The sequence below is a fragment of the Anser brachyrhynchus genome (genome assembly GCF_964034855.1).
Source record: "Anser brachyrhynchus genome assembly, chromosome: 1".
In the NCBI taxonomy this organism is placed as follows: domain Eukaryota; kingdom Metazoa; phylum Chordata; class Aves; order Anseriformes; family Anatidae; genus Anser; species Anser brachyrhynchus.
Window position 1 is genome coordinate 37,769,203 of NC_137694.1, and position 71,768 is coordinate 37,840,970.

General features: G+C 44.0%; 1 protein-coding gene across 4 annotated transcripts; it reads left to right on the forward strand.

The window, feature by feature from the left end:
* The first annotated feature begins 16,048 nt into the window (after window positions 1-16,048).
* On the forward strand, window positions 16,049-32,209 carry DYRK2 (dual specificity tyrosine phosphorylation regulated kinase 2). 4 transcript variants are annotated; one of them, XM_080584038.1, is made up of 3 exons: window positions 16,053-17,461; window positions 17,899-18,035; window positions 26,417-32,209. In XM_080584038.1, exons 1-3 carry the CDS (start codon window positions 17,413-17,415, stop codon window positions 28,016-28,018), a joined length of 1,788 nt encoding a protein of 595 aa, XP_080440164.1. In that variant the 5' UTR covers window positions 16,053-17,412; the 3' UTR covers window positions 28,019-32,209. The 4 variants fall into 4 exon arrangements, with proteins under 4 accessions (XP_080440165.1, XP_080440164.1, XP_080440163.1 ...); XM_080584037.1 differs by lacking the exon at window positions 16,053-17,461 and adding an exon at window positions 17,551-17,706; XM_080584039.1 differs by lacking the exon at window positions 17,899-18,035 and having other exon boundaries at window positions 16,049-17,461.
* Window positions 32,210-71,768: the final 39,559 nt, after the last annotated feature.

Below are 71,768 nucleotides of genomic sequence, written 5' to 3' on the forward strand. Positions count from 1 at the left end.
CAGCCTGGAGAGCTGTCTTTTACAAAATTAAGATTATAACAGGGAAATGGCTGATACCTTTGTGCTTACGTATACAGAATTGTTACAAGTATTTATATTTCACAAAGATAATAGGACTGTAATTGTAAATGAAACAAAATGTCCCAGATAACATGCCCCAGAAAACCTACCTCAAACTTTAGATGCAATATGCCTAGCCTGAAAAACACAGATGAGAGAGAAAACAATCTTCAGAAACTTCATGCACAAAAATAGAAAGTTAAAGTTTTAACAAACCACTGCAGGGCTAATGAACAAACTGGCAGCTTTACTGAAAAAAAAAATATATATATCCAGCTAAATATACACCATGTTATCAAACTCCCAAGCTAGCTTACTGAAAACCATTGATTTTAAAACTATACAGTTTTATCAGGGCTGCATACTAAGAACTGTTTTGTCCTAGAAAAAGCGTTGCTAAACTTGTTCTAATCTTGGAGATTTAATCCTGTGAGTAACTTTTCAGCTGGGAGACATTTCATTATGTCATTGAAATAGTGCTGGAAGCCGTGCCATGTTCTCGTGTCACAAGCAACCTCCAAGCCAAGAGGAGAGCTATATTTGGAAATGTTTTTGATTTGCAGACAATCTAGTTTGTGTCAGCCATGAAGCACAAGAAGGAAGATACCCCTGTCCTAAACAAAATGAAACCAACCTTTTACTTCAGACTGCTCTTTGAAATTCCCTGGTTCATTACACTTGCTGAGCTGACTGTAGACAGTGGAAATAGTATAGGCTGTTCACTCCAAGGAAAGTTACGGCTTTGTAGCTTATTGAATCTCTGGAGATATGACTGCAAAAAAACAGTCTTATGCACTGGAGAGGTTTTCTAGAGGAGCTTATGTCTCTTCCTTGACAAGGGAAGAAAAACAGAAGCTTAATTTATAATGTGAACTGATCTCTAAGATGGTGAATGTTAGCAGACAGCACTACTGCTCCTGATGACTAAAACCCCAGCTTCCCTGCTTCTGTATCAGGAAGATACAGGATATCCTTCACACAGAATTTTGCGGTGTTGTTCAGCAACCCAGAAACAATAAAAATAAAATGATTTCCTGCAGAAGAATTACTAGATGTTATCCACCGTAGCCTGTAACTGTGGCCAGTCCTAGAAAGTGGCTGCATAAAGTCACAAGGGTGAATTTTTAAATGCTTACACCCAACAATTCATAATGAGTGGTGCCAAACATTTTGCATTATACAACTGATTTTACTTACTATCCAAGCAGGTTCTTTCCAACAACAAACCTAGTACCATGTTCCAGCCAGTCATGCCGGTGCTTGGAGCTGTGCCACTTTGTGCTCTCCTCTTAGACAGGCTTTGGCAACAGAAGATCCAAGGAAAAGCAGTCCCAGTCAGAACTTCTGAGAAGAAACTCTCCTTTCAGATTTGATAGCCATAACTTGAAGCTCAGCCATCATTTCTGTATCTGTACCTGTGATAGGTTCTTCAGACAGATGTTATTCTTTTCCTGGTTTGTAGTTACTGAACACATTTAATAATGCACAGAATGGACGAGATTTCCTTGGTAGTCATTACTATCATTAGTGTGCCTTCAAGATCTTCCCCATGCTGAAGTGCAATATTCTGATGTCTATCCTATGTGCCTGTAATTTTAGGTCCACACTGTATCCACTGCTTCCATGGTTTATTTACAAGTGTGCTGGGCCAAAGCCCCTAGGAGTAACCTAATGCTAAGCAGAACTTCTGATCTTCCTACCCAACCCCAAGAGACAAAAAGTCAGAAGTGCTGAACATATATTTATTTACCCAAATACCAGCCATCAGAGCCCAACACTATGCGCACTAGAGGGGAAGCTGCTACATGTCATAAAGTAACAGCAGTTGTGCATCTTTTATGTGTCTATGGATAACGAGGATGGCTGCCTTGGTGTGCCCCCAGCTTGAGCTTCCTTTCTGGAGACATTCATATCAGAAAGTCTGCCGTATGCACTGTTATAAAACAAGGCTTTTCAAGCTGTGCACCTCAAGACTGAAGTTCCCAGCTATGTTTTGGTCTGCAACCCAGAAGCACATCCCCAGGGACTTTCTGTGCCCCCGTGAGGGCTGGATGGCCATGCCCTTTCCCTGCCAAGCTTGGCCAGGCTCAATCAGAAACACTCAGACCTTCTAAGAACAAGCAGGAGACTCACTTGGGAGACCTCTAGATCTTCCTCTCATGTGGCAAGATCCTCTTCTGGCATGTTAGTGAGCATCACGCTCTGTTCCTGCTGTCGCCTGTGCCCCAAGGTGAGACGAGCTCTGGCAGCTGGTGGGGCCTTTCAGCACCTGGGGTCTGCTGATGCCTGGCCCCTTGATGCAGATGAAGAGAAAAAGCCCAAGCAATCCGGACACTGGGCTGTATTCTCTCATTTCCGTGTTATTTCAGGATAATGCACCTGAATAGCCAATAGCACATCATTAATTCATAACTACCTGCTGTGAAACACATTTGTAATTTTGGGATTAGGCACACCAGATTCTCTTCTTCACGTATCTTATTTCTATTCACGTTTCCTTAGTTTGCCTGTGGGTACTTGCAATTCCAACTCTCATTCATATTAACCTCTCTCCTGGCTGTGAAGAGTGGTCTGAATGTCATAAATAATGAATATAGCCTCTGCAAGGTTCTTCGTCACTGCCACACTTGCGTGAAGTCCCATGAAGTGGCTTCAGTGTACCTTGTCTGGTCCCATTCATGTCCACAAACATTGGCAAACAACGCTGGTGTGTTAATCGATCTAGTTTTCACCTGTGGAGCACATGGCTTTGAATTTCCACTTTCATTCTGCATTAAAAGAATGCTTCTGGAAGCATAGAAGAGGAAGTATTTGCTCTTTTTGTTGCTGTTGTCCCTTTTAATTGTTTTTAGCTTATATAATCCTATAGATTTTTCCATGTATCCTTGTACTTTTACCTAAAACTGCCTTGGTGTTATATAGATTTCTCCAAGAGAAATGGAAAAAAAAAATAAAAAACAAAGATAAATAAATAAATAACCACCTCCCCCCCCCAACAACAACAACACAAAGATGTATTATCTAGATAAGTGTGTTTTGACTTATGTTATCGTGGGCCCTGTGCTGTTTGGAAAGATTTGCTTTGCTCTCTTTGCCTGGAATTTTTTGAACACACGTCACCCAATTATGTACAGTTACACCACGTACATTGCACATTTGTATGCCATTACTCTCAATAGCTTTGTAGTGTGGCTGTTATATAGTAAATCTCATGTAAACTAGATATTAAAATGTTATTTTATTCTGTATAAACATGGATTTCATTTCACTGGTCAGGTAAGCAGTGATTTAAAGAAAAGTACATCTAAACTCTAGCCTGGGCAATATGAAAGTTACATATTTTTCACTGCTCAGCCCTGAACATCAGCCAAGTGAATTTATTCACTTTTTAATTTACTGTTGTGTTGCCAGTAGTCTTTTGGAGTCATCAAGAAAAACAAATCAATTCCATACTAGTAAGTTATGTTTACCTGTGTATAGCTCACTTCATCCAAAAGAATCCAAAGGCACTTTGAAAGATCCAGTTCCATTAGCACAGTCGCATGAATAATCTCACCGAGCCTGGTTTTCCTCCATCTTTTATTTTCTGTACCTGTTTTGGTCTCTGAGAGAGGCTGCAAAGTGCTTCTCCTCTCCACTGGCAGTATTTTAATGCATTGCCTAAAACCCCTGGTGCTGGTGTCATTAGGAGCTAGACTACCCCTGACAAAGTAAAATGTAATGGGATCAGACCTGACAAATGTAAAGCACAGAACGCAATTAGTTGGCTCCATGTTGCAGGGGAAACATGGTAAATATGCAGAATATTATTACCACTTTGACCATAACTTTATCTGAACAAAACAGTCTTCTCCAGATAAATCATGCTACATGTAAAGGGAAGGTAAATTAGCTCTGATATCAGGATGTAATTAGCTACAATATCATACATTTATTTTGAAATCAAGGAAAGGGTTACAAAAATAAATGAGGTTATGCTCAGAAATAAATGGTTCTGGGAGGCAAGATTTGTGTCTCTATTGTTAATTTCTGAATTACATATTTATTTTGTGCTATGGATGGTGAAATATAAGCCAGCTGTAAGGTAAATTTAATGAGGTTTTTGGGTTGGTGATTTTGCTTTTTTTCTGCATATATATTCTGCACATATATTCTGCAATACTGTATTAATTAATCTTGAAATTTGTATTATTTTTAATGAATTTCTACATTGTAAAACTTGCTTTCTACCCACTGACCACATGTAAACGATATTTGAGATGTATATGTGCGGAGACCAGGCCTTTGGTCTGGTCTGGGGAGAGCTGTAATTTGGTAGCAGAGGGCACTCAAAACAGGCACAAAATGCTTCAGACAAGAACTAATTTCTGGATGTTGAAGCGAGACTAATTCAGACTAGAAATAAAATCAAAATGTTGTAGCAGTGGGGATGGTCACTGAAGTACAACACACAGGGCTGACAATGAATTCTCCCCTACTGGAAAAGCAAATTATTATTACTTTTTTTAAAGATATGCTCCATTTCAATCACTGGCATGGGATCTAAAGAAAGATTTTGTTTTAATGAATCCTAAGGCCTGTAACACGTGGGATTTCAGATGGGGAGATCACCATAAAGCCATCTGGACTTAAAATCTAGTAATCTGCACGTTAAAGCAGCTTTGAAAACAGGGTGCAGATAGGTACTTGTCCCAGGTAGATGCTGAGAGTTCTGGGATAATTTACATTTTGACCCATTTCTGAGATGTAGAACTTCTGCGGTAGAATATGCTCACGACCCACTTTTGCAGTTGTCTCCTTTTCTGACAATAGCTGCGTTTTCTCCTATCCTTTTCTCTCGCTTGCAGTTGAGATGCTGTTGTACAAGGTGAACTTTGAAGGGGCAGACTAGATTTGGAAGCTGCTCTTCAGCTGTCTAACAAGAAAAATGCCTGTGGGCTGAAAATAGAATGGGTAATCTAGATCCAGCTGATAGATTGGTTACACTGAGGATATCACAGCTGATCTTCAAATACAGAACAAGGACGGGACTCTGATAAAAGAGCATTGTTTAGGAGAGCTAGCAAGGTGAACGAAGTGGTAACGGAGGAGATCAGAGTCAGCAGGTAGTGCAGCCTTCACTAATTCTTGTCTACAGCTATATCTGTCTCTCCTTTAACATCTTGTTATATGTGTACATTTTGAGTCTTTTTGACAGATTGGCTAGAAAGATGAAACCTACAGGAAGACAAAACCTTACCAAACAGAGCTGTCAGCTTTGTTTGTCGCTTGTGTGCGACGGGAGGTTCCTGGAGATCCAAGTAGTTAATTCCCTTCACCTCAAACCTGAGAATGAGCCTCACGGGCCCATTCTTACAGCCTGTAGTGTTTATATCAAGCCATTCTTGTGCAGTCAAGGTCATCATTTCTTTCTGAAGTTGTTTGTGCCTGCCAGATTCTTTGATGCTGCATATGAAGAGGGTACTCCATATGTTCTGAAAAAGTCTGCAGGAACCAACAAAGATTCCTTGCTATTACTAAACAGAATAAGAAACCTTAACAGTAGTGTGCCGTCAGTTTACCCACAGAGCCCCCTGTTCCCAGGGCTCTGCTCCACAAACATGTCCATCTACGTCAGTCCTCAGCACCCCATCCACACTGTGCATTGACTTGGCACTGGCAGGCTGTGGCAGACGCTGAATTCCCCAGTTTCCCTCTCAATCTCATCACATCCTCCTCTTTACCACATCCTTTCCCTGCTCCTGGCTTCCAGCACTGTTTATAACAGCATCAAAGACTGCAAAGCCTCAAAAATGAAAAGATGGGGCAATCACAGCCTGAGGGGGCAAAGTCACAGACAGCTGAGGGCAGGAGGAAAGGTTAGGGCTTGTCATGAATGTGCAAAGATGCTGTCTCCACAGCACTGCAGAGGATGGAGCCCCATGGAGGCTTGCAGAGCTCATGTTATTCTTGCCCAGGGCACTGCAGAAATTAGTGTCAGTCTCAAAGGAAACATGCAACCCTTAAAGATACAATACATTTTTTTTTTCCCAGCACAGGCTACATGAGCTATGAACCAATGAACCAATGGACATCACATCACTGATTTGAAACAAAACTTGAAGATGCAGATATTAGAAAGTAATTCTGTTGATCTTGTGTAATATCACTGGAAGCAGCATAACAAAGTCAAATTTCCTAATGAGAGCTCGATGAAGACCACATTTGTTTAAAGATCTACCAGGATTGTGCTGATACTGAGCATTCCCACTTGGGGTGTGGAGGATTCTGTGTTTTCCATAATGCCTGGTACTTATGAGTCAGTCTTACACCAGGTCTTTCTTCTGCTGTTTGCAAAGCAGTGTCAGGATGTTCCGTCTACTTCCCTGGGATCTGTATCAAAATGGAAATTACCCCCCAAAAGTCTCTTCAGGGTAATAAAATGGCAGTCCTGACATTTTACGAGCCATATGGGAAAGAAGGGCTTAAGCACAGTGCTTCTGTTGCTTCCTCTCAGCTAAAGATGACAGTAGTCTGGTTGGTTTTCAAGTTTCTACAGAAAGTTTGCTTATATCTGCGTGGAAAAACAAAACAAAACAAAACAAAACAACCCAACACCACCACCAAGAAACAACTCTTGTATGACATGTCTGGACTAACCTGACAAGCATACTGCATGGGTGATTTATGTTTACAGCAAGGCCCAGAGGTGTCTAAAGCAATCTACTTTCAGAAGTAGAAGTTGTCATATTCTAAATCTGCTTTTAAAGAAAACTGGACCTCGGTGTTACTCTGTCATTAAAATATACAATAATCAGAAGATAGGGCAATGTGTGAGAACAAGCATGTGATGTTCAGAGTTTAGTGAGGTACCTGTTCTAACTGTAGGATGCTTTATGGTTGTAGATTAATGGCTAAGACAACCTTGTTTTAATCAGTGAGTTGTATGAATGGTGTTTATGCAACTGATAGACGTCCTTGCTGCATAGATTGTAGACGGCTGGGTTTTTGAGAATTATCCCTGTCTTCTTCCATGTGCTGCAGAGGTGCTGCATTGGGTGTTGTTTTATAAGTTGATGTCTTCCTCACAGCTGCAGTGTGTCCCTAGTGCACGTTGTCTGCCCGAGCCCCTGTACTGGTTCTTTATTATTTTGCAACTACTGTCATTTCAAAGACTTCACATCACGGTGCTTGGGGAAGACGGGAAATGAAAAGGCCTCCTTGTGGGAGACTGGCTTGCTTGAGGTCAACATTTTTTTTCTTTCTCAAGAAAATGTTTCTTCTCAACTGGAGGTGTGTTCAAAGATGGTCATGTTTCATGGCTGTGATATTCTGTTGATCCTTCAGTTATCCTCTCATGTAGATTTTGGAGGATTTTGCTCCGTGGGAGCAAAGAAAATGTTCAAATTCTCATGAGGATAATTCAAACTAAACAGAGGAAGTTTCTTTCTCTCTCCATGGTTGTCTGCAAAGCAAACTTCTAAGAATTTGTCTTTCTCTGTAAAGGGCATGAAGCAGTCAGGTGTCATGCCTCTTTCCCCCCAGGGTTTACTGATCATCTGCCAACACAATGATGGACACTATCAATGGACTTCTTCTCAATTTCCTCTCCACTGCTTTCAGCTCCCTAGAAGGGAGCATGTGGGATCTGTTACATATAGTTGATGCTGTTACAGCTCACCTAATGCTACGATATATGAATATTTACTCAAAAGCCTTATCTTCTCAAGGAATCAACATGTTTTGATCATTTATCTTTCCATTTACAAAATAAATACATACACATATGAAGCAATGATTTTCCTCCATGTGTACTTCTTCTTGTACTCATACCTTCGGCTTGAAAAGAAAAATCCCTTTTGAACTGAATGCCTTGTGAATACTCTAGAGAATAGACCAAAAGATTTTATACCCTTCCAGGATTTGGGAGAAGCTGTGGAGAAGTGTGGACTTTCCACTCAAAGTCTTGGAAGCAGCAACTGCAAATCTGGCTAAAGGCCAAAAGAGGAAAATTATATATATGTGTAGGGAGAGAAGAACAATAAATCAGCTATCCTTGGAAGGAGTGTGGTCTATTCTTCATCAGCCCTTGTGCCTCTGGCCCTCTGGTTTGCTTCCTGTAGTTCTGGCAGTTTGCCAACAGAGACATTTTCTCTCTCATACACACACAAAAAAAAAAAAGAGGTAGCAACACATATTAATACTGAATTACTTCACTAAAAAGCCTGAGCAATAAAAAGCATTTGCTATGGAAAAAAACAAAAACAACAACAACAAAAAAAAACCTACCTTTTTGGCTATATATATTGCTTCTCTGTTATGTTCAGTGGCACTTCCTAGTTTACTGAATTTGTCTCTGCTAGACCTGAGCTGTGACTTCACATCACACGAGTCCAGTGTAACCTCTGAGAAACAGACCATTTAGCACATACCCTTGAAACTCCATTTTAGCTACAGCAACCAGTCTGACACCCCATTAAAACTGCCAGAAGAAGATATACATTTATTTTCAGTATCCACAGCATCTTCTTGCTGCCCAAATGAATCTTTATGTATCTAGTGGTTAAGGAATTGGTTCCTTCAGCCATGCCATTTCAAGGTGCCACCACCTTCAGAAGCTTGGTATTTTTCTCAGCTTGCAATAAAGCACTTCGCAGGAGCGGAGACCATCATGCTACACAGGTTATCTCACAGTGACAAGAAGCCACTGAACAACTGGAGGTGAGCAAGGTGAAAATCTTAACCAGAAAGCTAAGTGCAATGATGTTGCTGCAACCACAAACACCTGGCATGATTGATTTATAGTCCTCCATGACAAAAGCATAGCTGAGGAGGACCTGAGTGTATGAGAAGAATTTACTGCTGTAATTGAAGTCTGGATAAATGTATGGATTGGGGGGGAAGGGAGGACCTAGAAGTAAATGGAAAATGGGGTAAAATCAAATATGGATTTCACAAAAAATGACTGTCTTGAAACTAATGAAATTTCAAGAAGTCCGTTCATTAAAAAAAAAAAAAAAACAACTTTATTATTATTATTATTATTATTTAATTTACCTGTCAGGGCCCTAGTTCTCTCACCCCCATGCTGCCACTAGCCCATTCCCTAGGCTTCCTCCTGTCACAGCTGCTCTGCTGGGGTAAGTGCCCCAGACACAAATTCTGCAGCTGCGGGGGTAGGACTAGCACAGAGCCTGCAGAAAAGAAACAGGGAACGGTGACCTATTTCCATTCAGGCAAGTCCTGGGCGCACTTAAGCCCACCAAACATGCCCAGTCGCCCTCTCACACTTCCAGAAAGGAAGCTGATGCCCCCCCAGAGAGCAGGACTCCAATCTTCAGCCACAGGAGCAGCCCTGTGGTGGCACGGTTTGCTGGGGGATGGACAGCCCCAGCCAGGAGGTGTGGACAACCAGGGCTGGGTCCATCTGCAGCCTCCCCACTGACTGAAAAACAATGCTAAGAGAGCAAACGGGCAAAAAGAAGTAGTAGGCAAAATGTTGACTTAAAACAGGAGAGCATAAGTGGACACAGCATTGAATGGAGAGAGAGAAAAAGACAAAGGTCATGCTATCAGGAAGCTAATGCCAGAAAATAAATAAATAATAATAAAAGAGATTATGTTTTTGCTTCTTAGCTTCATCCTCTTTACTCTGTGTTGCTCTCCATAATATTTTTCATGTATTTCCTACTGCATTCTGATTTCCTTTCCTGTCTCTTAGGTATTTATTGCCTGTTTTTCAGTGTGTTTTCTGTTTACAGAAGTAGATCATTAGGCTTTACAAACTGAAGTTGACCTCTATGTGAAAGTACTCGCTCTGTTTCTAAACCCAGACAAAGCCTGCACATTGCCTGACTGGGGAGACAGAACGTGACTGTGCTGTATGCAACATTCAAAAAAAGTGCTTTAAAGATTTCCCCTCTCTAACCGCACAGTAATAGTCTTTTCTTCTTTACTTCTTTAATTTCAGCTCTGTAACTCTGTCCCAGTGAGTTATGAATCTTCTCTGCAGATGCTGTAGCTTGTAGTGTGTTGCACACCTTCAGGGGCTGAAGGATGGAGAGGCACCGAGCTTTCCCAAATGAGTTCTTTTGCCATTAGCTCACTGTACAGAAGGGGACTCTACGATGACAGTGACATTTTTTTCTTGAAAGAATAAGCAGATGCCATCTCCAGGAGATGTTCTTGAGCTGGCCAGCTTGTGCAGGTTGGAGAGTGAAAAATCAGGGCTATCCAGTTATCTGTGGTTTGTGTCTGTCTGCTTTGACACCACTTCACAGCACAGTCTTCCAAGTGCTGGAATGAATGTTGGCATCTATCCTTCTGCTGTATGTGATGTCCTTTTATGAGCTAGGCACTCACTAGAGGTAGCCCCAAATGCTTTATGTTACCCATTTTGTACATAACTAAATCTCAGTTTATAAGGATTTACCTGTAGTTAGCAAGTTCTACCTTCCTGCAAATTAAAATTAAAATGAGAGGTAAGAAAATAATTTGTTCCATGAATTAAAGCCTGGATCCTAATCACAGGTGGAACTGTATGTGAGTGCTCCTTTTGAAATCACTGGGATTAATTTCACTAGGAAAGCAGCACGCATACTGAAGGGCTCTCTTGGGCCCTTTTTCTTTTTCTCTATTTGTAGAGCACCTGTAGGAATTCTCCTTTGTTTACTTAATTTTCCGAATTATAGAATGATTTCATGTTGCACTTTTCTGAATTGACAGTGAAGTGCTTGTGTGTTAACGTGTTTGTTTATTCCTTTGGAAGGAGATTCCAAATGAGGACAGTGAGCTAAAGCTTCCAGCTCATTTTCATGTCATGTATTTGCTGTTTTTCTTCCCTCCCTCTTCACGTACGAGTACACACACAACCGCCAAACATTCAGGCAGCAATCTAAATGAGAGGCTGAGCGGCTTAGGGTATTTCCACACCAAAGGACCAGCAGTGAGGTACTGCAGGGGGTGTTAGGGAGTTCACTCTTAACTTTCCCTCCCTAATATAAATACAACGGTCCTTCCCACAGTAAGTCAATGTGGGACTTGCACCCTGTGCACTGGGGAGCTGAAGAACTCTCCACAGCTTTCCGTCACTTTCAGTCCCCAGTTTGAGGAGAGCTCATTTTAACTCGGTACATCAGGTTGGTTCTTTCCTTGTTGCCCTAACAAACCCTGATTATGTTTTAATGAGAAAGTTCTTTCCCAGCATGTAGCCTTAAATTTGCTTTTCAGCAGGTGGCTTGTGGTTTAACTCCAAAGTCACCATGTAAATCCTGACAGTAGATTATACTAGTTAATAATATAACACTCAGGCCCTGGGACTTCAACTTAATGATTCATTTTCCTTTTATTATTAATAAATTCTGCCCAGTGAAAGCCCGGGTGAGGAAAAGAACTTGGCTGGATTTTTTTGATTCTGAGTCCTTCTGACACATTATCTTTTAATTATGTCTCACTTTTGTGCTTTTGTAGAGTGGTGATTTTAATGATAGTAATGAGCTTTATCACGAGTGAGTGAGGTATATAATTTCCCAGTTGCAGTGCGCCCTGTGAGATACTGGGCTCCCTGCCCCAGGAGAGCTGACACCTCTCAGCACCTGGCGGAATTATAATCTCAGCTCCCATAAAACGCTGCTGTGGAGAGTGAGTGGCTCCCATAAACTCTTTAATGTTAAGTCTCTTTCGGTTTTACATGTAGAATTGGATGAGCAAAGGTTACCGGAGTTTCGACAGCTGGGACTAACCCCGTGTGTGAGCAGCTGGGCTTGAAACTGAGTGGCCCACACAATGAGCACATGCAAGATTACACCGAGTTTCTGTATTGATCTTCGAGGTGCTTAGAAGAGGAAACTGAATTCGAAGAATGACACGGTGTTTAACAACCTTGTGGTTTCTCTCCAAAATGGTTCGGTAGAAATCCTAATTACCAACTGCATGCTAATCTTGCAGTAACAGTTATTTTTTCAGGAAAGTCCAACACTCAAGTGACAAGAGAGCCAGTCGTTTTAAATGATGTCTTTGGTCTCCTCACATCTCCCTCGTTTGCATAGCTGGGGGAACGGAGGGGCTTCACAGATGAGGTGGGAAGGGACAACTCCAGAAGGGCCAACGGCACACGTATTTCCTTCTTTTCTTGTTCCCAAGGTTCCTTTTTTCTGAGTGCATGCTGAAGGGTGTGCCACTGACTGAAAAGAATCAGCCACCGTTAGGCTTTTCCCTGAGATTACTTTTATATTAATGCCACTCCACTGACTCCATCACGATTGCTTCGGTTGTACACGAGAGGAAAACAGGAACCTTTCTCCTCCCATTACGCATGATGGGAGTTTACACAAAGGAATAAGTCTAATGTTCTAATGAATATTAATGTTAAAAGAATCCAGAAATGATACAGAAAATATATAATATAGGCGCTTAGAAACACTGGCATGGTCTGGTGAAAAGGGAAAACATTTTCCTTGATGTGTGATTTACCAGCACTAAAATACAAATATGTTGTGAGATGATCTCCTGCAAAATAGCTGTAATAGCAGGAGAATAAAAAATAACTTGTATTCTTGCAGACTGGTGCATAGGAGCTCAGAGTCTCTTCACTGACCAATAAAACACCCTTTGTTGTCTTAATACTGTAATAGAAATGGTGATTTATGTGTTCTTAAATGGCAGAAAGTGCAAATCCCTGAACACAGAATAAGGTTTAGCCACAACAGAACACGCTTTGGAATAAAGGCCAACAAAAATCTAAGCCTAGCAAGCCAGTTTAGCTTCATATATGCTCCTGTCAGTATGAACACATAGTAGCGAACTGATTTGTGGTTGTGATTCTCCACACTCTTGCTCTGGATACATAACCTCCTTTTTTATAATTGTATTGAAACATAGTTTTATCCTAAGATATTGGTGATGCTCTGCTGGGATTTTTTTTTTTTCCACAGAGGTTAGAGAGAGGGAGGAGTTGCAAACCTTACATGTGTACCATGCAGTGAAGTGCATGTTTGACAGTTAGCTGAGCCTTGACCTGTGTGCTTCCATCTTGCATTAGTAGGTTGCTGTATTTTGGTTCTGAAGTGCCTATGCTGTGCTCAGTCCAGTCTGCTGGAAGACCACACTGGCATGCACTCAGCCCTGCTCATGCCTAAATTATCCACAACACATTAATGAGACCCTGGTGCCCATTGTGTTCAGGACCTCCTGACACAACCTCTTACTGGTTTACTTTTAAAATATGGATTATTGGTTGAGAGAACAGGCTTGGACCTATCTTTACTTGACGGTGAGACATATCCAAAGTGTTTTAATATTTCAAGCTCAGAATATAAGTCCTGCTTCACAAAAACAGTGGGAAAAACAGAGATATTTAAATGGCTTTTACCCCTGATCATTTTAAAAGATGCTGAAAGTGTGTGTAGATTCTCCTTTTATGCAAACTCTGCTTAGCATGAGAGGATGACCAAAAAGCAACAATAAGCCAAATTTTTGCTTCCTGTGTTGTAGGCCAGTTTTGCCTCTTTTTTTCCCACTTCCTCCATCCTCATCGTATCTTTGAGTAGCCTTGGATTTGCGTTATGTACCGGTCATTTATCTAAAGCCAAAATAGTTTGCAGTGCCAGGTGCGAACAGTCAGAGCATAGCAAGGCACTGAGCACCCGCTGCGCCCGTCACTGTGGGAGCCCCCAGAGCCATCATTTCAGCTTCGAACATGCGTGGCGTCTCAGGAATTCCCTGGTGGCTGACCACATGAGCGTTTGCTAATACCACAGTGGCAGAGATGCCTTGTGACTGACTGGCCATACTCTCCCGCCCTAAAACTACATACCAAAGTCCCGTATAATTAACTAGCATCCACCTTGGGGAGGTAAAAAGATTGACATGGGGAATTTCACAGTGATGCTTACGAGGTGCAATGCACTAACAAGACAATTAGATATGAGCTGTGTCCCAAGGCAGCCTGGCAAAACCGACCGTGGTGGTCCCTCACAATTTGCTTGGAATTGCTATCTGTCTTGGTCACAAGGCAGAGCCCTGATCAAGGCAGAGCCCTGACTGAATGGCTCACAAAACGCGGCATGCTCTGTACCTCTCCTCACTGTACTAGTGTATTATCTTCAATAATGCATTTTAATGTACTATGTGGGCAGAAATACTTTTAGACAAAGTTTTACAGATAAGATGTTTTATTCTAGACTATTCTGGTTCTTTTTTTTTTTAAACTATACCTTAATTCTCTCATTCGATGGTTGTGATTTAACCACTTTATTTTTACCAATAGTTGCTAAGCTTTGTTCTAGAACGCTTTGTACAGTTTATCACAGGAGGACGATACCTTTAATAGCCCAGCCTAAGCCTCATCAAGACAGACGCTTTCTTGGCTTTCCCTTGCAGCAAGTAGCTTTCTGATCCCACCTGCATCCCCAACTGCTGATCTGTTCCCCCCCGTTCCTTAGGTGGCCACTGTGGTGAAGAACCAGTACTGCCTGTGTCCCACTGAGCTGGCACTTACAAGTCTGCAGGACTTTTTGGGTGCCCATCCGGAAACAAGGTCTTCAGATTATTTCTTTTAAAAACAAGTGATTTGATGACACTGCTTTACAAGCCCCTTGCAAATGGTCTGACACTCGTGAACACACTGTACATTTATTTGCAAGAAAGGGAAGACCAATCTTCTGTCATTAAGAGTCAGTTCACACTCTTGGGTAATAAAAGCTGAGGGGGCAGGAAAATGGATCAAGAAAACCCTAATTCACTTTGCCCTCTGATTGCTGAGCACTGTACACTTTCTCCTGCCAGGTGTCTAATACATATTTCTGTCCTGGGAGCTGAAGTCTGTTGATTTCATCTATGTGTAGCAATGGTCTGGAAAGTGCTGATATATATGTTCAGTTGGCCAGTGTCAGAAAGAAGAAAGTTTTGTGGCCACTCAGCGAGACATAGTTCAGATTCCTGAGTATAACACTTGGCACGAAAAAAAAGCAATCTTTGCTTTTGAGTATTTAGCCTTTTTTTTCTTTCCTTTTTTTTTTCTTTTTTTTTTCTTTGTAGATCTGCGACTATGATTTTGCAGAAGGCTGTTAAAGGCATCAGTATTTGCAGCCAAGGTATTTTACAACTATATTAGCATGTTCCTCCTCTTTGTCAACCTACATCCTGCATGAAAGAGGCTTTTAAATTGAAGTTTCTTGTATTGCATTCAGAGGGAATCAAGATGAGCTTGCCCTCATCCTGAGCTTCACTTCAGACTCCATCAGGTAGAACTATCCTTGATAGCAGCTGCCAGGATGGATTGCAGATGGGAAAAGAGTGAGAGAAAGTGAGGCATGTAGACAGGCCCAAGGTTCAAAGACTCACGCTGAAAGCTTACAATGCACACGGCTTTAGAAAGGGCATAGCTGGGCAGGTACCAATGCAATGTGTTCCCACGGATTTAATTAAGAGGCTGTTTGTTACATGATAGACTAACTCATTTTTTTTTCACATATTTTTCATAGTACCCCAAGATTGCTTGAACAAACAGTGGAAGCAAATTGTGAATGATGCACCCGACTGGAAAGGAGTTGAAACAGGACACTTAACAGGCTTTCTCTTGTCTCAGTGTTTAGGTGTAACTAATCCCAGAATGTGCACGAAGCCATCTGTGACTCTGACAGTCAGAGAACACATCATTTAAGATAGTGAAGTAAGAAATCCTGCAAGCCCTAGGAAAAGATTATTTGATATCAACTTCAGCTTTTTGTATCTAGCTTGAATGTGAACAAGCTTCCTTCCCCTTCCCCTTCCTAGGCTAACAAGAAAAGCGTATTTTCCTTGACCGTTCCTTAACTGTTGAAGGTATCTCACAAGAAATGCAAATATTATGACAATGTTTGTTATTTAGATACTTTTGATGTGCGTACGCTGCTTGTGAAAATGACGGGAAAATACTGGGAGTCACCAGAAAGCATTTATACAACTGGCAGCGAAGGGGAGGGGAATTCGGGGCGCATGTGTCCATCTGGGGGGTTTTGAGGAAGACAAAGCTTGCTTTCTGCTGCAGTGAAGGGAAAAGATTGGGTGGGTGTGGGCAGGAGAAGGTATGATTGTTTTCTCTGTGACAGGAGGGGCTAGGGAAAGTGTTTATTTCTCTGTACTAGTACAGGAAATGTCTTTGTTTATGCATGTCTCTGTGGTACTGGAAGAGGCAAAGTCTTTCTCTCTGGCTGCAGGGATGGATTTTTTTTTTTTTAATTATTTTTTGCTTAGGCACAGGGAAAGGGGAGGTTTATTTTTCTGTCTTTTTCAGTGGAAGGGGATGAAGGGAGGTCTGTCTCCAGATCCACCAGCTGTTTCCAACAGGAAAACATGCGCGGTCGGCACAGATTTTGAACAAGGGTTGCGCGTAGGTAGGAGAGTTCATTTCGACGCCGTCCCAAGCTGAGCAACTGCTCAGACATCTATTTTTGGCACGAGTGACGTTCGCACTGACAAACCAGGCATCCAAAGCGTTGTGCCCGGCGGAGCACGTTGTGCACTCCGGGAAACGAGGCGGCTGTCCCCTCACACACAACCCCCCGCTCCCCTCCTGCGGGCTCGGGGCAACGCCAAAAACCTCTCTTCCCTCCGCCATTTTCCAGTTTCCACCCCACTGAACGTTTCGGGTGCCGCGTCCCCGCACCCTGGGTGCCACCTTTGCCCCCCCCCCCCCCCAGCCGGCGGTGACCCCCTTTTCGGTGCCCGTCACGACTCCCTCACGGGGGGCAGGCCGCGTCCCAAGATGGCTGTGCCCCGGGGGGGCACCGCCGGCCGGCCGGGCGCTGAGGGACGGGCGAGGAGCGGGTGTACGGGATGAGCTGGGGGGGTCCATGGGGCGTGCGCTCCGCGCGGGGCCGTTGCGCGGCCGCTGTGGGGCCGGGCGGCGCTGCCCCCCTCAACGCCCCGGCGGGTGGCGGCACGGAGGGAGCCGAGGGAGGAGCGGAGCGGAGGGAGGCGGCCGGCGGGGCGGGCATTGCCCCCGCAGCGCGCTGCTCGCCGCCGTTCCGCCGGCCGAGGAGGAGGAGGAGGAGGACGAGGAGGAGGGCCCCGTCCGGCCGCCTTCTGCTGCCCCCTCCTCCGCGCGAGGGGACCGGGGCGACCGGGGCGGGGGCTGGGGAGGTGATGAGCTTGGGCCGGGGGCTGCTGCGGCGGCGGCGCGGCTGCTGCTGCTGCTGCTGCTGCGGGAGGAGACGGCGGGCCCTCGGAGGGTCTGCCCGGCGGGCCCGGGGCCAGGGGGATGCGGCGGAGGACGCGTCTGGGTCCCGCTGTAGCTGATCGGAGACGAGAGGCAGCCGCCGAGCGGAGAGGCCGAGGAGGAGCGGAGGAGAGGCGCCCTGACATGCATTTTCCTCTCCCTCCTCTCCAGCGGCCATGTTAACCAAGAAACCCTCCGCTAGCGCCGCCGCCGCCTACCCAGCCGGTAAGGAGGGGGCCGCCGCCGGGCGCCCCGCTGCCCGCTCCGCCCCGGGCCGGGCCGGGGCGCGGGGAGGAGGAGGAGGAGGGCGAGGAGGAGGAGAAGGAGGAAGAGGAGGAGGAGGAGGAGGAGGCGGCCGGGCTGCCGCCGCCGCGGGGCCGTTCGTGTCGGAACAATGATCCGGCCCCCGCCCGGCAACGGGGCCCGGGGGGCCGGCGGGGGGCTGCGGGCTGCGGCTGTTGCGCGGGGCGGTGAGTTGTCCTGGGGGAGAAGGGGCGAGGGAAAGCGATAAATAAACCCGGGGACGGCTCGGGAAAACGACCCGGGGAAGGAGGAGGAGATGTGTGTGTGTGGGGGGGATAAATAAATAAAAATAATGGAGAAGCGGCCGAGGCGAGACGGGGCGGCGAGGCCCTCCGCGCTCACCCCTGTGCTCTCCGCAGGCAGGGCAGGGGACAGCGGCCGCCCGCTGCAGTCTTCCCCGGGCACCGGAGCCGGGGTGGCCCGGGCAGGAGCTGGGACCGGCCCGCCGTCGCCCCTCGCATTGCCGCCGCTCAGGGCCAGCAACGCCTCCCACACGGTGAGCAGGGGCTCGGGGCGGGGGGACGGGGCCGGGCGGGGGGGGGGGGGGGGGGGGATGGGGCGGGGGGGGGCCGGGGGTCGCCACCCAGCGCCGCCCGACGGGGCGCCTGCTGCGCCCGGTGGTGAGGGTGAGGGGCTTCGTGCGAGCTGGGCACCCCCAGACCCCCCGAGTGCGCTGAGGAGAGGCTTGCTCACCCCTCTGCCCCTCCAGCCCCTCATCGGTCCGGTTTTACAGCTCATTTTTCACTCACAAATCACCCCCCCCCCACCCCCTCCTTCCAAGAGGAGCTGTTCTGGTAAACGCATTTTTCGAGCTGACATTATTTTGGCAGCGGGATTAAAGGGTCGCGTGAGCCCCGTTGGTGAAAAATGAAGGCTGCTCTCCCCTTGTCTGTCTGGTGAGCTCGGGCCGATCGCTGTCTTCCTGGAAACAGCTATCGCAGCGCGCGGGGGCAAGGATTGGATGGCTCCGACTTTATTGCTGCGGTAGTTTACCTAAAGAAATGAGCACCGATGGCATGAAAAGGATGTTATTTTCCGGTTGTGTGCTATCTCACATTATCTCCCACTCCTAGTTAATCTACTAGGAATGAAACTTCCCGAGTATGCCTCTATATATGGATGAGAGAGGGTATCTCTTGTCCTGGAGGCACGACGGCGTAGAGAGAGGGGTCTATAGGCTGTCATGTTAACACTAAATATCTGAAATTTTTATTGCATACATTTCCTTTTAAATTAGGAAAGATTTCAGACTGACCCTGAGAGGCATTGATGGCATACTTTTCTCAGAATTAATGAGTTCTTCATGGATGCTCACATACTATCTTCGTAAACATATGGCAGAGCTTTAAATGGTAATGTGATTATGGGCTGGTGGAAGGTGAAACTATGCATTTAGATATTAGTGTTTCGGTGACTTTCCGTGTAGCTTCAGGGGTAAAAGCGACTTACTCAAATCCATTTATAGAAAGAATTGGCTTAAATTAAAAAAAATGCAAGTGTACGTAGGATGTTCTCAAAAGGAATGATGAATATTCTGCAGATTCAAGGTGGAGCTGCATACTTAAGAGCAACATCAGTGTATATTTATGTAGCTAGGATATATATTTGAATTGTTCATTGCTATCAAAGGCAGGGTTTTGCACATTTGCATTCCAGTTAAGTGCTGGTTGATTTTAGAAGTGGAACGGTGGTTTAATTTTTCTTTAAAAACAGAAAATAAACATAGTACCAACAGCCTGGGCACCAGTCGTGAAATTGCACATAGAGACGGGCCCACAAATAGCAGGGGCCCACATGTAGCAGAGCCCAGACTTAATTTAGGATTTGAGAAGGCCCAGTGGTCCAGCTGTGTATCTGGGGCTACCAACTAATTTTGTAAGTACAGAACCCTCGTATTTTTATACATACATATATGTGTGTATGTGTATGTTATGTATAGTGTCTATAGATAGATGCATACATTTTTATGTACGTACATATATAAAGATGATGTCTTTATGAAAGCATGCAAGGAGTGTTTGAGCATTATATTTCTGTTTCCAGTATTTTTATACATACATCATTGTGTATGTATGCATATGTTTATGTTCAGCATATATGCATGTGCATATACGTACATATAGACGGAATACCTAATGGGAGCACTCAAGGGTGATCGAGCATTCTCCTGCTGTGTTTCAAGTCCCTCTGGATTCTGACTGTTGCAAACCCTGCCTTGCCTTTGCGATACGTTTCTACTCTACAGTATTTATTTAGCCTTGGGTACTATTACAGGAATACCTCAGACTGCCTCTGTGAGTTCTGTAGGTTGTTATTTTGTGGTTGGCTAACATAACTTTTTGCGGTAAGGATCAGATGTGACATCAGAATGCTGGATTTTAACCAAAAAAATGGTTATATATGTTATGTGAGCATTCTCTAAACTTCAGGCCTACTGACCTCAGCTGACACCGACTGAAACGCAGTGGGTTTTGTGTCCCACTACTTCCTCCAATCAAATCTATTTGAAATGGAACATTTCAATTTTCCTAAACCGTTTTGTTTCATTGTATTCATCTATATACTGTGTTTTCATCCCCGTTGTGTCATTTTAACTCTCTAATAGCTAAAAATGAAACGGATATTTCTCTTTTGTGTTTCAAACTCTCAGAGGCATAGTTTACTTAAGTGGTTCAACTTGCCTGTGGCTGCCTGTGCACGTGTGCATTGTGTGTACACTGATCGTGAGGAGAGACTGAGGTGGAAGAGGGTTTTTTTTTTTTTAAGCCAAAAAGTTTTTCTTTGAATTCAGACAGACAAGAAGTCCACTACCTGTCTTATTTCTTGCAGCGGTTGTGTGATCTAGCCTGTAGCAGAGCTGTTGTCTCTCTCTTCCCAGTGACGTTTGGTTGTTTGGCAGGGCACAGCAGCGTGGGGGGGGGAAGCGGGGAGATGCACGGGCTTCATGTAACAGGGCAGAGGTTTTGGCTGCAGTCTCTGCAGTCGCAGCAGCCTTTGTTGCTAAGCAGACTGTTGTGTGTTGTACCAGGGAAAGGTTTTGTTTATTTTCAAAGATTTGTGGCTTCATCCTAGGCATTTTCTTGCCTGTTTCCATCCGTGACTTTATCTTTTTGGATGCTTGCAATGGAAAACTCATTTCCAATGCCTTGCCCTCCTCGTTTTCCTCTCCTAGTCATTGTTTTCTCTTTTGAAGCCTTAAGTCTCTGCATTGATGATCGGAATCGTTTCCTATTTGCTCTGTCCTGTTTCATTACGGTGTGCTTGCATCCACTTGACATGCTGCAGTAGAGATTATCTTGCTTGCCTGCTGCTTTGCTCGTGTAAATCCCCACCAGACTGTGAGTCTCTCTCCCAGACTCTTGTCTCCTGCCTACCTCCATCTCTGTTCTTTCTTACTTGGCATATGTCCCTACGTCCTGCACTCTTCCTGTTTCTCTTGCAGTAAAGCAGTCTTAATCTTTTTCTCCTCCTGTCCAGGACTGTAACAACAACCCATTTACAGTGCCTCATTCAGTGCCCTCTTTCTTCAAGGCCTTTCCAAGATTTCCCTGCAGCAGGCCTGTTTTCTTTTGCCACTAGGGACGAGTGTCTAACCATATGCTTTTGCATCATTCCGCCTTAATCTTGAAATTATATAATTAAACAATAATAATTTATGATGGAACAGAGATCCCTGGACTCTGTTACCTGAAGATCTGGTGGATAACATGCTGCAAATTTCTGTTGTGTGCAGCTGTTTTAAAGCAAGTAAAAACAAAGAAAACATCTTCCTACTCTGGTGTGTTTGTGTAATAAATTGCCACAGAAATGCTGTCGTGTTTGAGTGGAAATAAGTATGCAGTCATGACCTTGCTCTGCCTAGGTTTCTTTGGGTGATTCTTCTTCTGCATAAATCTTATGCTTAGGGGGAAAAGTGAAGCTATCTAACTTTTTTTGGGAGGACATCTGAAACTTGGGCTCTAACGGTTGGTGGCTGTGCTATGGGGAGCGCAGAACATCTGGGCACATCTCTCCTGCATGTGCACATCAGCTTACCTGAAGGCACGATGTAGTGTGCACGGAGTGTCCTTGTTGATTTCAACGTGCGTAATGCACGGGGGTGTCCCACGAGTACTCAGGCTCACTGCATATGCACAGCGTCACCCAGACAGGTGGAAAGGAATTTATGAATCAGTATCGCTCCTGAAGCATAGTTCTGTCCCTGAAAATATTTGCAGTATAAAGTCAATGTTAACTTTTCAAAAATAAGCTTATGTTGGCCGTGTGTGACAGCAGCAAAAAATCCGAATGATTTGTTTTTTTTCTACTGCTCTTGTTGAACACAAGCTGTTTCGGACAAGGGCTTAGTCTTTTTCAGTGTATAAAACCCACACTCATAATAAAACCATTATGATAATCCTGCATTATTGTTATCGTGCTAATTAGCAGCTATTTTTAGTTCTGCACAGAGGAATGCTGTTGAATTCATTTATCAAGGAAAAAGGGCCTTTTGTACATTTATTCAGGCTGTAGTCAACCAAATAGGCAGTGAAGCGTGCTACACCTGATACCATATGCCTCTAGCGTGTTAGGCTCACTGGGGCTGAAACTGGCGTGCCTGGAAGTACTGTAAAGAAAGGGGTTTAGAGTGTAGCATCTATTCTTTTAATAAGTTATTACTTTGGCATGGTATTTCTCATCTGTACAGAGTAATAGCAGATAAAGACATCTTATTCCCGTGCAGTATTTCTGCAGGACATCATACAATTGCCTTATTACTGGGATTCATTTTATAAATCCTTCTAGATTCGGACTGATGGCAAAGTCTTTTTTCTGGGGTTTTGCTTAAAATAAAATGATAATATATAACTGAAGCATGGGTCAGTCTTGCATAGTTCCATAGGGTGTTAATAGCACACCAAGTGTGGGTTTTATTTGTTTGTTTGTTTGTTTTTTTGTTTTGTTTTGTTTTACAGAAAAGATGGAATGTGGTACAACTGCATTATGTGTTAAGGGTTTTGGAAGACACCATGTAGAATAAGTATTTGATACTTATCAAATCGGTTAAGTAAGATGGCGTTGGATCCTGCAGACAGTCATTCCAGCCTTGTAGAAGGTCTTGAGACCTCATTGCACTGGCTGAGCGGCACCTCAGGAGAACTGTCAGTTTGCCTTCTTGTTAGCAGGATGGACTCAGTTTTATGCCACCACTGTGTTGTAACACGTCTGTCATCTAGGCGTAGTACTGTAGTCCACTTCTGTCTTTAAATCCATTTCAGGAGGGGCGGGGAGGGAGGAGAAAGAACAAAATAATTTTTGCTTGTTTTTTTCTTGGTGTCTCTGTTTCAAAGATTGCATGAATTTTTTTCAGCTTAGCCATCTATTTCCATAAACTGAGCAAACCAAAGTTAAAGCAAAATCATAGCAGTGATTTTGAAGTTATGAAACACTGCAGTGAGCGGAAAAAAACCTGTAATATTTGCTGTTTTATAGTTGATGTTGCTAGAACATTCAATATTAGCTCTTCGAGTTCAAGCTTACCCGGTATTTCAATATGTTTATGTAAAAATGGGTGCATCAAGAAGTTTTTGAAGATGCGTGCTCTAAAAATACGCAAATCTTAGGAGGTGTGTATGGGTCTGAGCACAGGCAATGTGACACTGTAGTAAGTAAGGTGTGTAAGTGTGTGCAGGTTGTTGGTTGTGTGTGCGGGTTGTTGGTTCTGGAATGTACGGGCCTGTCTGCAGATGCAGAAGGGAGACGCATTATAAACCTCTTGGGCTTGTGGTTTCGGATGAAAGGCTGATGGAGCTCCTGCGAACCGTGAGCAGTTTGCTACGGGACGAGAGGGCTGTGGCCCTTTGTAGCTTCCCAAGCCCATTAGCTGTGGTTTGGGGAACTTAGAGCGTCACCGGTGAAGCCTGCGGAGCGTGTAAGCAGTGCAAGCCCGAACTTGACGACAAATCTCAGACAGCCGGTAGGCAGAAGCAGATAGGCAGAGCAAAGGGCTGGGGAGAATCCAGCCCTCGGCTCATCCTGATAGGAAACAGAAGAAAAGGTGGTGGTTCTTCTGCAGCGATGTGTCCGATACCTCTGAAACTCCCGTTGGGGTTTTTGAAAGAAACGTGAGCTGTCATCTCCCCCACAAGCTCTGGAACAGAGCCTGTGCTGATTTAGTGGCTTTTCTTCCACAAAGAAAACCAGTGCTACTGTCTGCATCTGCATTTGCATTCCCCAGCAGCAGCTGACTGAAACTGGCAAAACCGGTCACTTCAGATTTGGGGTGAAGCTGGGATAATGCCGGTGATTTCATTCTGCTGCTTGCAAAAAAGAAACCTATGAGCAGCAAGGGAAGCAGTGAGGCTGCCTAAAGGTACAGGAAGCAGAGCTACATGGTTTACGCTTTAGAGATGTGTTTACAAGCGTGCTTTTAGGAAGAAGAACTCCTTAGTCCCCGTGGACTTTTGAAAGTGGACAAATGTTTGTGTTTTGTTTTTCTTTCAAAGCCCTGGTACAAAGCAAATAACCGAAGTTTGAAGAATTACGCAGCACGTCTGTTGAAACGTGCAGTGCTCGGGAAGGGCAGAAAATAGCTAACTGTGAAAACAGGTGACTCAAGGGGAAATAAAAAGAAAATTAATTCAAAATGTGAACTGTGTCAATGAGCACTTGGGCTAAGAAATTCTGAGAGACGTTTTTCTCCCCTATGCTGTTTCTTCCTCATTGGCCGTACGTTAGTATTATCTGCTCCCGGTTTATCTAGGTATGTGCTGCCTTGCTGGTCAAGCAGCCCTGCAGAAGAAATGTTTGTACCTGGAATTTCCTGGCTGAAGCATTTGTGGTCTGTACAGTTACTCTGCTGCTTTGTTGTGCATTTCTCTCGTAGGCAGTTTTGCCATGCAGCATGCGCTGAACCTCCAAACACATCTTACTAACCAGATCCAGTTCTTCTGAGGTTCACCGCGTAGCAGCTCTTGGGGCCAAATTCTCTTAAGTTCAGTCACTGCTGCATATACAGGATCAGGACAACCTTAAGGAGACTGTTGCAGGAGTGAGCTTCAAACTTGACCTGAAGGAATTCCCTGTAGGCAATTCCCTGGTGCTTTTGAGACATTGAACCAGGAAGACAGTTAATGTCAATATCCTATATACCTTCCTTGTGCTTGAATGTTACAGGTGCCTTTGCTCTGAATTGCCATTGTGTGGTGGCACTTTCTGTGAGATCAATCAAATTTGATTGCACGAGCTGAAATTGCTCTGCAAATAAACCTACGCAGTCCAACTGCAGTGATGAAATAAAATGGACCAGTCATTCAACGTGAGTCAAAATGGAAACAGGAGAACAGTGAACTCAGCAGAAACAGTCCCTGAGAGCTCTTGTTCTTGCATTGCGTGAGCTTTAGAGCTGCAAATTTCAAAATATTATCCAAAGGCAAAGCTGGTGTGTCCAGCTAGTTGGATACTCCTTGGGAGCAATTTAATGAAATTACAAAGCCAAGTCGCTGCCATATCTGTGTGATACCGTAACAGAAGCAAAAAGTGTGCTAGAATCTGCATCGCACGTCCTGGCTTTTTCATTAGGAAGCACTTCTGCAGTTGCAGGACAGATTTCACTGCCTCGTATCACAGCACACAGCTGTCGTTTTCTGATTTCATTTCAGCAACCTGAAGTGAACAGGGAATGTGTTTTCCTTAGCTGCATAGAAAAAATAAGGTTCAGATTAAAAGTGCTCTCAACCCTGGCTTGATCATCTGTCTGACAGTATCTGTGAACTTTTGGTTAGTAATTTGGCATAAATATTAAGGCTGGTGAATCAGCTGGAGAGACAGCAGGGGAATTCTTCCCACGTCTGTCTAAGACCAGGCAGAAAAGACAGACTAATTATCCTCTACTTTAGAGCAAATGAGGAATTTTAAGGACAGCTATTTTAGTGGCAAGTATATGCTTGTAAATTTCCTGTTTCTCCTTAAAAGTAACAGGTTTCTTGCACTAGCTGTTTTCATACCCCAGTACTTCCAGTGTTTCTTTGCTTGAAAATGCTGAGTGCTTCTTCTCCCTTGTGCAAACTGTAAAGAACAAATGTAATTTTTAAAATCAACTAATACTTTTTCCATCCCTTTAAAATAAAGTTGCATGTATGCTCTTCAAGGCAAAGATTTTCTTTCCATTCTAGTCTGTATCAGGCCCCAGATCTCATCTTGGTTAAAAGTCATAAGGCTGGCGTGGCAAAGTGCTGAGGGATATACTTATGCTTATACGTTGATTTGAGTGCTTTGCTGAATAGGGAGTGTCTCAATCGCAAGCAGTGAATGGCATCTCTTGAACTTGAGAAATGTCCAGGTTCTTCTCCTCTTTGTGCAGGTCACAGCACATTCCTCATTGCTGAAAATTGTGTCTGGCGCTTTCGATACCCAGCTAGTTTTAGAACAAGTTAAAATTTTGATTTCTGAGAACAGATGACTAGGAGAGCCTTAGCTATGTAAGCTCCAGCAGGCATTATATATTGACCTCCAGCATAAATAAAACTGCTACTATGAAATCTGATTTAATATCCCTCAAGCATACTTCTTGATGTAACAGGACTGTTGCCTTGAAGGTTCCTTGGAGGAGTTGTTCACTTAATGTTGTGGCACACCATTGACTGCCTTGTTACAAACATTTCAGAGAATCACGAAAGTGGCATTTGAGAAACTAGGATCTGGAGAATGTAACGGCATCTAGTAGCGTCGTAGCATATATGTTGTATTTTTTTGAATTAGCTGTAGACAGCAGAATTTTAAGAAAATACTTTGTTTTGTGGTGTTTTAGGCAGGATGTTGGGTTCAGAATGAATGGTGAAGCATAGAAGATTTTATGCCTTTCCTGTTAACTGGGTATGTATTTATTTTCAATTTTAGGTTGGAGGCAGTAAGCACACAATGAATGAGCACCTCCATGTTGGTAGCCATGGACAAATCCAGGTTCAACAGCTGTTTGAAGATAATAGTAACAAGAGGACGGTTCTGACAACGCAGCCGAATGGACTTACACCACTAGGCAAATCTGGATTGCCAGTGGTTCAGGACAGACAGTCAGAGAGTGCTCACAGACGACAAGGGAGCTCCAGCTCTTTAAAATCTACAGATGGAACAGGGAAGGTGAAAGCCTCCGTTATGACACCAGAGCAGGCAATGAAGCAATACATGCAAAAATTAACAGCTTTTGAGCATCACGAGATTTTTTGCTACCCTGAAATATACTTTTTGGGTCCAAATGCAAAGAAGCGGCAAGGTGTGATTGGTGGTCCAAACAACGGCGGGTACGATGATGACCAGGGGTCTTATGTGCAAGTACCCCATGATCATATTGCGTACAGATACGAAGTCCTGAAAGTTATAGGGAAAGGAAGCTTTGGGCAGGTGGTGAAGGCCTACGATCACAAGATGCATCAGCATGTGGCACTAAAAATGGTGAGAAACGAAAAGCGTTTCCACCGCCAAGCTGCGGAAGAAATTAGGATTCTGGAACACCTCCGGAAACAAGATAAGGATAACAACATGAATGTTATTCACATGTTGGAAAACTTCACATTCCGCAGCCATATCTGCATGACATTTGAATTGCTGAGCATGAACCTGTACGAATTAATAAAGAAAAACAAGTTTCAGGGCTTTAGCCTGCCTTTGGTCCGCAAGTTTGCCCACTCAATTTTACAGTGCTTGGATGCTTTGCACAAAAATAGAATCATTCACTGTGACCTTAAACCTGAGAACATTCTGTTAAAGCAACAGGGTAGAAGTGGTATTAAAGTGATCGATTTTGGCTCAAGTTGTTACGAGCACCAGCGTGTCTACACTTACATTCAGTCACGTTTTTACCGTGCGCCTGAAGTCATCCTTGGTGCTCGTTATGGGATGCCCATAGACATGTGGAGCTTGGGATGTATTCTAGCAGAACTTCTCACCGGTTACCCACTTTTGCCTGGAGAAGATGAAGGAGACCAGCTGGCTTGTATGATCGAGCTATTGGGCATGCCTTCCCCAAAACTTCTGGATTCATCCAAGCGAGCCAAAAACTTTGTGAGCTCTAAGGGTTATCCCCGCTACTGCACCATCACAACCTTGTCTGATGGTTCCGTAATACTTAACGGTGGACGCTCTCGGAGGGGAAAACTACGCGGCCCGCCAGAGAGCAGAGAATGGGGTAATGCATTAAAGGGATGTGATGATCCCCTCTTCCTTGACTTTTTAAAACAGTGTTTAGAATGGGATCCTGCTATCCGTATGACACCCAGCCAGGCTTTGCGGCATCCCTGGCTAAGGAGACGGTTGCCAAAGCCTCCAACTGGGGAGAAAGCCTCGGCGAAGAGAATTACAGAGAGCACTGGTGCTATAACATCGATTTCCAAGTTACCTCCGACTTCAAGCTCAGCTTCAAAACTGAGGACTAATTTGGCACAGATGACAGATGCCAATGGGAATATTCAGCAAAGAACAGTGTTGCCAAAACTCGTTAGCTGAGTTTGAAAAACCCAATGCTGTTAATACAAGAGATACAATGTGGCTGAGCCTTATTTGTATGAAAAAGTAGCTCAGATAATACATTTTTATTTGCTCAGTAACTTTATTCATTTGTATCTTTCAGCACTCATTTTAAATGTAAGAAATGTTGATTTTGTTTTTATAAAAACACGGGGACAATGCTTTAAGTTTTTATACTTATTTTTTAAAATGTTTGTCTTCTACAGTACAATTAGCCTTACTGTAACTAGTGTGACACAGTAATAAACATCAGTGGCAGGCCACTGGTTACAACATGATTGTCATGCATTGCAGCGTGGTGTCAAAGGTATTAACCTTTCTCTTCCATGGTTCATATTAAGTTTCACCTGGGGTAAATTCGTAAGGTTCTTCTGGAGTTTACGGGTATGGGTCTTGATCCTGCAAACACTAACACCTATGCCTGACTGGACTCCAGGGAGAATTCTCAAAGAAATACAGTTAAGCACCTGCAAACTTGTTATCTGAAATGGAGCCATAGCATGTTATATTCTCATTTTCTGAATGGTAGCCCAGAAAAAGTAGTGGTATCACTTAGTAATGATACAGTAACCGCCTGTGGAATGCTTTCTCTATTTGGCAGTAATGTTTTTGATTAAAATGATCGTTCAGATGTAATGCAAAAAAAAAAAAAAAAAGAACTTCTAGGGCTAAAATAGACTCTCTACTGTACATGCCATGTGCTAGAGTGAGAGGAACAGGCCTGAAAGAATGAAGCTGAAAGTATGTCTGTTCCTCTAAATCTGAAAGTGACTGATGAGTTGCTTCCTAAACCTGAAGTCAGGTAAAGCAAAACATTCTGGACTTCATTTCAGGTATATAACACTGAGGATTCACACTGGGTTTCTCTCTATTTTTTTCTATTTTCTCTCCTCATGTGCAGCTTGGCCTCCCTAAATCACATAGGCAGAAGTGTTTGTTTTGTCATTTTTATACTGTAACTTCCAGACTGTTAATGCTACATGGATTTCACAGGTTGTTTTTATTTCTTCTGACAATGTCTATCTGAGCGATTGTAACCTCTCCGGTACATTTACACTTCAGATCAAATCTGTATGTAGGGGCAAACACTACGTTACTGTATGGTTTTCTGTAGACAAGTACCTTTCTTTAGAGAACATAGGTGTAGATGCAAAGATCTGCTTTGGAAAGCTTTTCAGTTGGCAGTCACCATCTTAGATACTTACTAATACAGGAGAAATGTCAAGGAAAAGGTAAATGACTGGAATTTGGCGTTTGTAGCTGAAAATGATTTTGAAGGAACAGTTAGAGATATGTATAGATTTGTTCATGTGTGTGTGTGTGCTGATGTTTGGTTTTTCTTTTTTACTTTCAGTTATATTCATGGAAGAAAGATGGTCTTTACTGAGGAATAATATCTAGACCTACGTGAGAAATACTTACACATTGTAGCATGTTTTCAACAGGAACAGTTTGAAATCTAAGACCAGTATCTCATCACATGCAATGACTGTGGTCTACATTAGATGTATAAAACAGCATATGAAAAGGGAATTTTAGATAAATAGAATATAATCTAGAAGGGTTTATGGATGTTAGGATGAGAGAGACTAGAATGGATTGCATAAAACCTCAATAACTTTACTATAAGCAACCTTTATATGCACAGATCTTACTAAGTTACATGTACAAATTAAGAAAAACACTTAAAGCATGGTCCCCTGAGAGGCCAAGAAAGTTTCCGGTTAAGTTGTTCTTCATGTTCATTAAGATTTACCACTTACAGCCTAATTTTTTTTGTTTGTTTGTTTTGGTTTGTTTTTAATTTAATGTAAGACTGGGGGAGGGATAGAAGTATGAAACGACAGAATTCTCAGGAAACATATCACTCAACTTCTTGCCAAAAAGTCAACACCTAAAGAAGCTCCAAAAATAATTTCTGAGTAGAGGATGGTATTTGTTGATTGATAAATGTAAAAATTAGAGCATCAATCAACCATCTTTATTACTTTTTTATAAAAAAATATCATTTCCTGCCTCTAGTCAAAGTAAATTATTTAGTGTTTAAATGTTCACAACTTTATACAAGGTGTGTAAGTGCAATATGTAAACATGTGTGAAATCATGTTAAAAATGAAATATAGTAATACAGCTAAGAAAAGTAGCTTTTGGAATATGAATATCCAGTAAGTTATGGTCAGTAAATTCTAAGTCTGGAAAAGAGATATATTAATTTTCCTATAAAATTAGCTGACTCCCATGACTGTGGGAATACAGTACCATGTATTTTTTTACAGCAACTGGGATTCTTTACTTCCTCCACCAACTACTTGGCTTTACCACTCCTTTCTACCTAGCTCTTTCCGCAAAAGTTAAGAAATGGGGTTACTTACGTGAGGGGTGGAAAAAGAATCGCCTCCCCCGTAGTATATTTTAAAGATAACCTTGATACATGTTCCTGCCTTTCATGACAATTGAAGACGAAAACATTCATAAGGTTCATGGGTCATTAATGGGCTAAAACCACTAAATTTTCTTTTACATGTAACCAGTTCTTAATGCCAATAACGCATTTATGACCAACCTTCTTCATAAATGCTACCGGAAACTTTAAGGCCAAAATATAGTGTGCAGAGCTATTTTTTTAACCCAGATATAGTGGAACTTCCTCTATACTAAAGAAGCAGCTACATCAAGGTTTCTAAGTTATGTGGCTGCTTTTTATTGTAGCTTATTTATACGTGTAAAAAAGGAGGGGGGCGGGGGGGAGAAGACGTTGCCTCTTGCTTTGGTGTGATTTTATTATAAGGGCTCTGATAATTAGGCTGATAGAAGTTGGCTTGGAAACAGTGCTTAGTCTCACATGTTACCATTGTCTGGAGATGTCTGAGCTATTTTCAGATTTAGTAATAGCACAGTGTTGTCTTGTCTTTGGTTGCAGTCTCACTTGGCTCAGTTTCTTGCACCACTGGAGTGTTCATTACCACTGAAGTGTATTGGAACAACAGAGTGATGCAAGATGTGTAGATTAACAATAGAGGATGGATTGTGCCCTTGGTGTTAACAATGTGCCTTTTGTTACCAATGCCATGTTGTAGGGCATGCATCTTGGCCTCTTTAACCCTTTGAATACTGGATCGTAGGGATGAAATCTATTTTTAAACGCCGTACCTGTTTTAAAACATCCTGTAGATTATCGAGGCCTTAACAGAAACAATAAGGCAATCACACTGCTGGGGTGGAAAGGACACTCTGTTCTTGTAGGACGTCTCACTAAGGGGTTAAAGACGGCCCTTCCTCATTGGTTGTACTTCAACATCAAATTGATTTTTTTTTTTAAATAAATTTTTGTTACGGTAATACTAGACAGAAGTCAACTGTATTTGTAAAATTTACCTCAGACTCTTTAGTTTTATAGTGTGATTTAATCCCAGGGCATTTGGTATGAACCAAAGTGCATTCCTTTTATACGTGCCTGGCTCTTATAAAGGTGGCCAGGGATTTTTACAATTTGGGTGCAAGGCACTTAAGCCACTTTTAACTTGGTGGGTGGTTTGAAGTTATAAATGACTTCATGGGAACGTTGGAAACACTTTAGACACAAGTAGCATTGGGCAATATTAGAATCTTTAGGAAAGGTGTGCATTATTTAATGCTCTCCATATTTTTAGTATTTTTTTCCATCGATATTTGTGATAAGTACAAAACACTTTCTCTTTTTCCGGTCGGTAAAGATTAGAATATTGCCCAGTTTAACGCTACGGTAGCATTTAAATAAAACAAAAACATTTGTGAATTATTGTTTTGAGGGGCTTGTACATCTCTGCTACAAATTGTAATTACTCAGTTCGACTGCTCTACAATGATGTCTAAGCAGTAGCTTGGGGTTTTATTGGGCAACGACTTAGACACGTGACTGTAATATGCTGCAACTGTGTGTACTGAAAACATGTGAAAAACGATTGAATGTGGACTGTGTATATATGTATGTATACTTTTCTGTGAGATGCTGCTGTTGCCACTTAACATTAAAGATGTTGTAGTGGGGTTTTAATCCTAGTGGCCAGTTTTATGATACTGTATGTATTGTACAGCTGATGACAGGAGTTAAGACTGTTCTAGTGAATATTTGTTACATTTTATTGTTGTGGCCAGAGATCATTTCAGAATAAAATTTTATGTCCTACTTTACTTCTCTCCATTGTAGTTTGGGTTTTTTTCTGGTCGTAAAGAGAGCCCTTGAAGTGCTGGCATTCCTTAATCACGGAAAAGCCTTATCTTAGCCCACTGAAGTCAGTGCCAGCCATGCCTTTGTCCCCCAGAAATGCCTATGGTACCTGTATTTAGCATTTACCTGTTGCTGGAGGATTATTTTTATGCTGCTTTATGTGTCTTGACAGCCTTGAATATTGCCCAAGGGCTGCTTTTGGCGTCGAGTTTCTAAAGTTCTTCTCAGGACTTAGAAAGTAATACATTTCTTGGTTTATTTGCCTAGCGAAACCATCCTTGGCAGGAATTTTGCCTGCACTGGTATTTAAATGTGTTATGTTTTTGTTTTGGTTTGGTTTTTGTTTGTTTGTTTTTAACTGACTTTAAATTTTTTTCAAAATGAAAGTAGATCTGGTTTTATAAGATTTTTTTTTTTTTCTGAGAAAGAGGCAGGGTATGTGATTTATTTCTTTGAAAACTGCTGTAAAAAACAGATTTCTGCACTGATTTTTGCGTCAGACTGACTTCAGAAGTTGTCTGACTTTGTGAAGTCCCAGGATACTGAGAATTTAGATTGGTAGGTTGGGCTAAACTCTTGTCACATATATAAATCCAGAGTAATTTCACTGCTTAGTGCAGTTACTATGAGTAACTGGCCACGTTCTCTTCTTTGTAATGCCAGCATACACCCAGAGCAGCTTTATTGAAAAGCCTCCCTGATTCAAGCGAGCACAGGCTGAAATCAAGGGATTTTAACAGCCCTTCTATGTCTGCTATCCAGCACAGTCAGGAGATTCCAGGCCATGAAAAGTGTCAAGATTAAATATAGATAAACACTGGTTACAGCCCCAAAAGAGCAGTGAGCCAAAAATTACATCTGTGTGGATTAAAACCTATTTGTTAATTACTGTGTTCCTTTGAGGAAAAAGGGCAGTTTAAGTTCTTTTGATTTGTTCTAATGTTTTTTCTTTTCATTCTAACCTGTTTCTCTCATCCTTCTCCAGCCACTTGTCCCTCTTGCCCGCTTCTGTACACTCTTGTACACTTCTGTTATATCTGTATTTATTTCATTTGAAGAAAGGAAGGGGTCATTTCACCTGATTTCAGTGGTCTGGAAGATGGATTTTGTGCCTATGCCATTTGCTGAGACTTTCCCTGTGGCTGGTGGGGAACGGAGCTGCCCTCTGCCAGCAAGGCTTCCACCCCAGAGAGAGACAGTGGTATGTAACCCAGCTTAGGTGCCCGTCTTAAAAGAGGTGCTTAGAATCTCAAATCCCACCCTGTGCTTGTCTGTGGTTGCTGTTATCTCCGCAGTGCTTCCTTTTGCAGGGTAACTGTGGCTTCCTCTGGCTCTCTCTGCAGCTCAGGTTTGCTCTGTTTGTTTTTACAGCAAGCCAAATAAAGAATGTGAGAAGTGCAGTCATGATCAGGTACCGTGTTTTTCTCTTCTAAGTGCTGCTGCTTTTCTTAAAAATACCATCTTTTCTTCCCTCCCCCCCCCCCCTTTAAGATCTCCTTACTGAAAGATCCAGCATGAATTTTACTTTTTATCAGAACTTAGGAAATGAAAAAACAGATAAGTAAGGGCAGTATCTGTGTAGGGTTGTCTATAGTTAGGATTGGGTATTTAGAGGAAAAAAGAAATCTGTAAGATGAATAAGGCCAAGTCTGAGGCAAACATGATCTTTCCTGTGTTCATTGAAGGTTCAAGATTTAAATATCAGGTTGAATTAGGTAAGTGTTAAATGCATCTCAGTGTCTAAAAACCATTGATAATCTATTATTTCAGTAGAAAAATATCTTCATTCTTTGACGGCTTGTCATTTTAAGCTGTGGTAATAATTAAAAATAACATTAAAGGGTCTTTTCTCTGGGTAGAATTTTAATTTCAATATTATACTTTTGTTTCAAAAGTTTAATTAATAATGGGAATATGCTGCTAGCATAGTCATGTGTTTTATATTTTCAATTTTCTGAGAGAAAGAATATTCCTAGTCTTTGCCCTGAGCACACGGTCTCCCAGCCACCAAATATGCTGTAGCGGAATAAAAGTGGCATTGATAGCATTGGGTTCTGCTCCTTCACAGAAATCCTCTGCGACTCCTGGAACTGGGGTTTCTCTGTGTCATTTTCCCTATTTGGTTTTATGTCTGTTGTTTGCCTGCTTGTTCATTTGTTTGTGTTTAGGAAGCGCTTTCCACCCTCTGACTGTGGTGAGTCTTGGACTTCTGCCGCCTGTCAAGCACTTCGGAATCTGGGATGGAGAGTACTGTAAAAATATTTTTTTCTCTAGCTTTTTCCCAACAATAAACAAAAAATCTAAGTTAGCACCAAACTCCAAAGACAAGAGGTGCACATCTACCTCCAGCTGCAGCGTTCCGGGGTCCAAAGCAGCCTTTAACCTGGTCCTATAACCTCTGTATGAAATTCAAAAGAAATGCCAAGTACTTCAGAATTAAATAGCCTGTGTCCACTGCTTGACAGGAAAAAGAGACTGCTAAAGCAAGATTATGACATCTTTTTGGAGGTTTGGGACATAGCTGGAGTTAGGGAGAGGTCCTGCTGAGAAGTTTCTGTGCTGGCAGCTCTGCGTGCCTCTGTGGGTGGTGGCAAATGCAGCGTTCCCACTAACAGAGCCGGAGCTGTTTTCCCCTTGTTGTAGATGGTGTTTGCTTTGCCTTGGTTATCTGCAAGCAGCACATGACCATGCATACCTTATGCACCTAGAGATACTGTCCGGTGTAGGTGCAAATGCCAAGGTGTTATTTTAAAACTTACATTGGCCCTGGGAAAACCATTCGGAGGCTGGCTGACCTGACAGTGCCCGCTGTGTAGCACCCACAGAGTCCGTATAGGTCTGAGTGTCTAACTGCAAAGCATTGCAAGATAGAGGTGCAGTGAAGTATTAAACCTTGATTAACCATAATGTGGGAGAGAAGCATCCACTTAGCAGAAAAGAAAAAACTGTTGACAATTCCCTTCTAGAGTCTTTGGGCCAAACACATTTTTCAGATATAATGCTAATGCATTAGTAACATTTAGAAGGGTATAATACTAATACCTTTATAAAAGGTAGCACTAAAATTTACCCTTACTTCAGCTTCAACGTAGCAAAAAATTCTACATTGAATTTATTTTTTTTCCAGGTGTGTGAGGTGCCAGCAGACACTACAAATATTCTCTGCTCAAGCCATCTAAGTGTAGAAACATCATCTCTTGACAGATGAACGGGACCTAAACTTTAAAAAGACTTAAACTTAGAACTTGAAAAAAAAAGAAAGAAGTGCATGCATGCATGCGCGTATACATGTATATATATATATATGATCCTGTGAAAACCAAAAACCCTGTGAGCTTTCTTTGTAGTGCCTTACAAAGGAAAGAGGTGAGGCTTCGTTTTCCCCTTGCCTCTGTGAAGGCTCAGTACAAGCCCAACATCTCAGTGTCACGCACGTGTCAGAGCACAGCCTCCCTGCTGGGATCCCTGTTTAACTGGCAGGCTGTGCCACGAGAGACTCCCCACTCCTGCAGTGAGCAGGAGGCAGATGTTACCCCGAGGACAGGTGCTCCTTCTCACTTTTTCTGAAATGGGCATTCACCATGGGAGAGCTGTTTCATAGCCTATCCTGCTTGGCAAATGAAATTGCTCCTTTGGGGTTAAAGCCTGAGTCCATGTACTTACATTGGCTTGATAAACTTCAGCAGAGGAAGAAATCTTAAGGCCAAAGCAGAATTTGTAAAGCCCACAGCTCAAAGATGGATTTCTAAAGATCCCAGTACTCATCATGTCCAACTGTGACACTTCCAAGGTGGCACGAAGACGTTTAAGAAGAGACAGCTTTCCCCAGCACAGCCTGGCTAATGGGAGGCAAGGGGCAGCTGGTGGCCCTGCCTGCAAATTGCTTGCCAGAGGCTGTGAATAGCTAGTACAGTGCTTTGGAGATGGAGCTGCTCCAGAGGGTACGCCAGCAGGGGCCGGCAGCCCACCGGTGGGAGCTGGCCTGGCAGTGGGCCATGTCCCGGAGCTGTGCGAGGGTGAAAATGGCCCTTCTCCCCTCGGGGTGCTCCTGTCCCTAACGGTGGGCATGGGGCAGGGAGGCTTGGCCTGTTCTGCCTGGCAGAAACGGAGAGTGAAGCTCAGGCGGTGCTCCTGTTGCTGCAGGAGGAGGAAATGGTCCCTAGCAGGGCGCTGGGAGCATCAAGCGAAGCAACTTGGTGCTGGTTAGGGTAGGATGCGAGGAGGCTGTAACAGGCCGTACTGCTGCAGTGGGGGGTGATGTTTCCTCTCATAAGCGTTCGCAGATGGCCTGTCTTAATTAGCTTTGACAAGTACCTAAGTTGCTGTAAGTTACACCACAAATGGGATCCTGAAACTTCCATTTTTGTCGCTTTTAAATAAAGCTTTGCCCCTCCTCTCAGTACAACATTTCCATTTTTCTTTCCATGTAAGGCTCTGGAGATGAAATGAGATCTTTGCGTATCTGAGGAGCTGTATTTTGATTGACTAAATGATTTATAATTAGGAGGTAGCTCCTGCCAATGCTCCTCATACGCTGAATGAGAATTGCCTGTAGCAAGTCAGCGCGGGCAGAGCTGCCAGAAAGGCACGCTGGTGTGTTCTCACAGCAGATACCTTTCAACCCCAAATTTCCTTCTTCCTCTGGTACTGACTCAGACAAATTATCTTTATGGCCAGTGACTCTACGGGAGTCACTGGGTTGCCCTCCGAGGGCCCTCAGTGAAAGCCGTACCTACTCAGCGATTTATGGCCTGCTGTGTGGAAGTGGTGGTGCCGGCAGACTGTTCACAGCCTGCGAATGAGGTGTGTGAGACACCCAGACGAGGGCACGTGTGCCTCTGCCGTTGAAGGATGCGGAGCAGAAACCTTTCCCCACCTGGTAGAGGCCACTCGGCCTGCTTGCCGAAAGGGTGTCTCTAGGAGAGAGCTGGCATGACAGGCCCCTGGGGTGCTCTGAGCAGGAAGGATCAGGGAACAAGATCAGTCCCTGGGTACAGGGGAGGACCAGCCTAAGGCTGCTCATTCCCCTTTTTTCTGGTTTTCCCTTGACCGAGGTAGGCCTGGCAATACTGGTCAGACAACCTCTGCCTTTGGCCAAAGCTGAGGAAATCCTCGTGAGCCAGCCTTCTTGTAAGTGGGCAGGCCAGAGAGCCAGGGGCACAGAGAGGGCAATAAGCAGTAAATGAGGGGATTTCTTTTTTTCCGTCACTGGTTTCATTCAGCCTTGTATTGCAATGGACTTGGCTATCGGTAAACAACCACCTGCCTGAGTCAGAAGCACCTTGAAGAAAAGATTCAAGCAACATAAAATCAGGAGATTTAACTAACTAACTAACTAAATAGATAAATAAATAAAGAAGGTTACCAGTGGACTTCTGTCTGATTGCCTTCAAGTATCTCAGCTTTCAGAGTTTGCATTTATCTATTTTTTTCCTTCCTTCCAACTGTGACAGCCAGAACCTTTCCAGGATCACAAAGCCTAGGGGACATCCACTATTACAGCATGTCATAAATTCCCTTATATAAATTTACTATTTTTCTGCTATAAAAACAGTTAGCTTACTAGCTTCAACTGCTTCTGTTGGAAGGCTTTTACAAAACACTATTTCTCTGATGGCTAGAAATGTGCTTTTAGCTTAAAATAGCTGATGACTTTTTTTTTTTTTTCCATGCTATTTGTTCTTGTGCCAACATTGTCTTATAGCTTCAGTGATTCCTCAGCCCTGCCGGTATTTAGGAATGTATTTATAAAGTGTAACTGCATCTCCCTCAGCCTGTATTTTGCTAGGCTCACCCTATTAAGCTATATTTGTCCCATCTGTAAAACTGACTCCCCGTTCCCATCCTACTCGCTCTCTGCACCTGTTCTAGCTGGAGCTGCGCCGTGCGGGAGCTGTGGGCAGCCTTCTGGTCGTGCTCCCACCAGGGACATGTACGGTATGAAGAATGCCTCTCCCTGCCTGCTGGGGTACTTCCCCTGGGCATCCCAGGGATTTTCTGCCCTGTGCTGTGCAGGCAGCTCACGGGCATTCCTCAGTCTCTCTGCTGCACCCTCTGCACTCCCTCTGTCACTTACAGATGAGACACCAGTCACAGCAAAATTTTACGTGCCTGGCTTGCTCTGTTAAATCTCCATCATCTCACTGTAAGGAATGAAGCCCTGTGATTCTGATGAGTATATATTATTTGAGAAGCTGCGGCTTTTAGGAAAACATTAGAAATGACGTGACTGTAAGAAAAAATACTCACATTTGGCATTCAGTTTTCAATGAGATGTTTCAGGATGTGATGTAGTTTGCTGTAATCAACATAGAAGGATCAAGGTGTTGCCATTACACCCCCCCCCAAAAGAAAAGAAAAAAAAAAAGTATTGATTATTATGCTGCCAGCTGTCATTATTTCAACTTGTGCTTTTTCCTCAATTCCTCACTCCTAGAATTACTATAGTTATATTTTCTGACCTTTTAGTGAATAAAAGTTTCTAGACTCAGAGCTGTATCTGAAAAGAAGTACGCTCTAAACCTCAAATCCACAGAACAATTCCTATGATTTTAAAAGGAATACATTAGAAAAAGAAAGCAGATTTAAGTCCCAGACTAATGAATTTGCAGGGCACATATCAATATTGCAAAGGTTTTCTGAGTGTTTAGTGTCCTTGGTGCTATCAATAGCGTGTGCAATAGTATGATTTGAAGGAAAACACCTGCAGGGAGCAGGGACTGTTTAGAATTGCTAGGGTGAATTGAGTGCCAATGAGTCACAGAATCACAGAATCACCAAATCACAGAGAACTAAGAATGAGGCTGAACTTCTTGGGACATGCTCGTATCATGGGTCATGATAAGGAGAGATCCAGGCTGTGCCCTGCCCCTGCCAATTCCCACCTCTGTGTCACTCCTAGAAGGGTCGCAGCTGGTGATAGGGGCCAGATGTGCCAACTCGCGGGCTTCAAGGGGGTTCACAAGGGTTTGGGGGATGTCTTCAGAAGTGGTATGCTTATATTGTAGTGGCCCATAGTGCTGGATGTTCTGTGTGGTGTGCATCCCAAACGCAGGTATTTTTCTAAAAAAATCAAAGCCCACGTGGATTACCAAGGAGTAAACCTCAGTATAAGTCTTCACTACCTATCTTTTTTATTCTGTTTAATAGTGAATTCCATCCTTTAAAGACAAATGGAGTTTTCTTGCAAAGGGCTTCTGCTTGGAATTGCTTCTGGGCTTTCCTTCATCACAAAGATTCCTGGACAAACTAAGAGACCACAGTGAATGGGAGGGCAGGAAAGTATCATGGATGGCTGCTTTTAAACTAGAAAAAATATTTTTTCAAGAACATTCTGAATATTTATTTTGATTTTTGTTTTCAAAAGCGTGATTTTTAAATGTTAGGTTTTCCTTTTGGTTTTCTTCCCATGCTTCACTATTCTGTCTTTCTCTCCTTTTCAGCACTCACTTATGTTGCCACAGGAACCTGGAGAGAAGCAGAAAGGAGTTTAAAAATGAAAGAAGTCGGAGGAAATCAGTTTAAATGTGAAACTGAAAATGCTGCAAAAGTTTGCATAGAACTTTCATTTTCAGACACACAGAAAATTAACTGAAAAAAAAACAGATTAAAAAAGTGAAATGGTTCTAGATTTGGATTTTCTGTACACAGAAGGTGTAGCTGACTAAAACTCCAATCCTATAAGGATTTTGGTTCCCGTTTAGCTTAATACACATAAGCATTTAATATTGCCAGAGTGGATTAGAAGTCATGTTCAAAGTGCTTCTGTGAAGCTTTTAATTGCTGGAAGATCTAAGGTCCAGGATCTTACGTCCAGCAGAACCCACTTCTTGTGGCAACTAGAAAATATGGCAATATTAACATCTGGTGTTGGATGAATGACTGAGGAGGTGACAACTGAGGCCTTTGCTGGATAGCTACATGCTCACACCCAAGTCTTAATTTTTAATTATTTTCTTCCCTTAATTTTTAATTTTTCCCTTCCCTTTTTCTTAATTTTTCCCTTAATTTTTTAGGGAGGGCTTAGGGAGCTTGCAGGTAAGTTTCTTGCCTTGAAGATGACACTTGAATTTGGTCAGTTTAGGAGAACGCAGTTGTTTTTGCCTGACAATGAGCATATTCAGGTACAACTTTATTCTGGTAAGAGGCTGGGACAGATTTTGGTTTTGGTATTATTTGCCCATCCAAACACACAGAAGTAGCGGCATGTATTTTTTTTCTTTATTGCTGCCTTTCGTACCAAGGCTATTAGGAAATGAAATCAACCCAACTTTAACCTTCAAAATGGGCAAGGGAGTGGGTTTGTCAGACAACCTGGTCTATGAGCTGGCCGGCTTGTGCCTGCTGGGTGATGCAAAGAGCACGGGCAGAGGAGGGACCCGGTGCGATGGGCGGCAGCTGCTGCCCAGCTGGTGTAACTAAGTCATAGCCGCTGACAGGCAGGGACCAGAGGAGATACAAATGATAATTCCCCAGGGAGCTCCACGCATCAATAATTCATCACAATGAATTTTATAGCAGGGGTCAGAAGAAATTGAAGCGAGCCTGAGTGTTAGCTCTCTGAGGGAGGAATTGACGGGCTGTTTTTGTAGGGGCTGCATGGCGGGGAGGAGGGAATGCAAGCAAATGAAATGTAAATGAAGAAATTGACGTTGTTCGTGTTACCTGGAGCCAAAACAACAGAGACATGAGACTTAAAAACAAAAGGAGTGATGATTAAGGAAATCCCAGTAGCTGAAAGTGGGCTGCGGTGTCCATCCGAGCCGAGGTGCCCCATCTGCTCCTGCCCGTTGTGGCTGGCGTGCACCTGCAGTGTGCACTGCGATGGGTGCCATGTCCCCTCCCAAAATGTTTTGGGTTTCCCACTACCTCCAAAAACACCCTCAGAAGCTGGTGTTCAAGGACAAGGAAAGCCATCATGCCCCGTTCAGCGCTTCAGCAGGAGCTCCCCAAGGAACACCATACTTAAACTGAGAAAATGTAAGGGCTGGTGCTCTGAGACTGCCTGCAGAAACATCTCCTGGTGGAGCTCTGTCTGAGCTCGCCCAGCACAAGGTGGCTATTTTTCCACATACAAGACTATAATTCTGCCACTATTTGTGTTTGGGTTTTGTTTGCCTTAGTTTGTAAATGCTGGCTGCTTGTGTTCTGACTGAAAAGGGGTATTTTTGTCATCTTTGAAAAAATGCTGGCTTAGGAGTGAGCTGTTATAAGCCCGTGAAAATGGCACATTGCTTACGCGCAGCACAAAATTTTCCACCCAGGCTCGTATTTTCAAAAGCGGTCTCTAATTTTGGGTGTCCAAATTTAGATGGCTGGAGGCTGCCCTGCAGTGATAGTGCCTGCCCCCGAGTCTGAGCACTTGGCAGCCCCAAGAATAGCTTCTCCAGCGGGCTCTGCCTCGTGGCGAGCAGCAGCCCCTGCCCTGTGCCTTGTGCATTCCTCCGTGGTCACGGCCGCGGACTGCTCGCTCTCCCAGGTAAAATGTTGGCCCTGGCTGCAAGCTTTGTGATCCCTGACTCTGGGAAACTTCTTTCTTTTCCCCAGACTTTGTTATCGCCACAGACGCAAAAGCTTCTTTCCCATCTGGGCTCAGAAAAAAAAAAAAAAAAAAAAAAAAAGGGCTTTATTTTCCTCTGTAATCACTTGCAGACAACAGCTGTGAGACTAAAAGGAGAGCCACTTTAACCACCTCAAGTATTTTAAAGCAGAGCGGTGTGGGAGAAAGGCGATCCCTCATCACAAGGAGCCACGTGTCTTTGTTGTGCAGTGACGGGAACCTGGCTGGAACCTCGCTGCGTGCGGAGCCACAGTGAAAAAGTTCACTTTGGTGCTTCTTACCCCTATTTAGCTGAGTGACCCAGTGGAATCTCCTTCGAATATAATGGGGTGAGGGGAACAGGGTGAAGAACAACCAGAATGTAAAATGTTTAAAGTGTTTAATTATTTTTTGTGCTGACCTTGCAAAAGGCAGGGAGCTTGCCACTTTCTCCCCACATTTTCCCCTTGACTGCCTTTTCACAGGGAAGCATGACCTGATAACAAGTTAAAATGTGATGTTCTCTCTTATGTGCAGAGGTTTTACTGTGATTTAATGAAAAAAGTTGCACATGTGGTAAGGCACCAGTTTCCAAAAATAAATGAAAGAATACCCTGATGAACTGTGGTGATCGCAGGATTGATGTTGTCTCATTACTGAATCCATGCTGGGTTCACGTAGCATTAAAGGGGGCTGAAAAACCACAGGGGACCCTAAAGGATTTTTTTTTCTATAAGACTAAAAAACTAAACAAAACAAACAAACGAACCAACAACCAACAACAACAAACAAGCCTCCTGTCAGTTTTACTGCAATTTCCAGAGCCAGCTGGGAAACACTGGCATTATAAATAGTGACACAGGATAGGACTAGCCAGTGGATGGATGTAGGCATCCATCCTGACTGCCCCTATAGTCAGAAAAGCCAACCAGCCCCTCTTACCCTGGGTGCTTCAAAATGCTTTTAAGACACTAGGTAAAACGTACGCCTTTTATAATGGGCATTGCATTTTTGGCAGTATAGCCCAGAAAATAAGGACGCAGGAAAAGCTGCGTATCTGTCTTCAGACTGAAAGAGGAGGTCGAGCAAGGGGCACCTGCTGTTGCTGATGAGGAGGGCATGTTCTGGACCAAGGATGCAGCAGGGTGAGAAGCAAAGCAGTTGCACAAGGCCACTTGCTGGGAAGGCACCAGCGAGCTGCTCTCACGTTTTCTCCTGCAACAAACCAGACATTGATTGACAATTTTGCAGATGTGCATGAGGATAAAGAATGGAAACTTTCAGCTCTTGTACCACAAGGCACAGCAGTACCAGCTTTTGCTGATCTTATGTGATACCAGCCATGTCCAAAAGGAACAAGATTGGAAAACACAGTGCAGCCCTACTGGTGGTGGCAGGACCCCACAGCGCTCAGGGCAGGGGTCATTTCTTCTTTTACCTCTCCACCCACTGACACCCTTTCCCTTTCTGCCCTCACAGTGGGGAAACACAATGCTGTTCTTCCTCTTGGGGGTCAGACAGGTGGATACCTACTGCCATTTCCCAGCTGTGGGATGTGATCCATCTTACGTTTTTGTGTAGGAATCCCATGCTCTCAGCTGTCTGACTCGGTGCCAACACGGAGGTGGCAACGTGTCCCACTGTCCCCACCAGGGCTGCTGGCATCACCCACGTGCGGTGCCTCTGACGTGAGGCATTTCTCTCTGGAGTCCCCATACAGGACTGCCTATCAAAAACCCGACACTCCTGCTGAATAAACCCCGTGTGGCACCCTGCTCTTGCTGCCAGGGTAGCTAAACACAGGGAATGCCACAAGCTTTATGGTTTATACCAACTGTCCACCTGCTCTCAAGTAATGTCCAGATATCTGTCATAGGCAGTTTTGCTCATCTAATTCTCTGGAGAACAAGCCTCTCTGATATTTGTTTAACGAGTTGGTGCTGAAAATGAGTATTCACTTTGACTTGTGTGTGCTGAGACCGTGACAGCCACTCTACAAAACATTCAGTGCTTCAGTAATTTTTATGTGTGTTGCTTGTGCACATGTATTTGGCAAGTTTGGTTAACGTTACTATTACTTGCACTGAAACACAGGATTAACCTGTAGCAAACTGGTCTACCCAGGCTTCACCCCATGACGGGGGCGTCTGCTGGTTTGAACAGGAATGCTTTGCCAGTGTGACCCACTGGAACATGCAATAAAGATGCTGCCTGGTCTATTCTCCCTATTGATCCCAGGAGTGACAAATTCCATCTGAGGAAGGCAGCACTTTGAGATATTAAAGGGTAAATTATGGATTCATTCACTGGGGTTCCAGAATTGATCGTCCTAAATGTTATTTAGCATATCTGATGCAAATCCCCTGAGATTTGGAACAATATTGTAAAATACCATCAATTCCTCGTTCCTTTTGTAATCATTTAATGAAGCCAGAGTGTCCTTTGTTAAATGGACCCCTTCATCCTCTGGGTGAATTAGGTGCAATTGTAATTAAACTTTCGTTTAGAATTGGAACTAAATTAAAATCATATAAATAACTGAATCTTCAGTATTGCTATTCCTAATTAATAAGGTAACTGCTCTTGCTGGAATAGATTTTTTACGATGCATTAATAACTCCCAATTCCTATTACATATTTATCTAAGGCAATACATTATATTTCCAGTGTTTAACAGAAGACTCCCATAAGGAAAGATCTAATAAAGTGCTCTATTAGATATCGAGTGGTTTTAACTGTACTGCAGATTCTCTCAGTGCCTCCTGCTGCTTCTGAAAGATGAGACAATAAAATCTGTATTGCAACGTGGTGCCACATTTTATCTGAAACTCAGTGAGGTTCTTGGTGTGCCATGCAGAATAGTAGCATACTGGCTGGGGTGACCTGAGAGCACACAGACACCAGCAAATAGCACCATGTCATTACTTTTTTTCCCCCAGGGCTATTTTGATATGTACTTTGGAGATCTTGCAATTCATTCTGCAAAGCAGTAGATGCTTAGGATTTAGGCTTTTAATGGCATTTCATAGTAACGTTAGCGTTACCCTAAAGTTTCATACTCAATCAATTGTAAGTATGTGTTAAATCAGAGTCCCCAAAGTGTATCATGCTCACTACATTTTTATTCTCAATGTGGAAAGAAATTACTTCCTGTGAAGCCATAATTATGTAACATCCCACCAACCTTTACTTCCTGTGACAGACAGCCCAGGAGCTCCAGCGGGCTCCACTTACTCTGCTTGCAATGCTCCAAGCCTGAGCATTCACCCTCAGCTTCCCTGAGTCTTGCCAGACCCATGTGAGTGACCTGGGACCAGATCACTCCAGGTGACTGTCTTCTTATATCAGCATAAGTGCCAAAAAGAGAGGAAAATATTAACAGCAGAAATCATAAAAATAATCATCGTTAGAACAAAACAGTATAAAATGAATATAATCCTCTGTGAGGGGAGGATAAGAAAAGCAAAATCATGGAAGGTGTTAATTTCTTTTTAACGATGTTTTGATGATAAGGATGGTACAAAAAATGTATATGGAATAAACATCTCTGCTGCAAACAACAATTTTGGACACACTTCAGTCACTCTGATCTTTAGCTGTTCATTAGTATCATATGTAAAAGGTGCCACAATTATTCCATTAAATATTACACAGTTTACGTAACTACAGTTTTGCAATCTGCTATGCTATTTTTTCATCAGAAGTGTTTTAAAATATCAGACAAATCAACAACAATAAAATAATAACCCTCTCTGAATTACAGAAATGTGCACAAATATAGAATTTTCTTGCCAGAATGTATGTGAACAGTTGTTTTTCAGGCCTCAGTATCTGTAGCTACGTGGCAGACCAATACTAAATGAAAATAAGCTTTTAGGAATGACACAAAATGATGAAGTTAATTTTGCTAAACATTTTCACTTATCAAACCAATTTTGAATAGATGAGCTTCACATCTGCTTCTCAGATTGATATAGTTTAAGGTTGATATAGTTCAGTGAAGATGTTAGTAGTGAGTAATGGGTGGAATTGAAGCAGTATACGATAGTGGCACAGAGCAACTTTTGTTTTTAAGACACTTTAATTGCAGAGGAAAAAAATGTTCTCATCCATTGAGTACTGCAATCTTTTTGGCAACTGAATTGAATCTTTCGAGGGTGGTGAGTGCAATAAAACTATGCTGTGGTTTGCTTTAACTGCTCAGATCAAGGTCCTGGTTAGCTTTTTGGGATAGCTCTGCTGGAAGGGATTTCGTCATCCAGAGGCTGTTCATGCCGTGTTTTGTAATCAAGGCGTTTACTAACTGTAACTTTGTGAGTCCTGTATATAATTTCATGTATCTTATTGTGATGCTTGCATTGCTGATCCTTAACTTTGGATGTGGGAGGCATTGACTGTGAGGATCAGAGAGCAATGGGCAGCAGACATTAAAAATCCCTTTGGTCAAAATTGCATGGCATTTTGTAGTGCTTTCTGCACAGATGTTTTTTCATGTCTATAAGATGACATTTCTGTGCACAGAGGTTTGAACCAATTATATTGTTTGACTGAAAAGGCATCTTTAAAAATGAATACTAATCTCTAATCCCTAACTATATACAACAAGAGAAATCAATAAGTTAGTTACTTCATGTCAGGACGGACTTTTAAAAACTTACTGTTTCCCTTTCTCATTTGGAGTATTTCTTTCCCTCTTCCCTCCTTTATTGTGGAAAATGGCACATAGCAGTGCCTGTGTCATATTCCCTTAGCTCTCCTCCAAACTAAATAGCTCAAGATGCTGATTCTCCGCAGGTGCCGAGTAACCACATTTTGGCAGAATTTGTGCTTGGTCAAATTTCTTGACAAGCAGGCAGCTCCAAATGGTAGTAGGGGGTGCACACCCTGTTTTGATGGGTGGCTTGTTAAATGTCCTCTAGTGTGGAGCCCCTTCTCAGCATCCCAAATATGATATCTGAAGTAATTTCCTCCTTTTGTGACCCTCTCCTTTCTACCTCACTTTGTGATGAGAGGCAGTGACTTACTTACACAGTGAACATAACATTGAAGGCATCATCCCATCAGCATTCACACTGTATAATAGCATATATTAAAAAAATGATGTTTTTTGATTCACCCCTGTAGCATAATTTTTATTCGTTTTACTACAGTTGTTTAACCACAGACCTTCTTCTCATCATATAACTGCCTTTGGGCTAGATAAGCGTTCTCTAAGGCTGAACTTATCAAAAGGAGTACAGGAAAGCCCCCAGTAACCCCAAGCTGTCTACTTTAAACCTGGGTAATTTTATCATGAGACTTTAAGAAATTATAGAAGAACTACAGAATCACAGAATAGTTTAGGTTGGATAGGACCTCTGGAGATCACCTGATGCAATCCCTGCTTGGAGCTGGGCAAACTTAGATCATATTGCCTGGGGCTGTGTTTGGTTGGGTTTTGAATATCTCCAGGGCTGGAGACTCCACAGCCTCTCTGGGCGGCTGGTCCATTTTGTTCACCCTTGATGTTCAGCATCACCTTTTTTCCCCTAAGGCCTAATTGGAATTTGTTTTGTTGCAACTCACGTACACTATCTGGATAAACTTGCTGGATGGAAGGTCTGGATGAAAGTGACATCAGGTTTCATTTGCTATGTCTGTACCAGTGAAATTAGAGGTTCTGTAACTTTTATAGGCTACTTGGGCTGCTTGAAGTTCATGGTTGGTCTCAGTCCAGGAATGGCACCTGTGTCACAGAGCTGCCAAGGTCATTTGAACAGCTCGTCAACCGTTCCAGCAGACCGAACAAAGATGGTAAGGGCTGAAAGGACAAGCAAAACCAGCCTCTTCACGATCAATAGAGCTCTTTCCGGACAGGTTTAAGGGGTGCTGGCCAGTAGCCAGCAGTGCTTTGCTGGTGCCTGCCCTGAGTTCTGTCTCTTGCTAAGGAGACAGGTGCCCTTTGCCAGCGCAGCGCTTTCTGTGAACACCAGCGACCGGCTTTCTGCACTCACCAAGCCCCAGTGACTGCTGCCAAACCGGTGCTCTGAGGCACGGACCCTTCTCCCAGCCCATCTGCCTCGTCCATCAGGCCCAGCACTAGCCCAGCGCCAGCATGGCGCTGGCAATGCCCTCCCCATCCCATCCCACACACCTCTGTGCAGTGAGGGAACAGACCAGCTGCGGTCCCACTGCGTCCCACCTACCCACCGGCCTGCCTTCTGCAACGCGCCAGTACTCTCGTTTGCTCTTCGGAGGGGTGCCAGCAATAACACGCCGTCGGGTTCTGGCCTGTTTTAATGACTGCAAACACTTCATCTTGTAGATTATGGGACCAGTCTTCTTGGACCAAACTTTACCCCAATATTTTCACCTTAACCATATGGGCAGGCAGGGGCCCTAGAGACTCCCCCAAGGCGGATGCCAGTGCAGATTCTGCAGTCCAACTGTGTTCAACCACAGTCACACCATATTTTGATTTTGCTATGACAAATTTAGTTCTCATTTCTTCAGCTTTAGTCTACCTTGTTCTTTATGATAACAAGAGATCATGCAGTGATGCAAAACAGGAAAAACAAGGGATGGGACACCCTCATCATCATGGTAACATAGTGTTAAATAAAATTAATAAAATAAAATAAAATAAAATAAAATAATCTCTAGAAAATGTTCAAGGGATATGTGAAGGTTGTGTGCCAACAGACACTGCAGTACACCAGGTATACGGGCATCGTGGCTGAGTAAGTGTTTTATGTCTATACAGAAAATAGAAAATCCAGCAGAGATAAACTTCTTATCAAGAATAAATTGAGTCTGGCCAGGAAAAATAAAATATTAAAAAAAAAAAATCACCTATTCATCTGTAAAACTCTCACCCATAAGGCCCTGACTCTGGACAGTTTCTTAGGATAAGCTCTGACAACACTGGCTTTCTTCTGAAGGTGCAGGGTGTCTCTCGGCTACTTGCCCTTTGCAGAAAGGTGTCTGCTCTTTCCCCAAATCTGCTGATTCCAGCATGAAAAGTGTTATTTGTAGGTTGTCTGGAGACCCATTCCACCTCTGGATCCTTTGAAAATGTCTCTAGGTAGACATCCTTGGGACCTAATACCATTTGTTTTATTTTCATTACTGAGAACTGACAGAAAGACAGGAAGTGCCCTTGATTTCAGGCACTCCTGTTGCCATAGACCTGTCTTTAAAGACCAGAGGGAGGATCAGTTGCTGCCTTGTCCACGAAAATAAACAGAGCAATTTTTTTTCTCCATAAGGAGTACCTTCTTCTTTGGGAGTGGGAGGGATTTTTTTCCTCTTACTGAGTGCACCATTTTCTGACAGCAGGGAGGACATTTAATAAGAGGTGTCTTCTCAAGACTGTTTTTTGGGGGAAGAGAAATCTCTTTTGTGACATAAATATATGGCTAATCTTGCTTGGTAGCTACCATATTTGTCTTCTAAAGCATCTTTAACTGATGCTTTTCTATCTTTTCCCTTCCCCGTTGCACCCTCTGTTTCTAATGTCCCAGGGTCAAGCCTAGGTATCCATCTGAAACACTGATGGAGAACAAGCCCTGTAGGCTAAGCAGCAGCCGAGGTGGGTGTCCTCAGGACAACAAGGGCAGAAGATAGTCACAGCACTCTTCTCACTGAAATGCTTCTTGTATTAGGGAAGGGAAGAAAAACATGATGGTTCCCCGGGTCTTGGCTGGGATTTTTAGCTACAGCCTCCTGCATGCTTCTGAAACACTGAGGAGCTTTCTGGACATCTTGGCCGTGCTGCCAGACCTTGGCTCCTGCGTAGCTGCTCTGACTCCCAGCGCTCTTGGAACATACTCTGACTTCAAGGGTGTTGGTAGGCTGAAAATCCAGCTGCACTTCTGAAGCTTAAACACAGGCTCGGGAATCCAACTTAAGCTTTGATTTTTTTATTTTTTTTTTTTTGAAAAGTATGCCTTCAGTCAACAAAGCAATACAGGACTTGGCCTGGCTTTCCTTCGAAAACCAGCAGTGTATTACGCAGCTCGTGTAGTCTGAGCTCTGCTGCGAGCCTGCCGTCAGAAGGATGTGGCTCCCTCAGATAAACAGAGCCTTATCTAATTAGTTATTTATATATCAACAATCACCACAGAGTGCTGAACGCTGCAAAATTATATCGGAGGTGTGAGGAGGAAATTAAACTTCATGCTTTGAAATGCAAGAAGACATTAACAATCCTAGCAATAACTTGTCTCTTGCTATGTCCTTTCACAGGGCTGTTTGACCCCTAGGCTGAGCTCTGGAAAACAAATGCATGAAAAACACTGTTTTTCAGAGTGATACCTTACAGTTTCTCACAGAGCTAAGCCCAGCAGTCTCAGTGCCCCTCAGAGTAGTCCCTCCTCAGGAAGGAGCACGTGAGAGCTGAATTTCAGCCCTTTCACAGCTACTGCAACATGCCTGATGCAACCCAGACAGCTGCCTGCTGCAAATTTGACCGAGTTCACCAAAGACATCCACAAGCTACTCATTTCAGATGGCAGCCCAAAGGGCGAGGGCTCTCTGCCCTGTTTGCAATCCAGCCTGCCCATTAAGCCTTTCCCCCTTTTTTTAAAGGTCAGAATTAAATGGCTATCCCTTTCCCACTTTACAGACAAATGCTTTGATACATGAGCGCTCAGAAGACCTGGGGATGAATAAAGAACGTAGTAAATATCCTGATCGACAGACGAGAATTTAAAAATATGGTATTGTGCTTGTAATATGGAAGGGGAGGTGAAACTCCAGTTGTTAGATTTGTCAGGGGTGGCTCTTTTCTCTGCAAGCTATTATCTCCTGTACCAAATGAGTACTGATGTTGGAGAGTCAAGCTGCAAAGCACATGGGGATTCTTAATGTTCAGTAAACAGATCCACTTGCAGCTCCTGAGCGCTGGCAAACTGCAGGGAAAGACTTCCCAAAGCAGGCTACAGCTGCTGCACTGATAGCCAGAGCCGGAGGGGAGGTCAAGCTATGTTTTGGGGCCAGCCGTCTCCCAGGGGCGAGGAAGACTTCCCAGGGCACACAAGAGCCTTTTTCCCTGGAAAGACCACTTTCCTGTAGCCAGAATGAGTATGTGTTCCCTCTGTATTCCCACATGGAGCTGAGTTTCCATGGGAAGAGGTAAGGGAAGCAAGCAGGTAGCACTTGGTCAGAGCTACCCAGCAACGCTGCAAGAAAACCAAAATGCTTTGCAGAGATCTGTCAGTGAATCTCTGCCAAAATGTGGCCAGAAACTGGCTGGCTTCCTGCCAGATTGCCTCAAACCTCCTGGGTTTTGAAAGAAAGAGGAAATAAAATTGAATTAAAAAAAAAAAATATTTGACAAACCATTTTTGTAAATCTAATGAAGCACTTCAGAGCATACATTGGTTGGCTGACGCAACCACAAACACACCTGGGGCATGCTGACACCGGGATGTCCATGAGGGTTGCTTGAACTGCCTGATGCCAAAACCTTCACCCTTCCTTTCCCTTACTAGCTTTTTGGAGGGTGACGAAGAGGGAAGTTGAACCTTCCCCTGCACCTTCCCCAGTTCTTTCACGTGCTGAGAGTGAGTTGCTATTCTTTCTTTTTGAAAGAGCTGGCTTTCATGCTGTGTTGTGCATAGGTGGGCCACCTCATTCAGTCTCTGCACTAAACCGTATTTATTGTGTTCTGCTGTATTACAATTGACTGTACCCTCCCGTTCCTCATCTTTGTAACAATAAACCCTTAAAATTAAAGCAATCTCAATTTAGATAGAAAAATGTAATAAGTCATTGAATGAGACTCTAAAAGGTCACAGTTCTTTTAAAAAAATATTAAAATTCTTGCATGATCTTGGTGAATTCTGATGAGAAATCTTTATCAAAACTGCGTCTTATTTTTTAGTAAGAGAACACACGAGGTTCAGTACTGAAGGTCTTGATGTGTATATGCATGAGCATACCCACATACGCCAGTGGCATGTGGCAGCATTGGCTCTGACTCTAAATTCTGAAGTCTTTCACAGACATGGGTTAAAGGGGATATAAATTCTTAATGTGACTTAGATCAAGGTAGCAAGATGATGTAAAAAGTGAGAGAATTTTTTCCTTAACCTAAGTGTCATTACTAGAATTAATCTACTCGCAATATTTTCACTTAGTGGTACTTAGCTGAAGCTGGGTGAAGTGGAAGACTCGTGCAATGTGTAGCAAGTCAATTTCTCAGTCTTGTATGTGCAATGTGCAAAAAAAAAAGGAAGCAGGAAGAGGACAGCATGAACACCTTTTTCCTCTCTTGGGAGTGGAAGAGCCAGCTCACTGCATGACCATCCTTCCTCAGATTGTTTCTTCTGGATAGTTCGTGGTGACAGCAGGCTTTGAGGTGGGTGGGGAAACCTGCCTCTGTGGGTGCTGGAAGGAATTTTGCAAACCTATAAGGGGTCAAGGGGGAGAAAGCAAGCAAAAGGGCTTGTGGGAGGAACGGAGATTTGGGTGCCTGGAATGCTCCTTATTATGGAGTGATGATATGACATTGCTCTGAATGATATGACATGACAGGGGTTTAGAGAGAGAGGGCAGAAAGCATGTGTTTGATGTGGTGGAAGGTGAAACCAATGGGGTGACTTGAAAGAGTCAGGAAGGAAGTATAGAAAAAATGATGTCAGCAGCAATATTTCTTTTATATATATTACATATATATATTCATGATGTCAAAGGAAAGGACAGCAGTGTTTCCAGAACAGTTGCCACAGAGGAGGAAAAAATAACAGTGAAGAACATGGAAGAGGTGAAAATTTGGTGGACTGAGGTGGGAAGGTTTGCAGTTATGCAGGACAAAGCAACAGCTGTATATTGCAGCCTGAAAGTAAGTATTTTGTGGGAGGGACAACTTGAAGACGAGACCAGAACATGGGCCTAAAAGATGGATCGCATGCTGCTCCTGCCCTGATGGGGGACAAGAAGAGATGCTGAAGGACATACTACCCTGCTGAAATCCTTTACCTCTGAAAAGCTAAGAATGAAGAGCAAGCTCTGTGGAACAGGACCTAAATTGTTGAAGCATTATATGTTTAAAAATACAACAAAACCCAGAGCTTTTCTTTCTAAGTAGCATTTATTTATCTTCACATTCCTCTGGCTTGCGCAGTGAGATTGCTACCACTCAGCCTCTCCGCCTGGTTGCTGGCAAAGCATTTCTGCTCCTTACAGCAGCTCCCTTGCATTTCATGCAGGTTGCCCTACCAAGGCCCAACAGGGACAGGCTGGCTGTTTAGCATGGCTTAACAAGCTTCAAAAGTACTGTGCCTTTTTGCCCCTGGTTGATTCACAGTGCCAGGGCTGTGTTATGTTGAGGTCATATTTTGTTTATTATTTCATTGTCCATTTCTAAACAGCAACCTCAAATATTTCCCACAGAAACTGCACCTCGTCTTCTCCTTTTCTTTGCTCAGAATGGTGATTAAATACAATACGGCTTTGGTTATCTTTCCTTTTCAATACCCTTTCTGCTCCTGCAATAGTGTAACTTGCGCCACAGTTTAGACAATACAATGAGGGTTATCACTGGAGTGATTAAATCGCTATGTTTGAACACCCTGGTTTAGCTTATTGCCATTGGAACAAACTGTGCGGATGCTAACATTTTCACAGTCGATAATGTGAAATTGCCTGGTCCTCCTGGGTTTCTGATCTTCTAAGCCTATGGACTATGGATTATGTGCTCAGAACATGCATTTTGTCGCAGGCGGAATAAGGACATTATTCCATCTCTCACAGGCTGAAAAGAACTTGCCCAGAAATGGGAAATGCTGCTGAAAAAGCCCTGCCTTCTAGGAGCTGAGGTTGCGATGTGGTACAAACTGAACGCGTGCTATATGGCACATGGTGTGCAGTACACGCCATTACCTGCAGCATGTATTAAATTACAGAGCGGAAATCAGTCTCATAATCAGTCTCTGATTATGCTCCTCACTTTAGTTATATGCAGGAGGAGAGCATCTGCTTCTTCTTTTTAAGCACTTGTTTATAGAACAAGTCTTCCTGCCAAGAATATAAGTGAAGGACAGGTTGTAGCCCTGCTGCAGGGGAAAACTGAGCTGGGAGATACATCTGAAGTCCTTGCAAGATGTGGGTTCCTCCCGGAGATGGGATGGGGGAATATAGCTGTATGGCAAGACCTCTTTGGGAACAATTCCCAGAAGTTCAGAGGAGCCTTCATCTGCTTTGCAGCCCTTCTGCAGGGGCTTGCTGTTGTGGAGCAGCAAGTGCTGGCCCCATCAATACTCCTCATCTACAGATCTTGGCTACCTTGCTGTTCTTCCATACCAAGCAGCCTTTTCACAATTGTTTTCTTGCTCTTCTTCTGTCTCCTGGGACAGCCCTCTGACTTGTAGTAGTAATTTGCCAGGTCTCTGGGGTCTTGAAGTTGAAATAGCAAAGCTGGAGTTTCCTTCCCTGTACTTTCCATCTCCCCTCTCCCAAACCAGGAACCCAGGGACCTGGCAATGAGGAAGAAGCCACCCACTTCAGCAGCTTCAATGGGCACTTTCTTTCTGGGGAAGCAAGCCTGGGCAAGGACATTGTGAGCTCTTCTCTTCAGAGTGCAACAATCTCATTGTTTTTTTATTCTTTGGTCAGATTTTTAAAGCTGTTCAGCCTCTCCTGGGAGCATTAATAATTTTTCAGGGTTTCGCTTTAAAAATAATGGAATAATGGCAAGCTAGAACATCCAAATAACTTCTAAATTAGTGTGATCAATGCCAAGCATATCAGTGCTAAGCCAAAAATCCAGAGCCTTGGACAACAGATCATTCAGCTAGTTGATGTATATTCATTAATTGGGGTGGGAGTAAGGAGGGAGCAATGTACAAATGGAAGTGAATTATTGTTTGGAGTTTATGTATACAAATATTGAAATGGGGCTGGTTTTGTTTCATTGTTAAATTCTGGAGGTTTTTTTTTTTTTTCTCAAAAACATGCTCTTAGTCTCAGCAAACCGCTGGAAAAACAATAGCTAATTTAATTTGTCATCTTCTGCGTGCACAGCTGTGGATGGAAAGGAAAGCTCTGCTTTGGCATCAAAGACCTTCAAGACCGAGCTCTGCTAGCTGTAAGCCTTTTTAAGAATAATGCTTGGTTACTAATCTGTGTGTGAGTAAATTCAGAGCTCCTCGAAAGTTGGAAAGGTTGCGTTCGTGGCTCGCAGCCTGTTCCAACCTGAGGGCTGGCTCGCTGCGTGTTGTCCCCTTCGTTGCCTAGCGCTGCCTGTCTTTCACTGCGCTTCAGAGCAGGCTCGCAAGGCCGCGTGTAGGCTCCAAATAGCAACTTGCAGGGAAGAGTCGGCCCCAGAAGGGTTTCCCCTATTTTCTGAAAGCCACCACGGAACAGTGACACAAATGTTTTACATAGCGGCCGTCCCTTCATCTCCTGCGATCTTTAAGATAAAGCCACCCAACCGAATGCCTTTCTAAATGTCGTATTACTGCTAATCCTGGGTTAAGGGATAAGGGGATAAAAAGGGAACAGCCGCCTCATTAAAAGGGCGACTGGGGGCTCATTTTGCATTTAAGCTCTTAAATTGGCTTCACCATAAATCACCGAATCCACGTGAACTCGGTGAAAAGCAGGTAGCAGCGCTGCCAGCCCATGCCGGTGCACGCACAGAAGCTGGTGGCTTCTACTCTTGTGGTTTTTCTCTTCAGGAAAGCGAGTGAGGAGGAAATGGGAGTGATTCATGTTTCTGCTCCCCTTGTTTCAGTGCTGCGGCCCATCCTCAGACACGTGGCCGTGGGAGCAGGAGGAAAGTCCCTGTTCCTCCCCCGAGCGTGGGGAAGTGCTGCTGGCGTGTCCCAGCTCTTCTGAGGCGAGAGGCTGAACCTGGGCGCCCGTCACCTGTGATGCGCTTACAACAGCCTCCCCAGGGAAAAGAGGGCTAAGTGCCAAGCTGCTGCACTTCCTCGCTGTGCTGGATCTGAGCTGCTCGCTGCTCGCCGTGTGTGGCCTCCCCCCGGCTCCCTCCAGGCCGGGCTGCAGCTGGGTGAGCATCCAGCATCCAGCATCCAGCACGAGCTGCCTCAGGCCGGCCAGCAGCACCTTCCCCAGCAGCTGCAGGAGGGACAGACAGCAGTTCAGCAAGGACAGACACAGGAAGTGATCAGGGCTCCTCAACTCCACTAGTCTGCAACAGAGTAGAAAGAGCAGTGCAAAAACTGAAGGGGGGATGGTTTTGGGTGCTGAGGGTTGGTGGTGAGAGAGAAGCACAAGCGCAAATTTCCTGCTGATTTTTTTTTTTTTTTTTTAATGCTTTGAATATTGCTGAAGCATCTTGCATGCCTGGTTGGCTGGGGCTGCCACAGAAGGAGACGTTCAGTTTCTAGAGAGCACAAGCCCAGCTGTGCTCAGGCTTTTGCAGCTGTGTGTATTGGAAAGTAAACAGTGCATCCAGCTAAAAACTGCAGCTGGCAAAAGGCTGAATGAAAGAAATGCTGAAGTGTCTATCTGAGCTTGAAAACCCGTGTCGGGGTTGAGATCACTGAAGATGTGATTTTGCTTTCTGAAGGTGGCTTCGCCTGAGCTTGCTTCACTTTTTAACTACGTCCATTAGCCAAAATTACTGGGATATGAACAGCAAGAGGTAGTTGCGTTGTATGGGACAAGGCTGACTCGAAAAGAAAAGCTGAGTGGGAGAATTGCAGATTTTCTTTCAGTGTTTTGTCATAAGTGGAGCCCTTTAGGGGCAGGGGAGAGGAGTGGGGAGACAAGAAGAACTTGACATTTTGGGCTATTCTTTTTCAACATCCTTTAAAATATTTCTGCTAAACAAATTCCCAGAGTTGTGTTCAGATCTCCTTTCAGTTATGTTACACAGACTTTAAAGAAGAACAGACCAGTTCTTTCTTAATTGTTTTTTAATTGTGATCTCTTTTTAAATTGTCTTAAAAGCTGCTTTGTTTGTGGTAAAGAGAGCCACTTATTCTGTTCCCACCCAGGGAATGGCAGCATGATGCGAAAAAGCAAGAAAACAGAATATTGTATTCCAGCACAAAGTATCCATTGCTGAGGGACAGGAGTCCCTAGTTTTTCCTTGAGATGTAAAATAACGTAAAAAAAAAATTGAATGGTAGTGGTGGTATGTGGGGGGTGTTAAACCAATCCCTGGGCACTGTGGGTGCCCCAACATTTGCCATATGGCTTTTCTGTGGTGCAGGCAGTGCCGTGGGCATGCAGTGGCAGCACAGCACCCAGGAGCATCCCCCTGCCTCCCACTGCTGTGGGTGCGAGGGCAGCAGAGCTGCCCAGTGCCTCCTTACCGTCCGTGTTTGCCTGCCCTTCAGTGGCTGGGGGTTGTTGGAAGGTGCTGGGAGGCGATTGCTGTGGGCACAGCTGCTCTGCAAAGCAAGGAGGTTTCCAGCCCATGTGAAGGAAGAGCTTGTTTTAATCACCACATCTAACAGTGCAGGTAAAATGGGTTAGCTTTGCTAGCAATGCTTTGTGTATGGAGGGAGCCAGGTGGGGGGAACCTGTCTCCAAGTGACTACATGACCTTAAGCTTTCTGCAGACATTCAGAAGGTTTTCCTTAAGGTTTTCTCTTTACCCCAATGAAAAAGTATGCCGAGTCAAACCATTTCAAGGACTCTTCACACAAGACTCTACACATTAGTGCTCTTTCTCAACAGAGAGGAAAATCCCACTTCAAAATTCCTGGATGTTCAAATTTTCCTATAATAATATTTAAAAATGCGATTTTATTTTTTTCCTTTGGACCTTTCTATCCTTGTTCTGCTTTTCAGTATTTACCAAACAAAGAGTTATTTCCTTCTGAGCCATTGCAACCTTCAACCCATGTTTAAATGACTGGAGAGGGTTGGGTTGTCTCTTCACTATATGCTGCTGTACCTGAGATGTTGTGCCCCCATGACCCTTCATCGAAGGGAAGGAAGAGAAGGGAAAGAAAGCCACATTATTTCAGGAAAACCAGGTTTCCAAGATCTTAAGGGCTGGTCCGACAATTGCACATGTAATGGAAACAAAGAAGTGGTGACTTCAAAATAGGGTGATCTCTTGCTTGCTTAGCTTGGACCTCAGGAACTTTTACCAGCAGATGAACGCTAACTACCAAATCTGCCAGGGGTTTTTTCCCACTGAGGAACCAACCCCTCGTGGGCATGCGAGTCTGTATTTTCCTTGCACAAGGACCTGCATGCTGCTGTGTCTTGAAGGGCCTCGGATATGCTTAAGGTCTGTGAGTGATGGTTGGTGGGGACCAATTAAAGGTATTGACCTAATGACTGCCGTGTGGGCTGTGCAACACTCTCTAGAGGGTATTTGAGTACTGCTGTCCCTTCCCATTTGTATCTATTTTTGTGTTGAACTCATATTTACTGCTACCCCTCTCCTCAGTCAGTTGCTACACTTTCACCTTCAGATCATCTTCGCCTGACTAAAATATAATATTAACCTGCTAGAACAATAGTCTCATTTTCCAGCTCCATTTTGACCCAGTTCATGCTTAGCTAGTTCTTAATCTAAGGTTTGTTCTGCTACCATCTAGAAATTGCCTCCTGTCTGCAATACAGTTTTTCTAATATGCCTGTCACTTCCTGGGCCAGTGTTCAACAAATTACTCAATTTTTGTTCTTGTAGATAGTGGATATAGTGCCAATTTAAGTTCCTTTTGCCCATTTTTTGTGTGAAATGGACAGCTTGTGTAGTCTGTGGAAAACAATTTTAATAGGTTTGTGCCACACTCTGAAAAACATACGAGAATGTGCTTTTAAAACTGAACCAAACGAAGCCAAAATTTGTGGTTAAAGTAAAAATTTACCTTTCCTGTCATGTAGTTACACTGATTCATCTCTCAAAACACAGATTAAAAGTAGCTTTCTGGTCCTTAAGCCTCAGTTTTGTGGGGATTTTTGCATACGGCACAAGGGAACAATTATTGCATCCAATAAATGTCATGTCTGTAGTTTGGTATAGAAGGGCACTATATTCATATAAGTTCTCTAAAGAGCAGAATAAAATAGGCAAAAATCTCATATTGCTTTATTTTTCTTTCAGCTTCATCACTGGTATTTATACGAATGCCTTAAGCTTATCTCGAATTCTCTTTATTAAAGCCACTTTTGGGCTCACCCTAATAAATATCAGCTGTTTTGTTTACTTCCCTTTTGAAACAAAAGTTAGCTATGGTGGGCAGGAAGTTATATTACTTCTAAAGTATGTGAGCACAAGCAAAAGGTAAGTTATTTTTTCTGTCTCAACAGCCATGCAAAGGTTTACTTTTGAATGGGATTTAAATTAAATTACACACACAGAATGAAAATTAAATTACACACACAAAAAGCTTGCAATGAGTGAGAAACAAACATTTGCCCTCGGGAGTTTCTCTGTTGAAATGATCCTTCCAGCCAGCCCTAGCTCTTTATTTCTCTGTCGCAGTGTTGCTGGTGCAATACAGCAATGCTCTTTAGATTGCAGGAGGTTTATTCAAGGACAGGGTTGTTTTCTGGTATGATTCCACAGAGTCACATTTCTGGGTTTTCCCCAGCGCTCCTGAGGACAGGAGGGTTTCCTTGCTTTCCTAACAGTTCCAGCAGGAGCAATCAATGCACCTTGCTTCCTAGAGTGTAAGCATGTGCCAAACAGGGAGTGTTTTACTGCCCCGGCTAGGTGCTGAGACCAGGCTAGCCTGTTCTCTCACTCTCTCAGCCCTTATTCACGTAGTAACTGCCTTCGAGAACTCTTGGCATAAGGCTTTGCATGAGTTTGATATTGACTTTGACCAGCAGCACTTAGTTTCTCAAAGGAAATCGGAGGGCACTTGCGTCACTCCTGATGCTGGGCTGTGAGGGCTGATGCCCGTCCCGCTGCCCAGGCGTCGTGTCTGGGACAAGCACTGCTGCTCCGTGCCAGGCCCATCCCAGGTGGACTCCCCAGACAGCCTTGAGCTCTGCTTTGGTATCTGGGTTACAAAGAGCACATTAAGACTGCTGAGAGGATGGCATTGTTTGCTCTTGGGTCTAAGGTAAGCTTGTTAATGTTTTAAGTACACGTGTAAAGTACCAAGGCATAGCTTTTCATTTGGATGAAATTTAAGTCATGTATGGATGCAAATCCAAAGCTTTCCAGCAAACAAAGTTGTCATTTTTGATGGCAAAGGTGATTGACCTGACTGCATTAGGGGAGTGATTTTAAATAATCTCTCCTATCTACAAACAAAGAGAAAGTATAGTTCTCTCAGCTTTTTGTACAAACAACAAGTGTGGCATATTGGCCGTACATACAACTCCTGCTCATTTTCCTTCTGGTCCCACATCTACCCACACAGAGCTGTAAATCTGGTGCTCCAGGAGAGCATATTGGTCTGAAATCTCAGGCTCTGGTACGCACAGAAGCCAGTCAGAGAGAAAGACCGATCTGATCTGCTACTTTTTGCCCCAGACTAGAATTACAGAATCTCTCCTGGCTGGAAGGGCTCTGGGGAAGACACCTCACCCAACCAGCCATTGACTGGCTCCATTGCCAGAATGCTTTGAACGGACGGTGCTTGTGGATGTGGGGGAAGGGGACCTGCCACCACTGAATAATTCATATCTTAGAGTATGGACTAGAACCCAGAGGGTGAAAGTCCGGGGAAGTCAGGTTAGTGCTTTCCTGGTCACCACAGGTGGTTTTTCCGTGACGAAAATGAAGCGTATTGGCAAGCATGAAAGGAAAATGCACACTGCTTAATGCCATGCTTCACTACACTGTAACGAGAACTTGTTTACGAGGTGTCCCTGAAACCTCTCCCGCAAACCCCACGTTGCTCTAAAATGAGCGCAAACAGAAAAAATACAGGTTTTAGCTAGCGGTAGCGTATGAAGGAGAGAACTGCTTCAGCTTGTCACTATCCTTTGAGATGGGACAGGAACAAAGAACAAATGGATCTGTTTTGGCTGCCATTTCTGTTGAGCCGATTGGAAACGGGCAGAGTGACTTCTGCAAGATTGTTGAACAGTTGTAACAGAGCAGGGATATAGCACTGAACGCATGCACACGTGCACAGGTCCCTCCCCATCAGCGTACACTTCATGCACAACTCTTTGAGCTACTCTGCCCATGGCCCTGAAGCTGAAAGTGATCAGCTATCAGATTATGTGCCTGCCAGTCCGCTGTCGCCCAGCTGAGCCTTTTCAGCAAATACATTGGATTTCTCTTCATTTGTGAATCCCTGAAGTGAGACTGCCAGTTGCTGGCTGTGAGTGTATGCAACGACTTATCCCTAAGATGGAAACAAGGCAAACTGGCACCCTTTTTTCCAGCAGGATTATCAACCCTCATCAGTCACATGTCATACTTGCAAACTAAATTAACAGTTTTCCATGTCAACTGACTTTTTGTTGCCCAAGCTCAGCTGTGATTGCAGAGAAACAATGCAAATGTTTGCACACACAAACACCAGGCACCTAGGCAACAAAATAGGGGAACCTGACCTACTTGTGCAGGATGTGAAACCAGCTGTTACAGGCAGGACAGAGACATGGTGGAGCAGCAAAAGACAGTAGAAGACAAATGTTAAAAGGGTAGGCATTGCTGAGAAACAGAGGTATAAGCGCAGAAGTAGAGGCTGTCAGTGAATATCAGTAATATAAATTAAAAATATTAAGGGATGCTGTAGCTAACAGAAAGTTGATTTGGGTCCAAATCTTTTTGGGGAAGTAAGTAAAACCCCTCTTGAGGCATTGTTGAGAACTTGCTAAAGCACTTGCTTTCCTCTCACACCACTAAACCTGGAGGTTTTCCAGCAATGGGACAGCAGGAATTTAGGAGGCCTGTTTAAAATGTAATTCATCCAGTGGAGCTGAATGTATCGTGTGCTTCCACTGGGCTATTTCCAGTTTGGAAGACCAAGAGCAAGGGTCCCTGATAAGAAATATCTAAACAGGCTGACACAGAACCTTTGGGCCGTTCTTCAAGAAGTTTTGAGCATGGACCCTGGTTTTCCACTGATTTTTTTTTGAATGATGCCCAGATAGTAGTGGATGATTTTAAGGACTGGAGTCCTAGAAATGAGATGAAATTCCGTACCGCGAGAAGCCCAAACCAAAATCTTCCACTGCAAATTGGGAGCTTGTGAGTTGGAAACAAGTGAGTTGGAGGGGAAGGGATGGCTGAAGATGTTGCAGAATGAGTGTCAATATGGCCATTCTGCAAGTGTGATGCTAAGAAGCAGACAGAGATGAAGACAGTGAAGCAGGGATCTCCATCAGAGACTGGGAGGAACTGGAGCCACAGCTGGTGGTTTCCCCTGGGGCAGGGAGCACATCTGGTTGGTGAGGAAGGAGGAGCACAGGCATCTCCAGCTGCAGAACCAGGCAGGGGAGATGGTCAGGATAGCTGGAAACCTTTAGTGTTAGGGAAACCTGGACTCTGGATTTCAGAGGCTGACAAAACAAATGCAATGACAGGAGGGCTTCTCTGTATGAGGCATGCCCATGGGGTAAATTTGAGGAGGGAAAAAAATGTTGGTACCACATGAATCATGTTCACTGACTATGAATACATTGTGACTGGAAAGTGAAAAACTGACCATTTCCATTAAAAGAAGCAAGCTCTGGGCGTGCCTCCTGTTGTCAACTGCTTCTCCATCTTCTCAGATGATGGATGTCACAACCCTGGGGACACACGAGCTCCCAGAGCTGTACCAGGGGCTGGGAGACAGGGACAGTATAGTAAGCTTCCTTAGCCACCATTCCCTCTCCATTTTCCTGCCCTGCTGCCTCATAAATCTACACCTGAACTCATCTATCCATGTCTGTTACTGGATTTCTCCTTGTCTTTCTCTCCTCAGACTGAGCAGCCTTTCATTACAGTCTTCAAGTTATAAATAATGCATCACGAAGTTTCACCCTTTGTTCACAAAATGTTGGAGCTGGCTGGAAGCATCTGCATTTCCTGTAGTCAGAGTAATTGCCCAGTTTATTAAAAAATGTACCCAACCTTGATATTTCAGGAACACAAATCTTGGGAGGCTGTCCTGGAGAGAATGAGAAGCCAGGTCTGCTGAATCAAAATGATGTTTTTCTTCTGAAGGCTGTGAAGCCTCCTTTTAGAAGAAGCCCCTAGTGCACGCATCCCTGTGGTCCTGCAAGCACCCTCCCTTCTCCCTGTCACTTCCAGCACCAGTGCTGGTTCTCGGCATGCCAGCCCAGCCAAACCTCTTGTCCCAAAAGTGAGGGTCCTGCAAGGGTTGCTGCACGAAGAGCTTGATCATCTCCTTGGGAAGTGCCATGGCCTTCCTTGTGCTCCACGGTCCTCCACAAAGGACAGACCTGATCCATCAGGGGTCAGGAGTATCCAGCCTCACAGATGGGCTGAGGATTTTTACTCTAGTATTTATATGCTTTTTTACAATGGTAAAAGTCTCAGCTCATCTGAATAGGGTAGAATTAACAGTTGGCAATTAGAAATTTCCCAGGCATGGATGGTTTCTAGAATAACTGGAAGCTAAGGCATCATAAACACATAACTTTGAGAGATTACGGAGTTTGATAATGGTTAAATTCTTCCCATCTGGCACCAGATAGATGGCATTATATCTGATGTGGCTTATTCACCTGAACACCCTCTGGAAGTCCTTATGACGCATAAAAGTTACCTGTTAGACTCCACATCTATTTGGCTGGACCACTTCATACATTTGAGGTTGGCCAAGGAGTGCTTTCTGTGTCACTGTGTAAGAAAGTCCATGCAAATCCCTTTCCTGATTTAGATTATATTGCTCCAATTGAAAATTCAGGAATGACAAGAAAAATGGGCCAAATACATCATTTATCTAATATTAGAGAACATAAAACTTCTAGGATGCAAGCCAGGAGGCCTGTGAGAACCAAGGAGCTCTGTATGTTACAGAGAATAATAGTGTGCCTGTGTTAAGTGTCTGTGTGATGCAGGGTAAATGAGTGGTTTTAAAATGTCTTAGTATAGATTGAATTGAGATGAATCACCTTAATTTCAAGGACAGCCTGTCTCTGGCATGGAAAAAGCCGGCCAGTACATCCAAATGCAAGAATGGGGGAGTTTGTGTATTCAGGTCTTCAGTCCACCAGGGGCTTCTCCACACAGGATGCCTTTTATGCCTCGGAGGTTAGGGTGAAGTGGAATTAAAAGTCAGAATGCTCAGCAGCTTCATGAAAGAAGACTCAGTGCTCATCTTTCTTGGAGTGTCCCCATGAGGAGCTGCCCCACTGAGCCTTCATCTAGCAGGCTCAAGTGTTTGGGAAGGTGTTAGCTTGTGCCAGGGGCGGTATTCCGCTTGTGCCAAGCTGTGCATTTGTGTGGCCGCACTGGATCTGCTACCAGGATCTGCTTTGTGCTGGTGAAACATGCAGCACTGGAGATGTCGGAGGAACTGGAGCCTTTGAGGTGAGTGCACTTTCCTTGCGAGAAAAAGCTGACAACATCATGGTCTGCTGTGGGTGGCAACTATAACGCTGTAAATGTTTGTAGAAGTATGGTTAAACAAGCACTATTTAGGCCTCTGCTCAATAAGTCTCGATCACCCACTAGTTACTGCTTCACTGCCACCCTTTCTGCTCGAGAGAGGCCATGCAGCCACAGCAGCAGTGCTCCAGGCTTGGCTGCTTCTTCTGTCCTCCCCTGATCACATTTAGGGCATGGAGGCATCAGTGCTCTTTGAGCAAGACCTCTTGCCACAAATGATGGATTAAGTCAAAATGGCAAAGCTGACTACATCCTCTGCCAACAACTTCAGATGAAGCTGATCACAGAGTCCCAGTGCCTCCCCTGACAGAATTTGGCAAGATCTGATCATTAACTCAGTTCTTCCCTTGTCAGTAAGCTCAGAGGTGCGTCCCACCAGACTCTCTCTGTCACAGCTCCTGCTGAGCATTTGCATGGCAGCTGTGTCTTGGCTGCTGTGCCATCAGTATGCTGGTGACATTCTGCTCTCTGTCTTTTTTTCATCGGATCCAGAAGGTGTAATTTCCTTTCTTTCCCTGAACCTGGCCAAGACCAAAGGCTGGATGAGAATCAGCTGGAAGGCAACCTAGCAAGAAGGGTGCAAGGTGCGAGGAGACAGGCAAGAGGATCCACTGCCATGGCCTGACTGCGCCCACCGTTGCCAATGAGTTTGGCTGTTTTCGGGTATTTCCAGAATCTGCTGGCTCTTGGATTCCCACATGATGAACTTTCCAGCCACTGTCTTTCAACATACTACCTCAAGCAACAGGCTGAACCCTGATTTTTCTCAGACTCACCTTTGGGTTGGCGTATTGCAAGGTGCTGCCCTGGCAGCTGCCTGGGACAAGACTGGTGAGGCTTCTTCTAGGAGGGAACCTGGGGACTGCCTGGCCACACAAAAGGCATGGCCAATACCTCACTTATTTCTATCTGCTTCTGGGATCTCTTCTGCCTAATCTACCTCATCGCCCTCACTGTGGTATTTGGGCAGCTCCCAGTAGCAAACTGAAACACTCTCTGGCCTAAGTCTCGGGCCTGGAAAGAAACAGAGCAGCCTGATATTTAAATCAGTCTTTCCTGTAGAAAGCCTCGATTTGGCAACTCCATCTTATTTTGTCTTTTTTTTGTTTGTTTGTTTCTTTGTTTTGTTTGTTTGTTTGCTTGTTTTAATTGCCTAATTTTACTTCTGGGGAAGCAAGGTTGATAAGAGATGCTCGAAAAGCTTGGAGTTTCCGCTTAAATATTCTCAAAAGTATATTGAACTGTTTTTTTATATTTGTGGAGATTTTATCTATGGAAAACAAACATTTGAAATCCAACAAAATGTTGCCTTTGATATAATATATAGATATATGCGGTTTATGTAGCCCTATCAAGTTGGTCTTTTCTGACCTGCTAGCAGTCCTGAGTACACAGGCATTCAAACGAAGCAGAGCTGACTGGTGTACAGCACAAGGAATGAAGGCTGCTGAGAAGGTAATCAACAGAAAGATCCTGTGTGAGGGGATATTCATACTTCCTAGTTTAGGTACTCTGAAATGTCTACATGCATACCTAAAGTAGCCTGAAGCAGATGGGGTGATTTTCCATCAGTGAGCATTTCCAAGAGACACTGGTACAGCATTTTATATCGGAGCGATGCCTCCAATCTGTACCTTTTTCCTAGTGGCTCACTTCAGTTTACCTTCTGAAGGCAGGTGTTTTAGATCACACTTCTGATTTATTATTGATGAACATTAGCTGGTAAGCTGGCTCAATGTATAAAGAGGAGTTTGCTGCAGTGGGGCTTAACAAGGCAGTGTAGGGATATCAGTTTATTCAGTTTATAGTGATGGAAACACAGACAGTAACTACTGTCTTATTCTGACTATAAATAACCTGTATTTGTCACTTGCAGTACTGAGGGAACCTGAGCAACAGGAAACCTGTGTTTATCGGCAGTTTTAGCTTCCTTCATGCATCGCTGATAGTGGAAATGAAACACAGAAAAAAGGGATGAAAACTCTGCCATCAGCTTCAGCTGAGCTCTAACACACTGCAAGATGGTCCTGTGGGATGTTCCCATCTGCCTTTACCTACCAGAGCTACAGGAACTTATCCACCAACAACAGTCACAGAGATAGAAATGTTTTCAAGATGTGAATGCTTTCCTGAGTATGAGGTCCTACTAGAGATGTCCCTTATCCAAAGATTTTAGAATTCGGGATGCTTGGTCTCCTACCTTGCAATCTGAGTAAATTACTTCAGCTTTCTGTGCATGGTTTCTTCTCTCCCCACACCAGTAAAAAGGAACAAATGGATGCAATGTGCTATGAATTATGCATTTCTACACAGTAAATTTTGTGCCAAGCAAGTTCCTCCTTCTCTTCCCCATTTTCGTATTGGTAAGTTTACACCTTGCTACTGCTTTAAATATTTATTCTCCATGCTTTTTCCATCATGAATTCTGTTTAGGCTGGCCTTTGTGCACTACAGACTTATAAAGTGTATTTCCCTATAAACCTTCAAAGAGCTGGAAGTGTGTAAATGAGTGCTTCTGCATGCCCAGAGGGCGCTTTTAGGGTTTGAGTAACCACCGCCCCGGGGCTGAAAATCCCAACCAGTGTATTCTAATTCACAGACTGCAGGGCTCCCTGGTGTCTGCAGGTTGATGTCAAAGGGAGCAGAGATGTTTAATGGGCTGGAGATGGTTGGCACTTTGGAGAGGGAGCTTTGGAGCCAGAAAATGCTCTTTGAGAGGCAGAGGGGCAGCAGAAGGCCTGTGCCATAGTTATAGTTTTTTTCAAGCAAACCTGCTGACCCTCTGCACAGAGGCCAGTTTCCTCCCTGTAGCTCTGTTGGTGGAGTTTCAGGATTTGTGGCTTTGGGGCCTCCTGCTAAACTAATACAGTCATGCAGGAAAGATTTTAAAATTAGTAATAAAAACTTTGGCAAATAGTTGTAGATGAAATCAGCTATTGCTGCTCTCTGAAATAATCTCCCAGGCTCTATCTCCATGGCCTCCACGGCTCAATGCCCTGCAGAGATGTGCAAGCCAGCACTGCATACATGGTTTGTCTTGCTTGTAAAACTAGGATGGGGAGGGTGACTACAATGACCCCCATACTGCTTTACATTTCCATTTATGAGCCTATAACATATTCACAGCACACACTGCCAGCATTTTGTCCCTTCTTGCCCTAAACCAGAGGTTTCAATGTCCTGGTTTGTGGCTGTGAGAGATAGGGGACAAGTGGGAACACTTGATGCTGGTGTCAACTGGACGCTGGCGTCACTTGGTATCGCACAGTTTGTGTGCTTTCGTGAGAAGCCGGGTGGCTTCGCTGACAGCTGAGCTGCAGCCAAGACACCAAAAGGTTAAGGCACAGCTTCTCCATGGCCACGTCTGCTCTATTTCCCATGGTGTGGCTCCCCGGAGGGCGTGGGGAGGGACGGTCCTGCTGAACCCGGACACCCGCTCCAGTCCTCCCCAAGCGCTTGCTTGGCTGCAGTGCTCATCCATATTAGGAGCGCACGAAGCAAAGATCGGGAGCCAGGACTGGGAGCTCTTCTGTCATTCTGTGGTGCGGCTGCTATATTTAGCTGTGGGCACATGGGAATAGCAGCTTCAGTGTGGGAGGGGGCTGCTGGCAAGCAGAAACCTGTCTGAATCCACTTGACTCTTGATGGGAGCTCTCAGATTGCGTGCTGCACTATCTTTAGAGGGTCCTGTACAGAAATTAATTGCATTTTCCTATTTTCGCAATAGAAGGAAAAGCAATTCAGTTGACATATACCTCCACCACAATAGTTCTGCAAATTGCAATTACTGCACAGCAAAATAAAGCCCTTGTTAAGTGTTTATTTACCCTCTTGTTTCAGTCGCATGCAAACTAATCAGCAAAAGTGTATTGCATTTAAATGCAATTACGGCAGCCATTATAATGTGAACAACAAATTCTTTGTGTAGTTTTTTTTTTCCTTTCTTACTCTCATGCAGTGTTACTTAGAGATGACAGAAGGATGCACCTTGTGTTTAAAAAGCCCAAATACAAAAATGAACTGGTATGTTTAGGAACTGCTGGACTTTCATTTGCAATCAACACAGGTATATTCCTCTCTATAAACAAACAAATCCCCTTACATCAAGTGACTATAAACAAGAGAAAGCCTCCTAAATGATTAAATCAACCAAGAACTTAGTGTGGTAGCAGCCAAACGCATCTGATCAATCACACTTGTTTTAGCGGAAATATACAGCTCTTCTCGGTCCAGAAAAAGGTTTTCTGTTTTTCAGCAAGAGCTATGTTCTGTGGTTTACTTTCCCCATTTTCCACCTGGGCTTAGTGCTCTCTGTGAAGGTCAAGTGACTTCTCCAAGGCCTGGTTCTGAGTCATGAGGTAAATTTGGAGCTAGGATTCCCCCCTAGATCCTGCTCACCTGCGAGTCACTCAACTATATAATCTCTAGGAAAAGCATGTGGGGCCAAATCACTGCAATGAAGTCTGAGAAAGGAAATCAGGATGAAATCCCCTTGTGAAGACTGATTTCCTCAGCACATCCAGGGAGAGGCAGAAATTTGGCACTAATAAGCACTAATGCTTATAATTTTTCCTGAACTAGGAGAAAAGGAGGGTCTAGAGAGTCCTGTGTTCCTGTTCTGCATCCTGAATGCCTGAGCCTGTTGCTCTGCCTCTGAGCAGCACCACGGTGTTATTAAGCATTCGGCCACAGCTTTGCTCTCCAGCCCTGTATACAATGTGCATGGCAGAGACTGGAAAACCTGATGCAGCTCAAGGCAAAGAGAATCACAAAACCATAGAATATCCTGAGTTGGAAGGGACTCATGTGGATCATCAAGTCCAACTTTTGGCCTCACACAGGACCACCCAAAAATCGGACCACGTCTGAGAGCATTGTCCAAATGCTTCTTGAACTCCAACAGACTGAGTGCCGAGACCATTGCCCTGGGGAGCCTGTCCCTGTGCCCGACCACCCTCTGGGTGCAAAACCTTTCCCTAACACCCAGCCTGACCCTCCCCTGTCCCAGCTCCATGCCGTTCCCTCGGGTCCTGTCGCTGTCCCCAGAGAGCAGAGCTCAGCGCCTGCCCCTCCGCTCCCCTCGTGAGGGAGCTGCAGGCCGCCATGGGGCCTCCCCTCAGCCTGCTCTGCTCTGGGCTGAACAAACCAAGGGACCTCAGCCGCTCCTCATACCTCTTCCTCTCTAGACCCCACACCATCTTTGTAGCCCTCCTTTGGACACTCTCCAACAGTTTTATGTCCTTCTCATGTTGTGGCACCCAAACCGCACACAGTGCTGGAGGTGAGGCCGCCCAGCGCAGAGCAGAGCGGGACAATCCCTTCCCTCGCCCGGCTGGCAGTGCTGGGCCTGATGCACCCCAGGGTGCGGGTGGCCCTCCTGGCTGCCAGGGCACGCTGCTGGCTCGTGTTCAGCTTGCTGTCAGCCAGAACCCCCAGATCCCTCTCTGTGGGGCTGCCCTTCAGCCTCTCACCCCCTCTCCAGTCTGTACGTAAAGCCAGGGCTGCCCCTTCCCAGGTGCAGAATCCAGCACCTGCACTTCTTAAACTTCGTATCGTTGATGATTGCCCAGGCCTCTAACTTGTCAAGATCTCATATTCCTTGTTTTTCTTCCAGTGCTGGTCAGCTTCTCACTAGCATATGAAAGTATGTGTGTACAATTTGGTAACAGTATTGTCAGAGTAGTATTTCCTTCACCACCTTGTGATCCCAAGCCTGGGATGCCAAGAAGTACTTCTCAGCCTGCTGCGGGAAGGAATGTACAGCTTGGGTCATCCTGAGGCACACACAGTTGCTGTCATTTGGAAATGACTGGAAATAATGGTAATCCCCGTCCATGCCTGGAAATGCAGTAACCAACTCCTGGATATGGAACTGCCAAAGGAGAAGTTCTTTATTATTATTATTATCTTTTTTTTATTGGACTCGCTCTCCTCCTGTTACGACAAATGCTCCAGCATTATGAAGGAAAGCCGGTTTTCTAATGTAAATTACTTTCTCTGGCTTCCTCCGCTATTTACTTGGCATTTCATGAGTATATTGCTATACTGACATGGAGTTTTTCTGAAAACCTGGAGGTAAATTTAGCAAAACAATGAGGAGACATCAGAGCTTCAGAAGGAGTACTCTCAACTGCCAGCCTTTGACTTGGCATGAATCGGTCTCCAGGCAGTTTTAGAAAGTATATGAACGGGGTTGCTTCATTTTCTTTATTTGAGTAGTCATCCACTTTCTTTCTCTCTAAGGTGCTACTGAGGAAAACAGCAAAGGAAATTATGTTTTGTTGCAAAAATTATTATTATTTTTTTACTAGACGCTTGCAGAGCTCTGAATAATGGGAAGTGCACTGCACATATAAGTAAACAGTCACCAGTACAACCTGTAAACATCAGTGTATAGCCAGGGTTTGCCCTGACATTTTTCTTGCTGCTGCTGGCACCACATGCAGTGCTGTCTGAGATGGGACAGTGACAGGGCCGGGGCCAGGCTGCCTGCCTCAAAATGGGGGCTGCAGCAAAGGGACACTGCTGCATTCTCCATCCATGGATGTTTGGGACAAACTTGCATGCTGTGGAGCAGGGCCACCACCTCACTGCAGTGGGGGCTTGCCAAGCAGTGCCAGCTGATTTGGGGAGGCAGGTGGGCACTGTTTTGATGCACGAGGCCTCTCTGCTGGGATGCAGTGCTGCACAGAGCATAAACGCAGCTGTGCACAGAACAGTGATACATGGATTTAGAGTTATCCTCTATCTGTTGGCTGCCTGTACCTGGAAATGCAAATTGATTGAATGATGAACACTTTCTAGCAGCCAAGCATGCTAAGCTGGCTTTCAAAAAAAAAAAAAAAAAAAAAAAAACAACCCTGAACTGTTTTGATCTACCAGGCTGAACAGAGGTATCAACATTTCCTGAGCAGGAAAACCCTTAGTCTGGAGCATGGTGATTTACTGATTCAGAGGCCTTGATCGGTGAGATATGAAGGAGAGGTTAAGGAGGGATGTTCTGGAAAGGTTAGAGGTGTTTCCTTCCTTTGTCACCATTCAGCTCTCCTTTTCCTTGGAGTGTTGACTCAGACAATCAGAAACTACCCTGTTCAGAAGTGTTTGCTTGTGTTTGCTTGTGTAAGGTATCCAGCTGCTCCTCTGTTTGATCTTTGTCTCTATCTGTCTGGGCTCCTGTGTCACTTTCATTGCTATTATCCCCACAGATAAGTGAACAAATGCAATCACCACTTCCATTGCGGTACCAAGGAGATAAAATCTGAAAATTCTCCCCTTGTCTTACAATTACCACTGAAAAAAACTGTTGGAAAGGGCCATCCTGGACAATGCTTGTTTCCAGTTCAGGCAGGGATTTAAGAACTTTCTCAGCTCTGAGAGAACAGTGCATTGATGATCCGTTCTCCTCCACAAGTCTTCTCAGTCAGCGTTAGCCTTGCTTTGCTCAAAATGGACCAGGGTGCCTAAAGATGGTCTTTGTTTAGCACATTGAAATGTATTTCTAACTGGGAGGAGGGATAATAGAAATACTTGCTGAGAA

What these genes read in the sequence shown, in the direction of transcription:
- DYRK2 (XM_080584037.1), top strand. Translation starts at nt 17,631, where the DNA reads ATGATCCGGCCCCCGCCCGGCAACGGGGCCCGGGGGGCCGGCGGGGGG. An exon ending in TGCGGCTGTTGCGCGGGGCG is followed by an intron (nt 17,707 to 17,898) that starts GTGAGTTGTCCT and finishes TGCTCTCCGCAG; the next exon opens with GCAGGGCAGGGGACAGCGGC. An exon ending in CCAGCAACGCCTCCCACACG is followed by an intron (nt 18,036 to 26,416) that starts GTGAGCAGGGGC and finishes TTTCAATTTTAG; the next exon opens with GTTGGAGGCAGTAAGCACAC.